The sequence below is a fragment of the Rhinoderma darwinii genome, unplaced genomic scaffold, assembly GCF_050947455.1.
Source record: "Rhinoderma darwinii isolate aRhiDar2 unplaced genomic scaffold, aRhiDar2.hap1 Scaffold_518, whole genome shotgun sequence".
Classification (NCBI taxonomy): domain Eukaryota; kingdom Metazoa; phylum Chordata; class Amphibia; order Anura; family Rhinodermatidae; genus Rhinoderma; species Rhinoderma darwinii.
Genome location: NW_027464066.1, coordinates 1 through 56496, shown reverse-complemented (window position 1 = coordinate 56496; position 56496 = coordinate 1). Strand labels below are relative to the sequence as shown.

The window sequence follows — 56496 nt, the reverse complement described above, 5'->3', positions numbered from 1 at the left end:
AGCAAGGAGAACAAGTTGTCTGTAAAGTTGGTGGATGCCTATTTTCCATTTTGCAGTCCCTTGTCTCCCTCTTGTGGCCTCCTGGAGGCAACTAGCTGTGCAAAAAAAAGACAGCCTGGGGGCCGGCTGTTGCAGTGTTGCCCTCTCAGGCAACACTGAGTGACTGACTGAGCCGCACCGTCTTATATAAAGTTCAGACGGAACTTTGCACGTGTCATAGTGGAGACCTCAGGAGCCAGAGCCAGCTTTCTGACATCATAATGGGGCCTCAGAGATAAAAGCCTGGGCCCAGGCAGTGTTGGTCAGTGCTGCTCAGCAGGCAGCACTGGACTGGATTAAAGCTGATACAAGGTGTGAAAGGAGAAGGGGTGGCAGTGGGCATGCACTTACTGCTGCTGCTGCTGCTGCTGCTGCCAGTGTTTGCACGGCAGGAGGGCATTTGGGCGTTGCCAGGAAGGCGTTTTTATGTCGATTCCTCCTCTTTCAGCACTGCATTGTGGTGCAAGCAAAAGAAGCAAATCCTGTCTTGCTTCCTCTCCGGCCTTTATTCACCTCCCGCTTAGTAGCTGTGAGTGTGTGTGAGCCTGCAGGGCCCCATGGAATTGCCTAGGAGTAGGCTGAATCGCTGCAAGGGGTGAACAGCAGTATTGGGCAGGCTCGGTCAACGCGCGGCCCGTTCGGGTTATCGCTTCTCGGCCTTTTGGCTAAGACCAAGTGTATTTATACAGGAGGTTTTTAGTCAGAAGGTGCTCAGGTACCCTCTCTCTCGGCCTCGGGGGATCGTCCAGGTTCGCCTGGACTTCACCCCCGTGCTGCTATTTGGGAGAGAGGCTTAGTCCTGAGCAACGAGTTGCGATCCCCCCCCAGCCCTTTGGTGTGTCTCCTTGAACCCAAAGGGCGCAGCGCAAGCTGTGCGGTACCGACCTGGCCACGCAAATGGCAGGCGGACCTGATGCGGTGCCGGTATACGCCCGGTTGCGGAATACTGCAAGATTTATCTTGGCAGAGGGTGGAGGCGGTCCTCGTGGTCTCAAGTTCCTTGTCCACGATATTTTGGAAAAGCGGTTGGCGGTCCACAAGAACGAGATTTTGGCGATCCAGGACTACCCAAGGCGTGGAGTGTACGACGTGACTTTTATGGGAGAAGGAATCCTCCGTGATGCCATGGGAAAAGCTGAGAGGCAACAAGGTGAACTCATGGCCTTGGGAGTCCAGGTAATTGAACACGCTTTTGAAGTAACCAAACTCGTAGTGATTAAAATGTATTCCCCATACGTGAAAGATCAGGAAGTGGCGGCGTTTCTTGCTGCATACTTTAAGAACGTTAAGCTGCTGGGGAGAGTTATGAACGAGTGCGGTGTGTGGACCGTCAAATGGAAATTTATTGTTACGCTAATAAAGGACCCCTCCACCCAAGAAACGAAGCTACCACCTGCTCGTTTTAAACTTGGGAATGTGAATGGCGACCTCTATTTCTCAGGAATGCCAAACTTCTGCAGGGCCTGCGGTACCTATGGACATACCAGTTTTAACTGCGATGTCACCTGCAGGAACTGTGGAAGTAAACAACACACAATGAGAGAATGTACAGAAGAGAAAAAATGCAATTTTTGTCAAAAAACTGGTCATCTTTATTATGCTTGTCCACATAGGTACCGAGGCGAAGAAGATGAGCAACCCGAGGTGCCCCCACGTGCTCCACCAGCAGAGCAGTCCCGTCCTCAAGGAGGAGAACAAGCTGTTGCGGCGAAAGAGCAGAGAGGTACCTGGGCTTCAAGAGTACGGCTAGCCGAAGCCAAAACAGGTGCCTCTCAGCCAGCGACCTCAGGGGATAAAAATGAGCCCAGCGCCAAGGAAAAACGGCAGGCCAAGAGGAAGGCAGAAAAGGAGCAGGCCATCGATGAACCTGTGGCATCCCAGACGGCTGGTTGCTCAGGCGGTGCCGGGCCTGCTCCTAATCCTGGGTCTCTAGAGACCGACTCGGAAGGAGAAGACTGGGTACAGGTGGGTCCCCGTAAAAAGGGGAAGCAAGAACGTGCCAGTAGGAGGGAGACAGGGGAGGAGCAGATGGATACGTCCGTGCGGAAAGATGTGGCTCCTCCTGGGACCCCCTCCTCGCCTGCACTGGTGAGGAGGACGGGCACTGCTCCCTCCGTATTATCGGACACCCCGCCATGCGCACAACCTCCCCCTCTAGACCGGCCTTCACGGGCCCAGGGGGGAGAGGCGGGGCCCTTGGGGGACCCACCAGACATGGACCCAGTCGGTCAACCGAGAGAGACCCAGGTGAGGCTGTGCGAGTCTGGGCTCCCCGTGTACGAGGTGAGTGTTGCTGGCTCAGCTCTCAGCGACAGTAGTTCTTCTCCTGCCTCGTCCCTCTTTTCAGTTGAGTCGGATGAGGGCGGGGCCATGAGTTCAAGTGAGGTTTCGGGTATTGCTGGTGGAGGAGCAATCTGATTTTAAGTACGCCTATTATTTATTATTTTAAAATCAGAATTTTGCTTTAACTCTCCACGATGTCTGAGCTCATGGGAATCTCCCTCAACGTGAGGGGCGCCAAGTCAAAAGTGAGAAGGGTTGCTCTCTTCAATTTTTTATCTTGCCTGGCAGCCTCTGTATTTTTCCTGCAGGAGTGCGGCATTCCCCATACAATGAGATATGAAAATTACAAAAAGGATTGGAAGTATGGTCCATCCGTCTGGTCTGGATCCAACGAGTCCAGATCAGCAGGGGTCGCCATTCTTTTTAAGGGAAACGTTTTAATTGATTTTATTCAAGAAATCTTACCAGGACGTATTTTAATGGTTAAAGCTTTTATTGATGGTGTAAAGTGGCAGTTTTTAAATTTTTACGGATCACCAGAAAAGAACGAAAGAGCGAGGATGCTGGAGATTTTACCGCTTTTTATCAACACATCTGAGCCTTTTATCCTCGCAGGTGATTTTAATTGTATCCTGAGAGGAGAACGCCGGCTTACCAACAGTACGAGTAGGAACTATGACAAGACCTCTGGACTGCTCAAGGATATCGTGACTGATTTTAAATTAAAAGACATATACAAAGAATGTAACAGGAGCAGTCCAGAGGAAGCCGGCGTTACCTGGAGCAACGCCACCTGTAGCTCCAGGATTGATTTTATCTTTTGTTCTGAAAATTTACTGCCTTTTAATTGTGAAGTTTTAACCAATGTGTTTTCAGATCACAGGCTTTTATCTTTTAAAGTAAAGCATGATCTTAATAATATTGTATGTAAAAAGTCCTGGAAGATGAATGTTTCCCTTTTAGACGATCCACAGGTTTTAGCAGATTTTATTGAATTTTACCAAGAAAGCAGGCGGGTAAGAGACACACGTACTCCCATCAGTGCATGGTGGGAGAAAATGAAAAAGAAAATAAAAGATTTTTTTATTAAGAAAAGCGTGGCGAAAGCCAAAGAGAAATACGCTTTTTTTAAAATTCTCAATACCCGTCTGCAGACCCTGTACAAAATGCAAGATCATGACATAGACGTTAAAGATGACATCACCAATTTGAAAAAGGAGATAGCCCAGTGCCTGGAGCAGAAAGGTAAAGAGATTATATTCCGTTCAAAAATACAACATGTGGAGGAGAACGAGACCTGCTCCAGGTACTTTTTTAAGAAAATAAATAACAAAAAGGCAATTATCAAAAATATAGAAGGGGTGTCAGATGTACAGGGTCTTTTAAGTAAAGTTCATGAGTTTTACACTGACCTTTTTAATGTTAAGACTGTGGATCATAATTTTATGCGTGACTCACTGAAGGAGATTACTACTGTTTTAGACCCTGTCTCCCAGAATTTTTTATTACAGGAGCTGACGGAGCAGGAGGTTTTAGAAACTGTTAAGAGTTTTAAAACAGGGAAAGTTCCCGGACCGGACGGTATACCCAGTGAGTTTTATGTAAAATTTTATGACATTTTAAAAGAGGATCTTTTTAACCTTTTTTCTGATGTTTTTAATTCCAAGATGCTGCCTAAGTCCTGGCGGAAGGGTGAGGTCTCCCTGCTGTATAAGACGGGTGACATCGCAGTTTTAAAGAATTGGAGACCAATAACCCTTCTAAATAGCGACTATAAAATTATGGCTAAAATATGTGCAAATAGATTAAAAGCCATAATACCCCACATTATACACTCTGACCAGGTGTGTGGGGTGCCAGGCCGCAGCATCTGGGATAATTTAAACCTAATAAAAGACGTGATTGAGGACACGAGGTCTAGAAAAGTTAAATTAGCCATTTTATCTATAGACTTTGAGAAGGCGTTCGACCGTGTCTCTCATTTTTATCTTTTTAAGGTTTTAGAACGTATGGGTATACCTGAAGGATTTTTATTATCTATTAAAGCCTTTTACAGAGAATGCACCAGCAAAATTTTAGTGAATGGTTTTAAGACACAGGACGTATTTTTAAACTCTGGGGTGAAGCAGGGGTGTCCCTTGTCCCCACTGCTTTTTATATGTGCATTGGAGCCTCTGTTATGCGCAATTCGCCGCGATAAGTGTATCCGTGGAGTCCCCCTGCCCGGGGGAGGCGGCGTAGAGGCCAAAGCAGTGGGGTACATGGATGATGTGGCGGTTTTATGTAGGGACGCCCTGTCGCTTCAGAGAACCCTTAGGCAAATCGAGTTTTATTGCTGTGCTTCCGGTTTTAAAGTAAACTTCAGCAAGAGTCATATTTTAAACATAGGAAGCATGGCTCTTAGAGATATACCGGTTCCTGTGTCTGATAATATTAAAATTTTAGGTGTCTCCTTCAGTGGGTACGACAATGGTTTTATCAGTTGGGACATGGTGGCGCAGAAGGTAAATCAAAAAATATGCATGTGGAACATGAGGAAGCTTACCATGGAGGGAAAAATTTTAATAATTAAAATGATAATTTTACCTTTGCTTTTATACTTAAGCATGGTTTTCCCTCCTCCCACGGTTTTATTAAGAAAAATTACTAAAGCTTGTTTTACCTTCTTTTGGAGTTCCAGAATGGAGAAACTTAAACGTGAGACGGTAATGAAAATCAAACCAAAGGGTGGCAAAGACTTTCCAGATTTTAATAGGTTTCTTTTAATCAAGTACTTTTGTTTCTGTCTTAATTCTCTTTTTAAACAACATCATTGGTCTTATTTTCTACGTTTTAATACTGGGTTTTTTATGCGAAGGATGGGGTGGTTTGAAATTGTTTTAACCTCACCTTATGCTTTTAATCTACCAGCAAATTACGTGATTTTAGAGAAAATAGTGGCCTTGTTTAATTTTAAAGGGAAAAATTTTAATGACATGATAAACAGTAAGAAACTTATAAAAGACATAAGAGGAAATGAAGTCGTCACTAATATTGAAAATTTTAATAATGAACGCTGTGCTTTTATCTTCAAAATGGTTAATGTGTTTTATCTTTTTAATACACAGATGGACCTGGCCTGGAGCTGCGTTCATCAATGTCTTCCATGCCGGGCATTCCAATTCAGGAGAGGATTCGCGAGGTCTGCCATCTGTCCGAGGGAAGGCTGCCAGGCTGAGGAGACCGTGCGTCATATTTTTTGGACTTGCGATTTTACTAAACATATTTGGATAAAGATATTCCCTCTAATGAAGAAGATGGCAGACCTAAAGGACTTGACTTACGAAATGATTTTATATGGACTCTTTGGATGCCCAACCGCGAACCAAAAGACTATTGCATGGAAGACGATGAACTGCGTAAAAGAAGCTCTGTGGAAGGCCAGGAACATCCTGATTTTTAAGCACGATGTTTTATCTGTTGACGATGTTTTAGGTCTTTGTTTTAGCGAGATGTACATTTATTATTTATTAGATAAAAAAAGAAATGCCACCCTTTCAAATAAATGGTTTGTAAAAGAATGGAACTCCAATATATAAGAATTTGCCACCATGTCCCCTTTTTATGTGTTTTTATGTAAATTGATTTTATTACTGTAATTCATTGTAAAAAGCTGTAATTCATTGTAAATATTTTTTGAATTTTAAGTAATAAATCATTGACACCCCCGCGAGGGGGTAGCCAACTTAAAAAAAAAATCTGTTCTTATCAGTTTAATATCTGATACGTCCCCTATCTGGGGACCATATATTAAATGGATTTTTAGAACAGGGAGATGGAAATAGAGCTTGCTCTGTCCACTCCACGCATTGACCTGGTATTGCAGTATTTCCAGGACCGGTGCACCCTTTCCTTATGTGTTTACTAAAATCAGATTCCAAAAGTGCTTTTTGTGTTTGCCATTGTTTTTGTCTTTCGGATGGGATCTTCCCTTTTAATCCCATTATTTCAACACCTGTTGGACAATGCATTTGTACAGTCATGTGTGATAATGAGCTAATTTATTAAATGCAATTAATTAATACATTGCCACCTCTTGTTTTGTGTTGTCTGTGTTTCTGTGTTTCCGGCATTTCACATTGGAACAGCTCATTCACCTTCCTTGTCTTCTCTCCGCCCTCCCTCCTAGGTAGGTTAAAGAGCTGCACCTGAGCCAGCCACTGATTGATGCAGCACCATAGTCAAATAGTGGAGTGGAGTAGGGGAACAGCAAACAGCCATTAAAGCAGCCAGCCCGCCCGCCTGCCCGTCACAATGGACCTACCTGTGTACACTAGATGGATGTGATGGAATGTACTGTGGTCCCTACATTTCAAGAAGAAGTAAGAATTGCAGTTGCAACAAACCCTTGCTTGCCTACAAAGAGAGCAGCAATTTGGATTTGTTACTATGTTACCTGGAAGAATAACAAACTGTGCAAGGATGGAGGTTGTAGGAGCAAGGAGAACAAGTTGTCTGTAAAGTTGGTGGATGCCTATTTTCCATTTTGCAGTCCCTTGTCTCCCTCTTGTGGCCTCCTGGAGGCAACTAGCTGTGCAAAAAAAAGACAGCCTGGGGGCCGGCTGTTGCAGTGTTGCCCTCTCAGGCAACACTGAGTGACTGACTGAGCCGCACCGTCTTATATAAAGTTCAGACGGAACTTTGCACGTGTCATAGTGGAGACCTCAGGAGCCAGAGGCAGCTTTCTGACATCATAATGGGGCCTCAGAGATAAAAGCCTGGGCCCAGGCAGTGTTGGTCAGTGCTGCTCAGCAGGCAGCACTGGACTGGATTAAAGCTGATACAAGGTGTGAAAGGAGAAGGGGTGGCAGTGGGCATGCACTTACTGCTGCTGCTGCTGCTGCTGCTGCTGCCAGTGTTTGCACGGCAGGAGGGCATTTGGGCGTTGCCAGGAAGGCGTTTTTATGTCGATTCCTCCTCTTTCAGCACTGCATTGTGGTGCAAGCAAAAGAAGCAAATCCTGTCTTGCTTCCTCTCCGGCCTTTATTCACCTCCCGCGTAGCTGTGAGTGTGTGTGAGCCTGCAGGGCCCCATGGAATTGCCTAGGAGTAGGCTGAATCGCTGCAAGGGGTGAACAGCAGTATTGGGCAGGCTCGGTCAACGCGCGGCACGTTCGGGTTATCGCTTCTCGGCCTTTTGGCTAAGACCAAGTGTATTTATACAGGAGGTTTTTAGTCAGAAGGTGCTCAGGTACCCTCTCTCTCGGCCTCGGGGGATCGTCCAGGTTCGCCTGGACTTCACCCCCGTGCTGCTATTTGGGAGAGAGGCTTAGTCCTGAGCAACGAGTTGCGATCCCCCCAGCCCCTTGGTCTCTGTACGTCAAGGGGCGCAGCGAAAGCTGCGCGGTTCGACCTGGCCACGCTAATGGCAGGCGAACCCGATGCGGTGCCGGTATACGCCCGGCTGCGAAACTCTGCTAGAGTCATCTTGGCAGAGGGTGGAGGCGGTCCACGAGGTGTCAAGTTCCTCGTATACGAAATCCTCGAGAAGTTGCTGGCGGTCCGCAAGCATGAAATTTTGGCGATCCAGGATTACCCAAGGCGTGGAGTTTTTGACATAACTTTTGTTGGAGAAGGTATCCTCCGTGATGCTATGGACAAAGCTGAGAGGGAAAAAGTTCAACTCACGTCTTTGGGAGTCCAGGTAATAGAGCATGCTTTTGAGGTAACCAAACTCGTGGTGATTAAGATGTATTCCCCATATGTGAAGGACCAGGAAGTGGCAGCATTCTTAGCTGCCTACTTCAAGAACATCAAGCTTATGGGGAGAGTTATGAACGAGTGCGGTGTGTGGACCGTCAAGTGGAAGTACTTAGTGACTTTGATAAAGGACCCCTCCACCCAAAATACGAGACTCCCACCGGCTCGTTTTAAAATTGGAACAGTGAATGGCGACCTCTACTTCTCAGGGATGCCAAACTTCTGCAGGGCCTGCGGTACCTATGGGCATACCAGTTACAACTGCGATGTCACCTGCAGGAACTGCGGAAGCAAAGAGCACACAATTAGAGAATGCACAGGAGAAAAAAAATGTAACTTTTGTCAGAAAACTGGTCATCTGTATTTTTCTTGCCCCTATAGGTACCGAGGCGAAGAAGATGAGCAACCCGGAGCGCCCCCACGTGCTCCACCAGCGGACCAAACCCGTCCCCAGGGAGAGGAACAGACCAGCCACACGAAAGAGGAGAGAGGTACCTGGGCTTCAAAGGTGCGAGGGACTGGAGCCAAAACAGGTACCTCGCAGCCAGCAACCTTGGAGGATAAAGGGGAGCCCAGTGCGAAGGAAAAGCGGCAGACTAAGCGGAAGGCGGAAAAGGAGCAGGCCGGAAAAACTGAGGCATCCCAGAAGGCTGGTTGCTCAGGGGGTGCCGGGCCTGCTCCAAGCCCTGGGTCTCTGGCATCCTCGTCGGAGGAAGAGGACGAGGTGCCGGTGGGTCCCCGTAAAAAAGGGAGGCAAGCCAGAGTCAGTAGGGGGGAGACAGGGGAGGAGCAGATGGACACAACGGTGAAAAACGATGCGGCTCCTCCTAGAACCCCCTCCTCGCCGCGACTGGTGAGGAGGGCGGGCACTGTTCCCCCCGTGGAAACTGACACCCCACCTTGTGCGCAACCTCCCCCTCCAGAAGGGCCTGCACGGTCCCAGGGGGGAGGTGCGAGCCCCCTAGGGGACCCACCCGACCTAGACGGTCAACCGTTTGAGACCCAGGGGGATCCGAATGAGTTTGGGCTCCCCGTACGCAGAAGTTTGGTTGCTGGCGTTACCCTCAGCGAAGGTAGTTCCTCTCCTTCGTTCTCCCTCCTGACAAATGATTCGGACGGGGGCGGGTATCTGAGCCCAAGTGAGATATTTGGTATTGCTGGTGGAGAAAATGTGTGATTTTAAAATACCGCTACTATTTATTATTTTAAAATCAAATACGCATTCAAAACTCCACAATGTCTGAACTAAAGGGAATATCCCTCAACGTGAGGGGCGCCAAGTCTAAAGTAAGAAGGGTTGCTCTCTTCAATTTTTTATCTTGCCTGGCAGCCTCTGTTTTTTTCCTGCAGGAGTGCGGTATTCCCCATACGATGAAGTACACCAAATATAAAGAAGATTGGAAATATGGTCCATCCGTCTGGTCTGGATCAAACGAGTCCAGATCAGCAGGGGTCGCCATTCTATTTAAGGGAAACGTTTTAATTGATTTTATTCAAGAAATCTTACCAGGACGTATTTTATTGGTTAAGGCTTTTATTGACGGTGTGAAATGGCAGTTTTTAAATTTTTATGGCTCACCTGATAAAAATGAGAGGGCAGAAATGCTAGAAGTTTTACCTCTTTTTATTAACACAACTGAGCCTTTTATCCTCGCAGGTGATTTTAACTGTATCCTGAGAGGGGAACGCCGGCTTACAAGTGCTACAAGCAGAAATTACGATAAGACCTCTGGACTGCTCAAAAATATGGTGAGCGATTTTAATTTAAAAGATGTTTACAAAGAATGTAACAGGAGCAGTCCAGAGGAAGCCGGCGTTACCTGGAGCAACGCCACCTGTAGCTCCAGGATAGATTTTATATTTTGTAATGAGAACTTACTGCCTTTTAAATGTGAAGTTTTAACCAACGTGTTTTCAGATCATAGGCTTTTATCTTTTTATGTGAAGCGTGATCTTAATAATCTTATTTGTAAGAAGTCCTGGAAGATGAATGTTTCCCTTTTAGATGATCCACAGGTTTTAACCGATTTTATTGAATTTTACAAGAAAAGCAGGCGGGTGAGAGATACCAGAGCTCCCATCAGTGCATGGTGGGAGAAGATGAAAAGTAAAATAAAAGATTTTTTTATTAAAAAGAGTGTGGTAAAAGCCAAAATAAAATATGCTGTTTTTAATACACTAAACACCCGTCTGCAGACCCTGTACAAAATGCGAGACAATGAAATAGAAGTGGAAGCCGACATCACCGACCTTAAAAAGGAGATAGCCCAGTGCCTGGAGCAGAAAGGTAAAGAAATAATCTTTCGTTCAAAAATTCAAAACATAGAGGAGAACGAGACCTGCTCCAGGTACTTTTTTAAAAAAATCAACAATAAAAGGGCTGTCATCAAAAATATTGAAGGTGTGTCGGATGTACAGGGTCTTTTAAGTAAAGTTCATGAGTTTTATACTGACCTTTTTAATGTTAAGACTGTGGATCGTGATTTTATGCGTGACTCACTGAAGGAGATTACCACTGTTTTAGACCCTGTCTCCCAGAATTTTTTATTGCAGGACCTGACGGAGCAGGAGATTTTAGAAACAGTTAAAAGTTTTAAAGCAGGTAAAGTTCCTGGTCCGGACGGTATACCCAGTGAGTTTTATGTAAAATTTTATGATCTTTTAAAAGAAGATTTGTTTTTACTATACGCAGAAGTTTTTAAATCCAAGATGCTGCCTAAGTCCTGGCAGAAGGGTGAGGTCTCCCTATTATACAAGACGGGTGACATCGCAGTTTTAAAGAACTGGAGACCAATAACCCTTCTAAACAGCGACTACAAGATCATGGCTAAATTATGTGCGAACCGGATGAAAGCCATAATACCCCACATAATACATTCCAACCAAGTATGTGGGGTGCCAGGCCGCAGCATCTGGGACAATCTTAACCTTATTAAAGATGTGATTGAGGACACGAGGTCTAGGAAGAATAATTTAGCAATTTTATCAATAGACTTTGAAAAAGCTTTTGACCGTGTCTCTCACTTTTATTTGTTTAAGGTTTTAGAGCGTATGGGTATACCTGAAGGATTTTTATTATCCATCAAAGCCTTTTATAAAAATTGTACAAGTAAGATTTTTGTAAATGGTTTTAAGACACAGGACGTATTTTTAAACTCTGGGGTGAAGCAGGGGTGTCCCTTGTCCCCACTGCTTTTTATATGTGCGTTAGAGCCTCTATTATGCGCAATTCGCCGAGACAAGTTGATACGTGGAGTCCCCCTACCAGGGGGAGGCGGCATAGAGGCTAAAGCAGTGGGGTACATGGATGATGTAGCGGTTTTATGCAGGGACACCCGGTCGCTTCAGAGAGCCCTCAAGCAGATAGAGTTTTATTGCTGTGCTTCCAGTTTTAAGATAAACTTTAGCAAGAGTAGTATTTTAAGCATAGGAAGCATGGTTTTTAGTGACATACCAGTTCCTGTGTCGGATAATATTAAAATTTTAGGAGTCTCCTTCAGTGAGTACGACAATGGTTTTATCAGTTGGGACATGGTGGCGCAGAAAGTAAACAAGAAGATATGTATGTGGAATATGAGGAAGCTTACTATGGAGGGAAAAATTTTAATTATTAAAATGGTCATTTTACCCCTGCTTTTATATCTGAGTATGGTTTTCCCTCCTCCCACGGTTTTACTGAGAAAAATAACCAAAGCTTGTTTTACTTTCTTTTGGAGTTCCAGAATGGAGAAATTAAAGAGAGGAATCGTGATGAAGTCCAAACCAAAGGGTGGCAAAGACTTTCCAGATTTTAATAGGTTTCTTTTACTAAAATTTTTTAGCTTCTGTTTTAATTCCCTTTTTAAAGAGCACTATTGGTCGTTTTATTTACGTTATAATACAGGGTTTTTTATGCGAAGGTGTGGGTGGTTCCAGATTATTTTAACCTCACCTTATGCTTTTAATTTACCCCCACAATACGTAATTTTAGAAAAAATAGTTGCTTTATTTAAATTAAAAGGGAAGAGTATTAATGATCTTAAAAATAGCAAGAAGCTTTTAATCGACCTAAAAAGAGAGGATGCGGTCAGCAGAATAGACAATTTTAACGAAAAACGCAGTGGTTTTATCTGGAAAATGTCTAACATATTTTATCTCTTTAACACACAGAAGGACCTGGCCTGGAGCTGCATTCATCAATGTCTTCCATGCCGGGCATTCCAATACAGAAGAAGATTCGCGAGGTCTGCCGTCTGCCCGAGGGAAGGCTGCCAGGCTGAGGAGACAGTGCGTCATTTACTTTGGACATGTTACTTTGCACAACATTTTTGGAAAAAGATATTCCCTCTTATGGAAAAGATGGCAGACCTGAAGGACTTATGTTACGATGATATTTTATATGGACAATTTGGATGCCCGACCGCGAATCAGAAGACAATAGCATGGAAGACGATGAATTGCGCTAAAGAAGCTCTTTGGAAGGCCAGGAACATCCTTCTTTTTAAACACGACGTTTTAACAACGGATGATGTTTTAGGTCTTTGTTTTAGTGAGATGTATTTATATTATTTAATTGACAGGAAAGCAAATGCCACCCTTCTAAATAAATGGTTTGTGACTGACTGGAACTCCAATAAATAAAGATTTGCCACCATGTCCCCCTATAAATAATAATGTAATTTGATTTTACTATTGTAACAATGTGAAAATGTTTGACGTAATTGTAATGTTATTTATTGTAAAATTGAATTTTTTATTAATAAATCATTGACACCCCCGCGAGGGGGTAGCCAACTGAAAAAAAAATCTGTTCTTATCAGTTTAATATCTGATACGTCCCCTATCTGGGGACCATATATTAAATGGATTTTTAGAACAGGGAGATGGAAATAGAGCTTGCTCTGTCCACTCCACTCATTGACCTGGTATTGCAGTATTTCCAGGACCGGTGCACCCTTTCCTTATGTGTTTACTAAAATCAGATTCCAAAAGTGCTTTTTGTGTTTGCCATTGTTTTTGTCTTTCGGATGGGATCTCCCCTTTTAATCCCATTATTTCAACACCTGTTGGACAATGCATTTGTACAGTCATGTGTGATAATGAGCTAATTTATTAAATGCAATTAATTAATACATTGCCACCTCTTGTTTTGTGTCGTCTGTGTTTCTGTGTTTCCGGCATTTCACATTGGAACAGCTCATTCACCTTCCTTGTCTTCTCTCCGCCCTCCCTCCTAGGTAGGTTAAAGAGCTGCACTTGAGCCAGCCACTGATTGATGCAGCACCATAGTCAAATAGTGGAGTGGAGTAGGGGAACAGCAAACAGCCATTAAAGCAGCCAGCCCGCCTGCCCGCCCGCCCGCCCGTCACAATGGACCTACCTGTGTACACTAGATGGATGTGATGGAATGTACTGTGGTCCCTACATTTCAAGAAGAAGTAAGAATTGCAGTTGCAACAAACCCTTGCTTGCCTACAAAGAGAGCAGCAATTTGGATTTGTTACTATGTTACCTGGAAGAATAACAAACTGTGCAAGGATGGAGGTTGTAGGAGCAAGGAGAACAAGTTGTCTGTAAAGTTGGTGGATGCCTATTTTCCATTTTGCAGTCCCTTGTCTCCCTCTTGTGGCCTCCTGGAGGCAACTAGCTGTGCAAAAAAAAGACAGCCTGGGGGCCGGCTGTTGCAGTGTTGCCCTCTCAGGCAACACTGAGTGACTGACTGAGCCGCACCGTCTTATATAAAGTTCAGACGGAACTTTGCACGTGTCATAGTGGAGACCTCAGGAGCCAGAGCCAGCTTTCTGACATCATAATGGGGCCTCAGAGATAAAAGCCTGGGCCCAGGCAGTGTTGGTCAGTGCTGCTCAGCAGGCAGCACTGGACTGGATTAAAGCTGATACAAGGTGTGAAAGGAGAATGGGTGGCAGTGGGCATGCACTTACTGCTGCTGCTGCTGCTGCTGCCAGTGTTTGCACGACAGGAGGGCATTTGGGCGTTGCCAGGAAGGCGTTTTTATGTCGATTCCTCCTCTTTCAGCACTGCATTGTGGTGCAAGCAAAAGAAGCAAAACGCGCGGCACGTTCGGGTTATCGCTTCTCGGCCTTTTGGCTAAGATCAAGTGTAGTATCTGTTCTTATCAGTTTAATATCTGATACGTCCCCTATCTGGGGACCATATATTAAATGGATTTTTAGAACAGGGAGATGGAAATAGAGCTTGCTCTGTCCACTCCACGCATTGACCTGGTATTGCAGTATTTCCAGGACAGGTGCACCCTTTCCTTATGTGTTTACTAAAATCAGATTCCAAAAGTGCTGTAACGGCAGGGGGTAGGGAGACGGACAAGTGAGCCCTAATCTACCCGCCACTCTGTCCCTGCCTACTTGCAACGACCCGCCCTAGGCGACGGGGTACAACTGGGCGGCGGTCCCTGCGCTCAGTAAGTGCACGACAAACACGGCAAACATACAAGGAACACGAGCAAGGAAAAGGGGCCGTTGCCCACGGCAACACCGTGAGCAACCAGAGTGGTGAACGAGCCGAGTCAAGCCAGGAGTGTGCGAGGTACAAAACGAAAAGCAGAAGAGTAGTCGGTAAGCCAGGGTCGGTATGGAGCAGGATCAAAAATAGCAGGAGCTGTAGCTGGGCCAGGAACCACAAGGAAGGAAACAAAAGCAATAACAAGCACCGAGGGACAGGAAGTGCAGGCTTAAATAGACCGAGGGCGGGAGCTAGCTGAGTCTGGCCAGGTTACGATAGGCTCTCCCACTCCTAAGCCTGCCAGCCTGAATGGTGGAAGCAGGAGTCAGTCTCAGGGATGTATTCTCAGGTGCTGACTGATTAGTTCTGGGAGTTAACCCCGCAGTGCCTGGCAGATCCTTTACAGTACCCCCCCTTTTATGAGGGGCCACCGGACCCTTTCTAAGTGGACCTGGCTTACTGGGGAAACGCAGGTGGAACCTCCTGACCAATACCCCAGCGTGAACATCCCGGGCGGGTACCCAAGTCCTCTCCTCGGGCCCGTATCCTCTCCAATGGACCAGGTACTGGAGGGAGCCTTGGACCATCTTGCTGTCCACAATCCTGGCCACCTCGAATTCCACCCCCTCCGGGGTGAGGATGGGAACAGGAGGTCTCCTCGAGGGAGCCAAGGACGGGGAGCAGCGTTTGAGGAGGGAGGCATGAAACACGTCGTGTATCCGAAAAGACGGGGGTAACTCCAGCCGGAAGGAGACAGGATTGAGGACCTCAATGACCTTATACGGCCCAATAAACCGGGGAGCAAACTTCTTGGACGGAACCTTGAGACGCAAGTTCCTAGACGACAACCACACCAGATCCCCGACCATAAACAGGGGGTTAGCAGAACGTTTTTTATCAGCCTGAGTTTTTTGTACGCTCTGGGACACCTCTAGGTTTTTCTGAACCTGGGCCCAGACTGTGCACAGTTCCCGATGAACGACCTCTACCTCAGGATTGTTGGAACTACCAGGTGAAACGGAGGAGAACCGTGGATTAAACCCAAAATTACAAAAAAAAGGAGAGACCCCAGACGAGTTACTGACCCGGTTATTAAGGGAAAATTCGGCGAGGGGAATGAAAGAGACCCAATCAAATTGACAGTCAGAGACAAAACACCTTAAGTATTGTTCTAGAGACTGATTAGTCCTCTCCGTTTGGCCATTGGTTTCAGGATGGAAGGCAGAGGAGAAGGACAGATCAATCCCCAACTTCATACAGAAGGCTCTCCAAAACAATGAAACAAATTGTACCCCTCTGTCCGAAACAATATTGACAGGGACCCCATGGAGACGCAGGATGTGTTTGACAAACAAGGTAGCCAACGTTTTGGCGTTGGGTAGTTTCTTGAGGGGCACAAAGTGGCACATCTTACTGAAGCGGTCCACCACCACCCACACCACCGACTTGCCTTGGGATGGAGGCAAATCGGTGATAAAATCCATGGAGATGTGTGTCCAAGGTCTCTGGGGAATGGGCAGCGAACGCAGTAAGCCCGCTGGTCGGGACCTGGGAGTCTTGGACCTAGCACAAACCTCACAAGCGGCGACGTAGGCCTTAACGTCTTTAGGCAACCCAGGCCACCAATAATTTCTGGTAATGAGGTGTTTGGTACCCAGGATGCCTGGATGGCCAGATAGTGCGGAGTCATGATTTTCCCTAAGTACCCTTAGCCGGAATTGCAGGGGAACAAACAGCTTGTTCTCAGGAAGGTTCCTGGGAGCTGCACCTTGATCAGCAGCAATTTCAGAGACTAAATCAGAATCGATCGAGGAAATGATTATACCTGGAGGCAAAATACAAGCAGGATCTTCCTCCGAAGGAGGGCTGGCCATGAAGCTACGCGACAGTGCATCAGCCTTAATATTTTTAGACCCAGCCCTATAGGTAACCAAAAAATTGAATCTGGTAAAAAATAACGCCCATCGAGCTTGTCTCGGGTTTAGCCTCCGGGCAGATTCTAGGAACACCAGATTCTTGTGGTCGGTAAGGACCGTTACCTGGTGCCTAGCCCCCTCCAGGAAGTGGCGCCACTCTTCAAATGCCCATTTAATGGCTAAGAGTTCGCGGTTGCCAATATCATAGTTACTTTCAGTTGGCGAAAACTTCCTGGAGAAGTAGGCACAGGGGCGGAGATGGGTGAGGGACCTGGTACCCTGGGACAAGACAGCCCCCACTCCCACCTCAGATGCGTCAACTTCCACGATAAATGGCTCCATTTGGTTGGGCTGAACCAGCACCGGGGCCGAGACAAAGCACTTCTTAAGGACCTCAAAAGCCTGGACAGCCTCAGGAGGCCAGTGGAGGAGATCAGCACCTTTGCGAGTGAGGTCCGTAAGGGGCATAGCGATGACCGAGAAGTTAGCAATAAATCTCCTGTAATAATTAGCAAACCCCAAAAAACACTGTAACGCCTTCAGGGAGGCAGGTTGGACCCATTCCGCCACAGCCTGAACCTTGGCGGGGTCCATGCGGAATTCATGAGGAGTGAGGATTTGACCCAAAAATGGAATCTCCTGTACCCCAAACACACATTTTTCGGTTTTGGCAAACAGTTTATTTTCCCGAAGGACCTGGAGCACCTTCCTGACATGCTCCACGTGGGAGGACCAGTCCTTGGAAAACACCAGTATGTCATCAAGGTACACTACCAGAAAAATCCCCAGGTAATTTCTCAAAATCTCATTTATGAAATTCTGGAAGACCGCAGGGGCATTACACAACCCAAAGGGCATGACAAGGTATTCGAAATGGCCTTCGGGCGTGTTAAACGCAGTCTTCCACTCATCCCCCTCTTTGATGCGAATAAGGTTATACGCCCCCCGTAGATCCAATTTAGAAAACCATTGGGCCCCCTGAACCTGATTAAAGAGATCAGGAATCAAAGGAAGGGGATACTGGTTCCTTACCGTGACCTTATTCAGGCTACGGTAGTCAATGCATGGCCTAAGACCACCATCCTTCTTCCCCACGAAGAAGAAGCCAGCACCTACCGGAGAAGAAGAGGGACGAATGTAACCCTTGGCCAGGGATTCCTGGATATACACTCTCATAGCTTCACGTTCGGGACAAGAAAGATTAAATATCCTACCCTTAGGAAGCTTAGCTCCTGGTACCAATTCGATAGCGCAATCGTATTCTCTATGAGGAGGTAACACTTCGGAGGCCTCCCTAGAGAAAACATCAGCGAAGTCCTGAACAAACTCGGGTAGTGTATTCGCCTCCTTAGGGGGAGAAATAGAATTAACAGAAAAACATGACGTACAACATTCATTACCCCATTTGGTTAGCTCCCCAGTATTCCAGTCAAACGTAGGATTATGCAACTGCAACCAGGGAAGACCTAGCACCAAATCGTACGATAATCCCTGCATCAACAGTACAGAGCATTGCTCCAAATGCATGGAGCCAACAAGGAGTTCAAAAACAGGGGTATGCTGTGTAAAATAACCATTAGCAAGAGGAGTGGCGTCGATACCCACTACCGGGACAGGTTTAGGCAAATCAATAAGAGGCATAGCAAGGGACATAGCAAATTCTACAGACATGATATTAGTAGAGGACCCTGAATCCACGAAAGCACTGCCGGTAGCAGACCTACCACCAAAAGAGACCTGAAAGGGAAGCAAGATCTTAGTACGTTTCATATTTATGGGAAATACCTGTGCGCCCAAGTGACCTCCCCGATGATCACTTAGACGCGGAAGTTCTCTGGCTGCAACCTTACGCTTAGGACAGTTGTTCACTTGATGCTTGTCGTCCCCACAGTAGAAGCAGAGACCATTCTTCCTGCGGAATTCTCTACGTTGTTGGGGGGACACGGAGGCCCCGAGTTGCATAGGTATCTCTGAATCTTTCGGGGAGGAACGAAGCAACGGAGCTTCGGGAGGCATCATGGGGGAGTCGGAGGAGAAAACACATAAACGTTCACGTTGTCGTTCCCTGAGACGTCGGTCAAGTCGTATCGCTAAAGCCATAACCTGGTCTAGGGAGTCAGAAGAGGGATAGCTAACTAGCAGGTCTTTCAGGGCATTCGACAGACCCAACCTAAACTGGCACCTTAAGGCAGGGTCATTCCACCGAGAAGCTACGCACCACTTCCGAAAGTCAGAGCAATACTCCTCAACAGGTCTCTTACCCTGACTTAAGGTCACCAGCTGACTCTCGGCAAAGGCAGTCCTGTCAGTCTCGTCATAAATAAGTCCGAGAGCAGAAAAGAAACAATCAACGGAGGAAAGTTCAGGGGCGTCAGGAGCCAAGGAGAAGGCCCACTCTTGGGGCCCTTCCTGGAGCCGGGACATAATTATACCCACCCGCTGGCTCTCAGAACCTGAGGAATGAGGCTTTAAACGAAAGTAAAGCCTACAACTCTCCCGAAAGGAGAGAAAAGTCCTCCGGTCCCCTGAGAACCGGTCGGGCAACTTGAGGTGGGGTTCAAGAGGTGCGGTGCGGGGAACTACCAGGGTAGCATCAGGCTGGTTGACCCTCTGAGCCAGGGCCTGGACCTGTAGGGAGAGACCCTGCATTTGCTGAGCCAGGGTCTCACGGGGATCCATAGTGGTGTCAGGGACCAGGGGTAGACTAGGTATGGGCTTGTTATTATGTAACGGCAGGGGGTAGGGAGACGGACAAGTGAGCCCTAATCTACCCGCCACTCTGTCCCTGCCTACTTGCAACGACCCGCCCTAGGCGACGGGGTACAACTGGGCGGCGGTCCCTGCGCTCTGTAAGTGCACGACAAACACGGCAAACATACAAGGAACACGAGCAAGGAAAAGGGGCCGTTGCCCACGGCAACACCGTGAGCAACCAGAGTGGTGAACGAGCCGAGTCAAGCCAGAAGTGTGCGAGGTACAAAACGAAAAGCAGAAGAGTAGTCGGTAAGCCAGGGTCGGTATGGAGCAGGATCAAAAATAGCAGGAGCTGTAGCTGGGCCAGGAACCACAAGGAAGGAAACAAAAGCAATAACAAGCACCGAGGGACAGGAAGTGCAGGCTTAAATAGACCGAGGGCGGGAGCTAGCTGAGTCTGGCCAGGTTACGATAGGCTCTCCCACTCCTAAGCCTGCCAGCCTCAATGGTGGAAGCAGGAGTCAGTCTCAGGGATGTATTCTCAGGTGCTGACTGATTAGTTCTGGGAGTTAACCCCGCAGTGCCTGGCAGATCCTTTACAAGTGCTTTTTGTGTTTGCCATTGTTTTTGTCTTTCGGATGGGATCTCCCCTTTTAATCCCATTATTTCAACACCTGTTGGACAATGCATTTGTACAGTCATGTGTGATAATGAGCTAATTTATTAAATGCAATTAATTAATACATTGCCACCTCTTGTTTTGTGTCGTCTGTGTTTCTGTGTTTCCGGCATTTCACATTGGAACAGCTCATTCACCTTCCTTGTCTTCTCTCCGCCCTCCCTCCTAGGTAGGTTAAAGAGCTGCACCTGAGCCAGCCACTGATTGATGCAGCACCATAGTCAAATAGTGGAGTGGAGTAGGGGAACAGCAAACAGCCATTAAAGCAGCCAGCCCGCCCGCCCGTCACAATGGACCTACCTGTGTACACTAGATGGATGTGATGGAATGTACTGTGGTCCCTACATTTCAAGAAGAAGTAAGAATTGCAGTTGCAACAAACCCTTGCTTGCCTACAAAGAGAGCAGCAATTTGGATTTGTTACTATGTTACCTGGAAGAATAACAAACTGTGCAAGGATGGAGGTTGTAGGAGCAAGGAGAACAAGTTGTCTGTAAAGTTGGTGGATGCCTATTTTCCATTTTGCAGTCCCTTGTCTCCCTCTTGTGGCCTCCTGGAGGCAACTAGCTGTGCAAAAAAAAGACAGCCTGGGGGCCGGCTGTTGCAGTGTTGCCCTCTCAGGCAACACTGAGTGACTGACTGAGCCGCACCGTCTTATATAAAGTTCAGACGGAACTTTGCACGTGTCATAGTGGAGACCTCAGGAGCCAGAGCCAGCTTTCTGACATCATAATGGGGCCTCAGAGATAAAAGCCTGGGCCCAGGCAGTGTTGGTCAGTGCTGCTCAGCAGGCAGCACTGGACTGGATTAAAGCTGATACAGGTGTGAAAGGAGAAGGGGTGGCAGTGGGCATGCACTTACTGCTGCTGCTGCTGCCAGTGTTTGCACGGCAGGAGGGCATTTGGGCGTTGCCAGGAAGGCGTTTTTATGTCGATTCCTCCTCTTTCAGCACTGCATTGTGGTGCAAGCAAAAGAAGCAAAACGCGCGGCACGTTCGGGTTATCGCTTCTCGGCCTTTTGGCTAAGATCAAGTGTAGTATCTGTTCTTATCAGTTTAATATCTGATACGTCCCCTATCTGGGGACCATATATTAAATGGATTTTTAGAACAGGGAGATGGAAATAGAGCTTGCTCTGTCCACTCCACGCATTGACCTGGTATTGCAGTATTTCCAGGACCGGTGCACCCTTTCCTTATGTGTTTACTAAAATCAGATTCCAAAAGTGCTTTTTGTGTTTGCCATTGTTTTTGTCTTTCGGATGGGATCTCCCCTTTTAATCCCATTATTTCAACACCTGTTGGACAATGCATTTGTACAGTCATGTGTGATAATGAGCTAATTTATTAAATGCAATTAATTAATACATTGCCACCTCTAGTTTTGTGTCGTCTGTGTTTCTGTGTTTCCGGCATTTCACATTGGAACAGCTCATTCACCTTCCTTGTCTTCTCTCCGCCCTCCCTCCTAGGTAGGTTAAAGAGCTGCACCTGAGCCAGCCACTGATTGATGCAGCACCATAGTCAAATAGTGGAGTGGAGTAGGGGAACAGCAAACAGCCATTAAAGCAGCCAGCCCGCCCGCCCGCCCGCCCGTCACAATGGACCTACCTGTGTACACTAGATGGATGTGATGGAATGTACTGTGGTCCCTACATTTCAAGAAGAAGTAAGAATTGCAGTTGCAACAAACCCTTGCTTGCCTACAAAGAGAGCAGCAATTTGGATTTGTTACTATGTTACCTGGAAGAATAACAAACTGTGCAAGGATGGAGGTTGTAGGAGCAAGGAGAACAAGTTGTCTGTAAAGTTGGTGGATGCCTATTTTCCATTTTGCAGTCCCTTGTCTCCCTCTTGTGGCCTCCTGGAGGCAACTAGCTGTGCAAAAAAAAGACAGCCTGGGGGCCGGCTGTTGCAGTGTTGCCCTCTCAGGCAACACTGAGTGACTGACTGAGCCGCACCGTCTTATATAAAGTTCAGACGGAACTTTGCACGTGTCATAGTGGAGACCTCAGGAGCCAGAGCCAGCTTTCTGACATCATAATGGGGCCTCAGAGATAAAAGCCTGGGCCCAGGCAGTGTTGGTCAGTGCTGCTCAGCAGGCAGCACTGGACTGGATTAAAGCTGATACAAGGTGTGAAAGGAGAAGGGGTGGCAGTGGGCATGCACTTACTGCTGCTGCTGCTGCTGCTGCCAGTGTTTGCACGGCAGGAGGGCATTTGGGCGTTGCCAGGAAGGCGTTTTTATGTCGATTCCTCCTCTTTCAGCACTGCATTGTGGTGCAAGCAAAAGAAGCAAAACGCGCGGCACGTTCGGGTTATCGCTTCTCGGCCTTTTGGCTAAGATCAAGTGTAGTATCTGTTCTTATCAGTTTAATATCTGATACGTCCCCTATCTGGGGACCATATATTAAATGGATTTTTAGAACAGGGAGATGGAAATAGAGCTTGCTCTGTCCACTCCACGCATTGACCTGGTATTGCAGTATTTCCAGGACCGGTGCACCCTTTCCTTATGTGTTTACTAAAATCAGATTCCAAAAGTGCTTTTTGTGTTTGCCATTGTTTTTGTCTTTCGGATGGGATCTCCCCTTTTAATCCCATTATTTCAACACCTGTTGGACAATGCATTTGTACAGTCATGTGTGATAATGAGCTAATTTATTAAATGCAATTAATTAATACATTGCCACCTCTTGTTTTGTGTCGTCTGTGTTTCTGTGTTTCCGGCATTTCACATTGGAACAGCTCATTCACCTTCCTTGTCTTCTCTCCGCCCTCCCTCCTAGGTAGGTTAAAGAGCTGCACCTGAGCCAGCCACTGATTGATGCAGCACCATAGTCAAATAGTGGAGTGGAGTAGGGGAACAGCAAACAGCCATTAAAGCAGCCAGCCCGCCCGCCCGCCCGCCCGCCCGTCACAATGGACCTACCTGTGTACACTAGATGGATGTGATGGAATGTACTGTGGTCCCTACATTTCAAGAAGAAGTAAGAATTGCAGTTGCAACAAACCCTTGCTTGCCTACAAAGAGAGCAGCAATTTGGATTTGTTACTATGTTACCTGGAAGAATAACAAACTGTGCAAGGATGGAGGTTGTAGGAGCAAGGAGAACAAGTTGTCTGTAAAGTTGGTGGATGCCTATTTTCCATTTTGCAGTCCCTTGTCTCCCTCTTGTGGCCTCCTGGAGGCAACTAGCTGTGCAAAAAAAAGACAGCCTGGGGGCCGGCTGTTGCAGTGTTGCCCTCTCAGGCAACACTGAGTGACTGACTGAGCCGCACCGTCTTATATAAAGTTCAGACGGAACTTTGCACGTGTCATAGTGGAGACCTCAGGAGCCAGAGCCAGCTTTCTGACATCATAATGGGGCCTCAGAGATAAAAGCCTGGGCCCAGGCAGTGTTGGTCAGTGCTGCTCAGCAGGCAGCACTGGACTGGATTAAAGCTGATACAAGGTGTGAAAGGAGAAGGGGTGGCAGTGGGCATGCACTTACTGCTGCTGCTGCTGCTGCTGCCAGTGTTTGCACGGCAGGAGGGCATTTGGGCGTTGCCAGGAAGGCGTTTTTATGTCGATTCCTCCTCTTTCAGCACTGCATTGTGGTGCAAGCAAAAGAAGCAAAACGCGTGGCACGTTCGGGTTATCGCTTCTCGGCCTTTTGGCTAAGATCAAGTGTAGTATCTGTTCTTATCAGTTTAATATCTGATACGTCCCCTATCTGGGGACCATATATTAAATGGATTTTTAGAACAGGGAGATGGAAATAGAGCTTGCTCTGTCCACTCCACGCATTGACCTGGTATTGCAGTATTTCCAGGACTGGTGCACCCTTTCCTTATGTGTTTACTAAAATCAGATTCCAAAAGTGCTTTTTGTGTTTGCCATTGTTTTTGTCTTTCGGATGGGATCTCCCCTTTTAATCCCATTATTTCAACACCTGTTGGACAATGCATTTGTACAGTCATGTGTGATAATGAGCTAATTTATTAAATGCAATTAATTAATACATTGCCACCTCTTGTTTTGTGTCGTCTGTGTTTCTGTGTTTCCGGCATTTCACATTGGAACAGCTCATTCACCTTCCTTGTCTTCTCTCCGCCCTCCCTCCTAGGTAGGTTAAAGAGCTGCACCTGAGCCAGCCACTGATTGATGCAGCACCATAGTCAAATAGTGGAGTGGAGTAGGGGAACAGCAAACAGCCATTAAAGCAGCCAGCCCGCCCGCCCGCCCGCCCGCCCGTCACAATGGACCTACCTGTGTACACTAGATGGATGTGATGGAATGTACTGTGGTCCCTACATTTCAAGAAGAAGTAAGAATTGCAGTTGCAACAAACCCTTGCTTGCCTACAAAGAGAGCAGCAATTTGGATTTGTTACTATGTTACCTGGAAGAATAACAAACTGTGCAAGGATGGAGGTTGTAGGAGCAAGGAGAACAAGTTGTCTGTAAAGTTGGTGGATGCCTATTTTCCATTTTGCAGTCCCTTGTCTCCCTCTTGTGGCCTCCTGGAGGCAACTAGCTGTGCAAAAAAAAGACAGCCTGGGGGCCGGCTGTTGCAGTGTTGCCCTCTCAGGCAACACTGAGTGACTGACTGAGCCGCACCGTCTTATATAAAGTTCAGACGGAACTTTGCACATGTCATAGTGGAGACCTCAGGAGCCAGAGCCAGCTTTCTGACATCATAATGGGGCCTCAGAGATAAAAGCCTGGGCCCAGGCAGTGTTGGTCAGTGCTGCTCAGCAGGCAGCACTGGACTGGATTAAAGCTGATACAAGGTGTGAAAGGAGAAGGGGTGGCAGTGGGCATGCACTTACTGCTGCTGCTGCTGCTGCTGCTGCCAGTGTTTGCACGGCAGGAGGGCATTTGGGCGTTGCCAGGAAGGCGTTTTTATGTCGATTCCTCCTCTTTCAGCACTGCATTGTGGTGCAAGCAAAAGAAGCAAAACGCGCGGCACGTTCGGGTTATCGCTTCTCGGCCTTTTGGCTAAGATCAAGTGTAGTATCTGTTCTTATCAGTTTAATATCTGATACGTCCCCTATCTGGGGACCATATATTAAATGGATTTTTAGAACAGGGAGATGGAAATAGAGCTTGCTCTGTCCACTCCACGCATTGACCTGGTATTGCAGTATTTCCAGGACCGGTGCACCCTTTCCTTATGTGTTTACTAAAATCAGATTCCAAAAGTGCTTTTTGTGTTTGCCATTGTTTTTGTCTTTCGGATGGGATCTCCCCTTTTAATCCCATTATTTCAACACCTGTTGGACAATGCATTTGTACAGTCATGTGTGATAATGAGCTAATTTATTAAATGCAATTAATTAATACATTGCCACCTCTTGTTTTGTGTCGTCTGTGTTTCTGTGTTTCCGGCATTTCACATTGGAACAGCTTATTCACCTTCCTTGTCTTCTCTCCGCCCTCCCTTCTAGGTAGGTTAAAGAGCTGCACCTGAGCCAGCCACTGATTGATGCAGCACCATAGTCAAATAGTGGAGTGGAGTGGGGGAACAGCAAACAGCCATTAAAGCAGCCAGCCCGCCCGCCCGCCCGCCCGTCACAATGGACCTACCTGTGTACACTAGATGGATGTGATGGAATGTACTGTGGTCCCTACATTTCAAGAAGTAAGAATTGCAGTTGCAACAAACCCTTGCTTGCCTACAAAGAGAGCAGCAATTTGGATTTGTTACTATGTTACCTGGAAGAATAACAAACTGTGCAAGGATGGAGGTTGTAGGAGCAAGGAGAACAAGTTGTCTGTAAAGTTGGTGGATGCCTATTTTCCATTTTGCAGTCCCTTGTCTCCCTCTTGTGGCCTCCTGGAGGCAACTAGCTGTGCAAAAAAAAGACAGCCTGGGGGCCGGCTGTTGCAGTGTTGCCCTCTCAGGCAACACTGAGTGACTGACTGAGCCGCACCGTCTTATATAAAGTTCAGACGGAACTTTGCACGTGTCATAGTGGAGACCTCAGGAGCCAGAGCCAGCTTTCTGACATCATAATGGGGCCTCAGAGATAAAAGCCTGGGCCCAGGCAGTGTTGGTCAGTGCTGCTCAGCAGGCAGCACTGGACTGGATTAAAGCTGATACAAGGTGTGAAAGGAGAAGGGGTGGCAGTGGGCATGCACTTACTGCTGCTGCTGCTGCTGCTGCCAGTGTTTGCACGGCAGGAGGGCATTTGGGCGTTGCCAGGAAGGTGTTTTTATGTCGATTCCTCCTCTTTCAGCACTGCATTATGGTGCAAGCAAAAGAAGCAAAACGCGCGGCACGTTCGGGTTATCGCTTCTCGGCCTTTTGGCTAAGATCAAGTGTAGTATCTGTTCTTATCAGTTTAATATCTGATACGTCCCCTATCTGGGGACCATATATTAAATGGATTTTTAGAACAGGGAGATGGAAATAGAGCTTGCTCTGTCCACTCCACGCATTGACCTGGTATTGCAGTATTTCCAGGACCGGTGCACCCTTTCCTTATGTGTTTACTAAAATCAGATTCCAAAAGTGCTTTTTGTGTTTGCCATTGTTTTTGTCTTTCAGATGGGATCTCCCCTTTTAATCCCATTATTTCAACACCTGTTGGACAATGCATTTGTACAGTCATGTGTCATAATGAGCTAATTTATTAAATGCAATTAATTAATACATTGCCACCTCTTGTTTTGTGTCGTCTGTGTTTCTGTGTTTCCGGCATTTCACATTGGAACAGCTCATTCACCTTCCTTGTCTTCTCTCCGCCCTCCCTCCTAGGTAGGTTAAAGAGCTGCACCTGAGCCAGCCACTGATTGATGCAGCACCATAGTCAAATAGTGGAGTGGAGTAGGGGAACAGCAAACAGCCATTAAAGCAGCCAGCCAGCCCGCCCGCCCGCCCGCCCGCCCGTCACAATGGACCTACCTGTGTACACTAGATGGATGTGATGGAATGTACTGTGGTCCCTACATTTCAAGAAGAAGTAAGAATTGCAGTTGCAACAAACCCTTGCTTGCCTACAAAGAGAGCAGCAATTTGGATTTGTTACTATGTTACCTGGAAGAATAACAAACTGTGCAAGGATGGAGGTTGTAGGAGCAAGGAGAACAAGTTGTCTGTAAAGTTGGTGGATGCCTATTTTCCATTTTGCAGTCCCTTGTCTCCCTCTTGTGGCCTCCTGGAGGCAACTAGCTGAGCAAAAAAAAGACAGCCTGGGGGCCGGCTGTTGCAGTGTTGCCCTCTCAGGCAACACTGAGTGACTGACTGAGCCGCACCGTCTTATATAAAGTTCAGACGGAACTTTGCACGTGTCATAGTGGAGACCTCAGGAGCCAGAGCCAGCTTTCTGACATCATAATGGGGCCTCAGAGATAAAAGCCTGGGCCCAGGCAGTGTTGGTCAGTGCTGCTCAGCAGGCAGCACTGGACTGGATTAAAGCTGATACAAGGTGTGAAAGGAGAAGGGGTGGCAGTGGGCATGCACTTACTGCTGCTGCTGCTGCTGCTGCTGCTGCCAGTGTTTGCACGGCAGGAGGGCATTTGGGCGTTGCCAGGAAGGCGTTTTTATGTCGATTCCTCCTCTTTCAGCACTGCATTGTGGTGCAAGCAAAAGAAGCAAAACGCGCGGCACGTTCGGGTTATCGCTTCTCGGCCTTTTGGCTAAGATCAAGTGTAGTATCTGTTCTTATCAGTTTAATATCTGATACGTCCCCTATCTGGGGACCATATATTAAATGGATTTTTAGAACAGGGAGATGGAAATAGAGCTTGCTCTGTCCACTCCACGCATTGACCTGGTATTGCAGTATTTCCAGGACCGGTGCACCCTTTCCTTATGTGTTTACTAAAATCAGATTCCAAAAGTGCTTTTTGTGTTTGCCATTGTTTTTGTCTTTCGGATGGGATCTCCCCTTTTAATCCCATTATTTCAACACCTGTTGGACAATGCATTTGTACAGTCATGTGTGATAATGAGCTAATTTATTAAATGCAATTAATTAATACATTGCCACCTCTTGTTTTGTGTCGTCTGTGTTTCTGTGTTTCCGGCATTTCACATTGGAACAGCTCATTCACCTTCCTTGTCTTCTCTCCGCCCTCCCTCCTAGGTAGGTTAAAGAGCTGCACCTGAGCCAGCCACTGATTGATGCAGCACCATAGTCAAATAGTGGAGTGGAGTAGGGGAACAGCAAACAGCCATTAAAGCAGCCAGCCCGCCCACCCGCCCGCCCGTCACAATGGACCTACCTGTGTACACTAGATGGATGTGATGGAATGTACTGTGGTCCTTACATTTCAAGAAGTAAGAATTGCAGTTGCAACAAACCCTTGCTTGCCTACAAAGAGAGCAGCAATTTGGATTTGTTACTATGTTACCTGGAAGAATAACAAACTGTGCAAGGATGGAGGTTGTAGGAGCAAGGAGAACAAGTTGTCTGTAAAGTTGGTGGATGCCTATTTTCCATTTTGCAGTCCCTTGTCTCCCTCTTGTGGCCTCCTGGAGGCAACTAGCTGTGCAAAAAAAAGACAGCCTGGGGGCCGGCTGTTGCAGTGTTGCCCTCTCAGGCAACACTGAGTGACTGACTGAGCCGCACCGTCTTATATAAAGTTCAGACGGAACTTTGCACGTGTCATAGTGGAGACCTCAGGAGCCAGAGCCAGCTTTCTGACATCATAATGGGGCCTCAGAGATAAAAGCCTTGGCCCAGGCAGTGTTGGTCAGTGCTGCTCAGCAGGCAGCACTGGACTGGATTAAAGCTGATACAAGGTGTGAAAGGAGAAGGGGTGGCAGTGGGCATGCACTTACTGCTGCTGCTGCTGCTGCCAGTGTTTGCACGGCAGGAGGGCATTTGGGCGTTGCCAGGAAGGCGTTTTTATGTCGATTCCTCCTCTTTCAGCACTGCATTGTGGTGCAAGCAAAAGAAGCAAATCCTGTCTTGCTTCCTCTCCGGCCTTTATTCACCTCCCGCTTAGTAGCTGTGAGTGTGTGTGAGCCTGCAGGGCCCCATGGAATTGCCTAGGAGTAGGCTGAATCGCTGCAAGGGGTGAACAGCAGTATTGGGCAGGCTCGGTCAACGCGCGGCCCGTTCGGGTTATCGCTTCTCGGCCTTTTGGCTAAGATCAAGTGTAGTATCTGTTCTTATCAGTTTAATATCTGATACGTCCCCTATCTGGGGACCATATATTAAATGGATTTTTAGAACAGGGAGATGGAAATAGAGCTTGCTCTGTCCACTCCACGCATTGACCTGGTATTGCAGTATTTCCAGGACCGGTGCACCCTTTCCTTATGTGTTTACTAAAATCAGATTCCAAAAGTGCTTTTTGTGTTTGCCATTGTTTTTGTCTTTCGGATGGGATCTCCCCTTTTAATCCCATTATTTCAACACCTGTTGGACAATGCATTTGTACAATCATGTGTGATAATGAGCTAATTTATTAAATGCAATTAATTAATACATTGCCACCTCTTGTTTTGTGTCGTCTGTGTTTCTGTGTTTCCGGCATTTCACATTGGAACAGCTCATTCACCTTCCTTGTCTTCTCTCCGCCCTCCCTCCTAGGTAGGTTAAAGAGCTGCACCTGAGCCAGCCACTGATTGATGCAGCACCATAGTCAAATAGTGGAGTGGAGTAGGGGAACAGCAAACAGCCATTAAAGCAGCCAGCCCGCCCGCCCGCCCGCCCGTCACAATGGACCTACCTGTGTACACTAGATGGATGTGATGGAATGTACTGTGGTCCCTACATTTCAAGAAGAAGTAATAATTGCAGTTGCAACAAACCCTTGCTTGCCTACAAAGAGAGCAGCAATTTGGATTTGTTACTATGTTACCTGGAAGAATAACAAACTGTGCAAGGATGGAGGTTGTAGGAGCAAGGAGAACAAGTTGTCTGTAAAGTTGGTGGATGCCTATTTTCCATTTTGCAGTCCCTTGTCTCCCTCTTGTGGCCTCCTGGAGGCAACTAGCTGTGCAAAAAAAAGACAGCCTGGGGGCCGGCTGTTGCAGTGTTGCCCTCTCAGGCAACACTGAGTGACTGACTGAGCCGCACCGTCTTATATAAAGTTCAGACGGAACTTTGCACGTGTCATAGTGGAGACCTCAGGAGCCAGAGCCAGCTTTCTGACATCATAATGGGGCCTCAGAGATAAAAGCCTGGGCCCAGGCAGTGTTGGTCAGTGCTGCTCAGCAGGCAGCACTGGACTGGATTAAAGCTGATACAAGGTGTGAAAGGAGAAGGGGTGGCAGTGGGCATGCACTTACTGCTGCTGCTGCTGCTGCTGCTGCTGCTGCTGCCAGTGTTTGCAAGGCAGGAGGGCATTTGGGCGTTGCCAGGAAGGCGTTTTTATGTCGATTCCTCCTCTTTCAGCACTGCATTGTGGTGCAAGCAAAAGAAGCAAAACGCGCGGCACGTTCGGGTTATCGCTTCTCGGCCTTTTGGCTAAGATCAAGTGTAGTATCTGTTCTTATCAGTTTAATATCTGATACGTCCCCTATCTGGGGACCATATATTAAATGGATTTTTAGAACAGGGAGATGGAAATAGAGCTTGCTCTGTCCACTCCACGCATTGACCTGGTATTGCAGTATTTCCAGGACCGGTGCACCCTTTCCTTATGTGTTTACTAAAATCAGATTCCAAAAGTGCTTTTTGTGTTTGCCATTGTTTTTGTCTTTCGGATGGGATCTCCCCTTTTAATCCCATTATTTCAACACCTGTTGGACAATGCATTTGTACAGTCATGTGTGATAATGAGCTAATTTATTAAATGCAATTAATTAATACATTGCCACCTCTTGTTTTGTGTCGTCTGTGTTTCTGTGTTTCCGGCATTTCACATTGGAACAGCTCATTCACCTTCCTTGTCTTCTCTCCGCCCTCCCTCCTAGGTAGGTTAAAGAGCTGCACCTGAGCCAGCCACTGATTGATGCAGCACCATAGTCAAATAGTGGAGTGGAGTAGGGGAACAGTAAACAGCCATTAAAGCAGCCAGCCCGCCCACCCGCCCGCCCGTCACAATGGACCTACCTGTGTACACTAGATGGATGTGATGGAATGTACTGTGGTCCCTACATTTCAAGAAGTAAGAATTGCAGTTGCAACAAACACTTGCTTGCCTACAAAGAGAGCAGCAATTTGGATTTGTTACTATGTTACCTGGAAGAATAACAAACTGTGCAAGGATGGAGGTTGTAGGAGCAAGGAGAACAAGTTGTCTGTAAAGTTGGTGGATGCCTATTTTCCATTTTGCAATCCCTTGTCTCCCTCTTGTGGCCTCCTGGAGGCAACTAGCTGTGCAAAAAAAAGACAGCCTGGGGGCCGGCTGTTGCAGTGTTGCCCTCTCAGGCAACACTGAGTGACTGACTGAGCCGCACCGTCTTATATAAAGTTCAGACGGAACTTTGCACGTGTCATAGTGGAGACCTCAGGAGCCAGAGCCAGCTTTCTGACATCATAATGGGGCCTCAGAGATAAAAGCCTGGGCCCAGGCAGTGTTGGTCAGTGCTGCTCAGCAGGCAGCACTGGACTGGATTAAAGCTGATACAAGGTGTGAAAGGAGAAGGGGTGGCAGTGGGCATGCACTTACTGCTGCTGCTGCTGCTGCCAGTGTTTGCACGGTAGGAGGGCATTTGGGCGTTGCCAGGAAGGCGTTTTTATGTCGATTCCTCCTCTTTCAGCACTGCATTGTGGTGCAAGCAAAAGAAGCAAAACGCGCGGCACGTTCGGGTTATCGCTTCTCGGCCTTTTGGCTAAGATCAAGTGTAGTATCTGTTCTTATCAGTTTAATATCTGATACGTCCCCTATCTGGGGACCATATATTAAATGGATTTTTAGAACAGGGAGATGGAAATAGAGCTTGCTCTGTCCACTCCACGCATTGACCTGGTATTGCAGTATTTCCAGGACCGGTGCACCCTTTCCTTATGTGTTTACTAAAATCAGATTCCAAAAGTGCTTTTTGTGTTTGCCATTGTTTTTGTCTTTCGGATGGGATCTCCCCTTTTAATCCCATTATTTCAACACCTGTTGGACAATGCATTTGTACAGTCATGTGTGATAATGAGCTAATTTATTAAATGCAATTAATTAATACATTGCCACCTCTTGTTTTGTGTCGTCTGTGTTTCTGTGTTTCCGGCATTTCACATTGGAACAGCTCATTCACCTTCCTTGTCTTCTCTCCGCCCTCCCTCCTAGGTAGGTTAAAGAGCTGCACCTGAGCCAGCCAATGATTGATGCAGCACCATAGTCAAATAGTGGAGTGGAGTAGGGGAACAGCAAACAGCCATTAAAGCAGCCAGCCAGCCCGCCCGCCCGCCCGCCCGCCCGTCACAATGGACCTACCTGTGTACACTAGATGGATGTGATGGAATGTACTGTGGTCCCTACATTTCAAGAAGAAGTAAGAATTGCAGTTGCAACAAACCCTTGCTTGCCTACAAAGAGAGCAGCAATTTGGATTTGTTACTATGTTACCTGGAAGAATAACAAACTGTGCAAGGATGGAGGTTGTAGGAGCAAGGAGAACAAGTTGTCTGTAAAGTTGGTGGATGCCTATTTTCCATTTTGCAGTCCCTTGTCTCCCTCTTGTGGCCTCCTGGAGGCAACTAGCTGTGCAAAAAAAAGACAGCCTGGGGGCCGGCTGTTGCAGTGTTGCCCTCTCAGGCAACACTGAGTGACTGACTGAGCCGCACCGTCTTATATAAAGTTCAGACGGAACTTTGCACGTGTCATAGTGGAGACCTCAGGAGCCAGAGCCAGCTTTCTGACATCATAATGGGGCCTCAGAGATAAAAGCCTGGGCCCAGGCAGTGTTGGTCAGTGCTGCTCAGCAGGCAGCACTGGACTGGATTAAAGCTGATACAAGGTGTGAAAGGAGAAGAGGTGGCAGTGGGCATGCACTTACTGCTGCTGCTGCTGCTGCTGCTGCCAGTGTTTGCACGGCAGGAGGGCATTTGGGCGTTGCCAGGAAGGCGTTTTTATGTCGATTCCTCCTCTTTCAGCACTGCATTGTGGTGCAAGCAAAAGAAGCAAAACGCGCGGCACGTTCGGGTTATCGCTTCTCGGCCTTTTGGCTAAGATCAAGTGTAGTATCTGTTCTTATCAGTTTAATATCTGATACGTCCCCTATCTGGGGACCATATATTAAATGGATTTTTAGAACAGGGAGATGGAAATAGAGCTTGCTCTGTCCACTCCACGCATTGACCTGGTATTGCAGTATTTCCAGGACCGGTGCACCCTTTCCTTATGTGTTTACTAAAATCAGATTCCAAAAGTGCTTTTTGTGTTTGCCATTGTTTTTGTCTTTCGGATGGGATCTCCCCTTTTAATCCCATTATTTCAACACCTGTTGGACAATGCATTTGTACAGTCATGTGTGATAATGAGCTAATTTATTAAATGCAATTAATTAATACATTGCCACCTCTTGTTTTGTGTCGTCTGTGTTTCTGTGTTTCCGGCATTTCACATTGGAACAGCTCATTCACCTTCCTTGTCTTCTCTCCGCCCTCCCTCCTAGGTAGGTTAAAGAGCTGCACCTGAGCCAGCCACTGATTGATGCAGCACCATAGTCAAATAGTGGAGTGGAGTAGGGGAACAGCAAACAGCCATTAAAGCAGCCAGCCCGCCCGCCCGCCCGTCACAATGGACCTACCTGTGTACACTAGATGGATGTGGATGGAATGTACTGTGGTCCCTACATTTCAAGAAGAAGTAAGAATTGCAGTTGCAACAAACCCTTGCTTGCCTACAAAGAGAGCAGCAATTTGGATTTGTTACTATGTTACCTGGAAGAATAACAAACTGTGCAAGGATGGAGGTTGTAGGAGCAAGGAGAACAAGTTGTCTGTAAAGTTGGTGGATGCCTATTTTCCATTTTGCAGTTCCTTGTCTCCCTCTTGTGGCCTCCTGGAGGCAACTAGCTGTGCAAAAAAAAGACAGCCTGGGGGCCGGCTGTTGCAGTGTTGCCCTCTCAGGCAACACTGAGTGACTGACTGAGCCGCACCGTCTTATATAAAGTTCAGACGGAACTTTGCACGTGTCATAGTGGAGACCTCAGGAGCCAGAGCCAGCTTTCTGACATCATAATGGGGCCTCAGAGATAAAAGCCTGGGCCCAGGCAGTGTTGGTCAGTGCTGCTCAGCAGGCAGCACTGGACTGGATTAAAGCTGATACAAGGTGTGAAAGGAGAAGGGGTGGCAGTGGGCATGCACTTACTGCTGCTGCTGCCAGTGTTTGCACGGCAGGAGGGCATTTGGGCGTTGCCAGGAAGGCGTTTTTATGTCGATTCCTCCTCTTTCAGCACTGCATTGTGGTGCAAGCAAAAGAAGCAAAACGCGCGGCACGTTCGGGTTATCGCTTCTCGGCCTTTTGGCTAAGATCAAGTGTAGTATCTGTTCTTATCAGTTTAATATCTGATACGTCCCCTATCTGGGGACCATATATTAAATGGATTTTTAGAACAGGGAGATGGAAATAGAGCTTGCTCTGTCCACTCCACGCATTGACCTGGTATTGCAGTATTTCCAGGACCGGTGCACCCTTTCCTTATGTGTTTACTAAAATCAGATTCCAAAAGTGCTTTTTGTGTTTGCCATTGTTTTTGTCTTTCGGATGGGATCTCCCCTTTTAATCCCATTATTTCAACACCTGTTGGACAATGCATTTGTACAGTCATGTGTGATAATGAGCTAATTTATTAAATGCAATTAATTAATACATTGCCACCTCTTGTTTTGTGTCGTCTGTGTTTCTGTGTTTCCGGCATTTCACATTGGAACAGCTCATTCACCTTCCTTGTCTTCTCTCCGCCCTCCCTCCTAGGTAGGTTAAAGAGCTGCACCTGAGCCAGCCACTGATTGATGCAGCACCATAGTCAAATAGTGGAGTGGAGTAGGGGAACAGCAAACAGCCATTAAAGCAGCCAGCCCGCCCGCCCGCCCGTCACAATGGACCTACCTGTGTACACTAGATGGATGTGATGGAATGTACTGTGGTCCCTACATTTCAAGAAGAAGTAAGAATTGCAGTTGCAACAAACCCTTGCTTGCCTACAAAGAGAGCAGCAATTTGGATTTGTTACTATGTTACCTGGAAGAATAACAAACTGTGCAAGGATGGAGGTTGTAGGAGCAAGGAGAACAAGTTGTCTGTAAAGTTGGTGGATGCCTATTTTCCATTTTGCAGTTCCTTGTCTCCCTCTTGTGGCCTCCTGGAGGCAACTAGCTGTGCAAAAAAAAGACAGCCTGGGGGCCGGCTGTTGCAGTGTTGCCCTCTCAGGCAACACTGAGTGACTGACTGAGCCGTACCGTCTTATATAAAGTTCAGACGGAACTTTGCACGTGTCATAGTGGAGACCTCAGGAGCCAGAGCCAGCTTTCTGACATCATAATGGGGCCTCAGAGATAAAAGCCTGGGCCCAGGCAGTGTTGGTCAGTGCTGCTCAGCAGGCAGCACTGGACTGGATTAAAGCTGATACAAGGTGTGAAAGGAGAAGGGGTGGCAGTGGGCATGCACTTACTGCTGCTGCTGCTGCTGCTGCTGCTGCTGCCAGTGTTTGCACGGCAGGAGGGCATTTGGGCGTTGCCAGGAAGGCGTTTTTATGTCGATTCCTCCTCTTTCAGCACTGCATTGTGGTGCAAGCAAAAGAAGCAAAACGCGCGGCACGTTCGGGTTATCGCTTCTCGGCCTTTTGGCTAAGATCAAGTGTAGTATCTGTTCTTATCAGTTTAATATCTGATACGTCCCCTATCTGGGGACTATATATTAAATGGATTTTTAGAACAGGGAGACGGAAATAGAGCTTGCTCTGTCCACTCCACGCATTGACCTGGTATTGCAGTATTTCCAGGACCGGTGCACCCTTTCCTTATGTGTTTACTAAAATCAGATTCCAAAAGTGCTTTTTGTGTTTGCCATTGTTTTTGTCTTTCGGATGGGATCTCCCCTTTTAATCCCATTATTTCAACACCTGTTGGACAATGCATTTGTACAGTCATGTGTGATAATGAGCTAATTTATTAAATGCAATTAATTAATACATTGCCACCTCTTGTTTTGTGTCGTCTGTGTTTCTGTGTTTCCGGCATTTCACATTGGAACAGCTCATTCACCTTCCTTGTCTTCTCTCCGCCCTCCCTCCTAGGTAGGTTAAAGAGCTGCACCTGAGCCAGCCACTGATTGATGCAGCACCATAGTCAAATAGTGGAGTGGAGTAGGGGAACAGCAAACAGCCATTAAAGCAGCCAGCCAGCCCGCCCTCCCGTCACAATGGACCTACCTGTGTACACTCGATGGATGTGATGGAATGTACTGTGGTCCCTACATTTCAAGAAGAAGTAAGAATTGCAGTTGCAACAAACCCTTGCTTGCCTACAAAGAGAGCAGCAATTTGGATTTGTTACTATGTTACCTGGAAGAATAACAAACTGTGCAAGGATGGAGGTTGTAGGAGCAAGGAGAACAAGTTGTCTGTAAAGTTGGTGGATGCCTATTTTCCATTTTGAGGTCCCTTGTCTCCCTCTTGTGGCCTCCTGGAGGCAACTAGCTGTGCAAAAAAAAGACAGCCTGGGGGCCGGCTGTTGCAGTGTTGCCCTCTCAGGCAACACTGAGTGACTGACTGAGCCGCACCGTCTTATATAAAGTTCAGACGGAACTTTGCACGTGTCATAGTGGAGACCTCAGGAGCCAGAGCCAGCTTTCTGACATCATAATGGGGCCTCAGAGATAAAAGCCTGGGCCCAGGCAGTGTTGGTCAGTGCTGCTCAGCAGGCAGCACTGGACTGGATTAAAGCTGATACAAGGTGTGAAAGGAGAAGGGGTGGCAGTGGGCATGCACTTACTGCTGCTGCTGCTGCTGCTGCTGCTGCTGCTGCTGCCAGTGTTTGCACGGCAGGAGGGCATTTGGGCGTTGCCAGGAAGGCGTTTTTATGTCGATTCCTCCTCTTTCAGCACTGCATTGTGGTGCAAGCAAAAGAAGCAAAACGCGCGGCACGTTCGGGTTATCGCTTCTCGGCCTTTTGGCTAAGATCAAGTGTAGTATCTGTTCTTATCAGTTTAATATCTGGGGACCATATATTAAATGGATTTTTAGAACAGGGAGATGGAAATAGAGCTTGCTCTGTCCACTCCACGCATTGACCTGGTATTGCAGTATTTCCAGGACCGGTGCACCCTTTCCTTATGTGTTTACTAAAATCAGATTCCAAAAGTGCTTTTTGTGTTTGCCATTGTTTTTGTCTTTCGGATGGGATCTCCCCTTTTAATCCCATTATTTCAACACCTGTTGGACAATGCATTTGTACAGTCATGTGTGATAATGAGCTAATTTATTAAATGCAATTAATTAAGACATTGCCACCTCTTGTTTTGTGTCGTCTGTGTTTCTGTGTTTCCGGCATTTCACATTGGAACAGCTCATTCACCTTCCTTGTCTTCTCTCCGCCCTCCCTCCTAGGTAGGTTAAAGAGCTGCACCTGAGCCAGCCACTGATTGATGCAGCACCATAGTCAAATAGTGGAGTGGAGTAGGGGAACAGCAAACAGCCATTAAAGCAGCCAGCCCGCCCGCCCGCCCGCCCGTCACAATGGACCTACCTGTGTACACTAGATGGATGTGATGGAATGTACTGTGGTCCCTACATTTCAAGAAGAAGTAAGAATTGCAGTTGCAACAAACCCTTGCTTGCCTACAAAGAGAGCAGCAATTTGGATTTGTTACTATGTTACCTGGAAGAATAACAAACTGTGCAAGGATGGAGGTTGTAGGAGCAAGGAGAACAAGTTGTCTGTAAAGTTGGTGGATGCCTATTTTCCATTTTGCAGTCCCTTGTCTCCCTCTTGTGGCCTCCTGGAGGCAACTAGCTGTGCAAAAAAAAGACAGCCTGGGGGCCGGCTGTTGCAGTGTTGCCCTCTCAGGCAACACTGAGTGACTGACTGAGCCGCACCGTCTTATATAAAGTTCAGACGGAACTTTGCACGTGTCATAGTGGAGACCTCAGGAGCCAGAGCCAGCTTTCTGACATCATAATGGGGCCTCAGAGATAAAAGCCTGGGCCCAGGCAGTGTTGGTCAGTGCTGCTCAGCAGGCAGCACTGGACTGGATTAAAGCTGATACAAGGTGTGAAAGGAGAAGGGGTGGCAGTGGGCATGCACTTACTGCTGCTGCTGCCAGTGTGTGCACGGCAGGAGGGCATTTGGGCGTTGCCAGGAAGGCGTTTTTATGTCGATTCCTCCTCTTTCAGCACTGCATTGTGGTGCAAGCAAAAGAAGCAAAACGCGCGGCACGTTCGGGTTATCGCTTCTCGGCCTTTTGGCTAAGATCAAGTGTAGTATCTGTTCTTATCAGTTTAATATCTGATACGTCCCCTATCTGGGGACCATATATTAAATGGATTTTTAGAACAGGGAGATGGAAATAGAGCTTGCTCTGTCCACTCCACGCATTGACCTGGTATTGCAGTATTTCCAGGACCGGTGCACCCTTTCCTTATGTGTTTACTAAAATCAGATTCCAAAAGTGCTTTTTGTGTTTGCCATTGTTTTTGTCTTTCGGATGGGATCTCCCCTTTTAATCCCATTATTTCAACACCTGTTGGACAATGCATTTGTACAGTCATGTGTGATAATGAGCTAATTTATTAAATGCAATTAATTAATACATTGCCACCTCTTGTTTTGTGTCGTCTGTGTTTCTGTGTTTCCGGCATTTCACATTGGAACAGCTCATTCACCTTCCTTGTCTTCTCTCCGCCCCTCCCTCTTAGGTAGGTTAAAGAGCTGCACCTGAGCCAGCCACTGATTGATGCAGCACCATAGTCAAATAGTGGAGTGGAGTAGGGGAACAGCAAACAGCCATTAAAGCAGCCAGCCCGCCCGCCCGTCACAATGGACCTACCTGTGTACACTAGATGGATGTGATGGAATGTACTGTGGTCCCTACATTTCAAGAAGAAGTAAGAATTGCAGTTGCAACAAACCCTTGCTTGCCTACAAAGAGAGCAGCAATTTGGATTTGTTACTATGTTACCTGGAAGAATAACAAACTGTGCAAGGATGGAGGTTGTAGGAGCAAGGAGAACAAGTTGTCTGTAAAGTTGGTGGATGCCTATTTTCCATTTTGCAGTCCCTTGTCTCCCTCTTGTGGCCTCCTGGAGGCAACTAGCTGTGCAAAAAAAAGACAGCCTGGGGGCCGGCTGTTGCAGTGTTGCCCTCTCAGGCAACACTGAGTGACTGACTGAGCCGCACCGTCTTATATAAAGTTCAGACGGAACTTTGCACGTGTCATAGTGGAGACCTCAGGAGCCAGAGCCAGCTTTCTGACATCATAATGGGGCCTCAGAGATAAAAGCCTGGGCCCAGGCAGTGTTGGTCAGTGCTGCTCAGCAGGCAGCACTGGACTGGATTAAAGCTGATACAAGGTGTGAAAGGAGAAGGGGTGGCAGTGGGCATGCACTTACTGCTGCTGCTGCTGCTGCTGCCAGTGTTTGCACGGCAGGAGGGCATTTGGGCGTTGCCAGGAAGTCGTTTTTATGTCGATTCCTCCTCTTTCAGCACTGCATTGTGGTGCAAGCAAAAGAAGCAAAACGCGCGGCACGTTCGGGTTATCGCTTCTCGGCCTTTTGGCTAAGATCAAGTGTAGTATCTGTTCTTATCAGTTTAATATCTGATACGTCCCCTATCTGGGGACCATATATTAAATGGATTTTTAGAACAGGGAGATGGAAATAGAGCTTGCTCTGTCCACTCCACGCATTGACCTGGTATTGCAGTATTTCCAGGACCGGTGCACCCTTTCCTTATGTGTTTACTAAAATCAGATTCCAAAAGTGCTTTTTGTGTTTGCCATTGTTTTTGTCTTTCGGATGGGATCTCCCCTTTTAATCCCATTATTTCAACACCTGTTGGACAATGCATTTGTACAGTCATGTGTCATAATGAGCTAATTTATTAAATGCAATTAATTAATACATTGCCACCTCTTGTTTTGTGTCGTCTGTGTTTCTGTGTTTCCGGCATTTCACATTGGAACAGCTCATTCACCTTCCTTGTCTTCTCTCCGCCCTCCCTCCTAGGTAGGTTAAAGAGCTGCACCTGAGCCAGCCACTGATTGATGCAGCACCATAGTCAAATAGTGGAGTGGAGTAGGGGAACAGCAAACAGCCATTAAAGCAGCCAGCCAGCCCGCCCGCCCGCCCGCCCGCCCGTCACAATGGACCTACCTGTGTACACTAGATGGATGTGATGGAATGTACTGTGGTCCCTACATTTCAAGAAGAAGTAAGAATTGCAGTTGCAACAAACCCTTGCTTGCCTACAAAGAGAGCAGCAATTTGGATTTGTTACTATGTTACCTGGAAGAATAACAAACTGTGCAAGGATGGAGGTTGTAGGAGCAAGGAGAACAAGTTGTCTGTAAAGTTGGTGGATGCCTATTTTCCATTTTGCAGTCCCTTGTCTCCCTCTTGTGGCCTCCTGGAGGCAACTAGCTGAGCAAAAAAAAGACAGCCTGGGGGCCGGCTGTTGCAGTGTTGCCCTCTCAGGCAACACTGAGTGACTGACTGAGCCGCACCGTCTTATATAAAGTTCAGACGGAACTTTGCACGTGTCATAGTGGAGACCTCAGGAGCCAGAGCCAGCTTTCTGACATCATAATGGGGCCTCAGAGATAAAAGCCTGGGCCCAGGCAGTGTTGGTCAGTGCTGCTCAGCAGGCAGCACTGGACTGGATTAAAGCTGATACAAGGTGTGAAAGGAGAAGGGGTGGCAGTGGGCATGCACTTACTGCTGCTGCTGCTGCTGCTGCTGCCAGTGTTTGCACGGCAGGAGGGCATTTGGGCGTTGCCAGGAAGGCGTTTTTATGTCGATTCCTCCTCTTTCAGCACTGCATTGTGGTGCAAGCAAAAGAAGCAAAACGCGCGGCACGTTCGGGTTATCGCTTCTCGGCCTTTTGGCTAAGATCAAGTGTAGTATCTGTTCTTATCAGTTTAATATCTGATACGTCCCCTATCTGGGGACCATATATTAAATGGATTTTTAGAACAGGGAGATGGAAATAGAGCTTGCTCTGTCCACTCCACGCATTGACCTGGTATTGCAGTATTTCCAGGACCGGTGCACCCTTTCCTTATGTGTTTACTAAAATCAGATTCCAAAAGTGCTTTTTGTGTTTGCCATTGTTTTTGTCTTTCGGATGGGATCTCCCCTTTTAATCCCATTATTTCAACACCTGTTGGACAATGCATTTGTACAGTCATGTGTGATAATGAGCTAATTTATTAAATGCAATTAATTAATACATTGCCACCTCTTGTTTTGTGTCGTCTGTGTTTCTGTGTTTCCGGCATTTCACATTGGAACAGCTCATTCACCTTCCTTGTCTTCTCTCCGCCCTCCCTCCTAGGTAGGTTAAAGAGCTGCACCTGAGCCAGCCACTGATTGATGCAGCACCATAGTCAAATAGTGGAGTGGAGTAGGGGAACAGCAAACAGCCATTAAAGCAGCCAGCCCGCCCACCCGCCCGCCCGTCACAATGGACCTACCTGTGTACACTAGATGGATGTGATGGAATGTACTGTGGTCCCTACATTTCAAGAAGTAAGAATTGCAGTTGCAACAAACCCTTGCTTGCCTACAAAGAGAGCAGCAATTTGGATTTGTTACTATGTTACCTGGAAGAATAACAAACTGTGCAAGGATGGAGGTTGTAGGAGCAAGGAGAACAAGTTGTCTGTAAAGTTGGTGGATGCCTATTTTCCATTTTGCAGTCCCTTGTCTCCCTCTTGTGGCCTCCTGGAGGCAACTAGCTGTGCAAAAAAAAGACAGCCTGGGGGCCGGCTGTTGCAGTGTTGCCCTCTCAGGCAACACTGAGTGACTGACTGAGCCGCACCGTCTTATATAAAGTTCAGACGGAACTTTGCACGTGTCATAGTGGAGACCTCAGGAGCCAGAGCCAGCTTTCTGACATCATAATGGGGCCTCAGAGATAAAAGCCTTGGCCCAGGCAGTGTTGGTCAGTGCTGCTCAGCAGGCAGCACTGGACTGGATTAAAGCTGATACAAGGTGTGAAAGGAGAAGGGGTGGCAGTGGGCATGCACTTACTGCTGCTGCTGCTGCTGCCAGTGTTTGCACGGCAGGAGGGCATTTGGGCGTTGCCAGGAAGGCGTTTTTATGTCGATTCCTCCTCTTTCAGCACTGCATTGTGGTGCAAGCAAAAGAAGCAAATCCTGTCTTGCTTCCTCTCCGGCCTTTATTCACCTCCCGCTTAGTAGCTGTGAGTGTGTGTGAGCCTGCAGGGCCCCATGGAATTGCCTAGGAGTAGGCTGAATCGCTGCAAGGGGTGAACAGCAGTATTGGGCAGGCTCGGTCAACGCGCGGCCCGTTCGGGTTATCGCTTCTCGGCCTTTTGGCTAAGATCAAGTGTAGTATCTGTTCTTATCAGTTTAATATCTGATACGTCCCCTATCTGGGGACCATATATTAAATGGATTTTTAGAACAGGGAGATGGAAATAGAGCTTGCTCTGTCCACTCCACGCATTGACCTGGTATTGCAGTATTTCCAGGACCGGTGCACCCTTTCCTTATGTGTTTACTAAAATCAGATTCCAAAAGTGCTTTTTGTGTTTGCCATTGTTTTTGTCTTTCGGATGGGATCTCCCCTTTTAATCCCATTATTTCAACACCTGTTGGACAATGCATTTGTACAGTCATGTGTGATAATGAGCTAATTTATTAAATGCAATTAATTAATACATTGCCACCTCTTGTTTTGTGTCGTCTGTGTTTCTGTGTTTCCGGCATTTCACATTGGAACAGCTCATTCACCTTCCTTGTCTTCTCTCCGCCCTCCCTCCTAGGTAGGTTAAAGAGCTGCACCTGAGCCAGCCACTGATTGATGCAGCACCATAGTCAAATAGTGGAGTGGAGTAGGGGAACAGCAAACAGCCATTAAAGCAGCCAGCCCGCCCGCCCGCCCGCCCGTCACAATGGACCTACCTGTGTACACTAGATGGATGTGATGGAATGTACTGTGGTCCCTACATTTCAAGAAGAAGTAATAATTGCAGTTGCAACAAACCCTTGCTTGCCTACAAAGAGAGCAGCAATTTGGATTTGTTACTATGTTACCTGGAAGAATAACAAACTGTGCAAGGATGGAGGTTGTAGGAGCAAGGAGAACAAGTTGTCTGTAAAGTTGGTGGATGCCTATTTTCCATTTTGCAATCCCTTGTCTCCCTCTTGTGGCCTCCTGGAGGCAACTAGCTGTGCAAAAAAAAGACAGCCTGGGGGCCGGCTGTTGCAGTGTTGCCCTCTCAGGCAACACTGAGTGACTGACTGAGCCGCACCGTCTTATATAAAGTTCAGACGGAACTTTGCACGTGTCATAGTGGAGACCTCAGGAGCCAGAGCCAGCTTTCTGACATCATAATGGGGCCTCAGAGATAAAAGCCTGGGCCCAGGCAGTGTTGGTCAGTGCTGCTCAGCAGGCAGCACTGGACTGGATTAAAGCTGATACAAGGTGTGAAAGGAGAAGGGGTGGCAGTGGGCATGCACTTACTGCTGCTGCTGCTGCTGCCAGTGTTTGCACGGCAGGAGGGCATTTGGGCGTTGCCAGGAAGGCGTTTTTATGTCGATTCCTCCTCTTTCAGCACTGCATTGTGGTGCAAGCAAAAGAAGCAAAACGCGCGGCACGTTCGGGTTATCGCTTCTCGGCCTTTTGGCTAAGATCAAGTGTAGTATCTGTTCTTATCAGTTTAATATCTGATACGTCCCCTATCTGGGGACCATATATTAAATAGATTTTTAGAACAGGGAGATGGAAATAGAGCTTGCTCTGTCCACTCCACGCATTGACCTGGTATTGCAGTATTTCCAGGACCGGTGCACCCTTTCCTTATGTGTTTACTAAAATCAGATTCCAAAAGTGCTTTTTGTGTTTGCCATTGTTTTTGTCTTTCGGATGGGATCTCCCCTTTTAATCCCATTATTTCAACACCTGTTGGACAATGCATTTGTACAGTCATGTGTGATAATGAGCTAATTTATTAAATGCAATTAATTAATACATTGCCACCTCTTGTTTTGTGTCGTCTGTGTTTCTGTGTTTCCGGCATTTCACATTGGAACAGCTCATTCACCTTCCTTGTCTTCTCTCCGCCCTCCCTCCTAGGTAGGTTAAAGAGCTGCACCTGAGCCAGCCACTGATTGATGCAGCACCATAGTCAAATAGTGGAGTGGAGTAGGGGAACAGCAAACAGCCATTAAAGCAGCCAGCCCGCCCGCCCGCCCGTCACAATGGACCTACCTGTGTACACTAGATGGATGTGATGGAATGTACTGTGGTCCCTACATTTCAAGAAGAAGTAAGAATTGCAGTTGCAACAAACCCTTGCTTGCCTACAAAGAGAGCAGCAATTTGGATTTGTTACTATGTTACCTGGAAGAATAACAAACTGTGCAAGGATGGAGGTTGTAGGAGCAAGGAGAACAAGTTGTCTGTAAAGTTGGTGGATGCCTATTTTCCATTTTGCAGTCCCTTGTCTCCCTCTTGTGGCCTCCTGGAGGCAACTAGCTGTGCAAAAAAAAGACAGCCTGGGGGCCGGCTGTTGCAGTGTTGCCCTCTCAGGCAACACTGAGTGACTGACTGAGCCGCACCGTCTTATATAAAGTTCAGACGGAACTTTGCACGTGTCATAGTGGAGACCTCAGGAGCCAGAGCCAGCTTTCTGACATCATAATGGGGCCTCAGAGATAAAAGCCTGGGCCCAGGCAGTGTTGGTCAGTGCTGCTCAGAAGGCAGCACTGGACTGGATTAAAGCTGATACAAGGTGTGAAAGGAGAAGGGGTGGCAGTGGGCATGCACTTACTGCTGCTGCTGCTGCTGCTGCCAGTGTTTGCAAGGCAGGAGGGCATTTGGGCGTTGCCAGGAAGGCGTTTTTATGTCGATTCCTCCTCTTTCAGCACTGCATTGTGGTGCAAGCAAAAGAAGCAAATCCTGTCTTGCTTCCTCTCCGGCCTTTATTCACCTCCCGCTTAGTAGCTGTGAGTGTGTGTGAGCCTGCAGGGCCCCATGGAATTGCCTAGGAGTAGGCTGAATCGCTGCAAGGGGTGAACAGTAGTATTGGGCAGGCTCGGTCAACGCGCGGCCCGTTCGGGTTATCGCTTCTCGGCCTTTTGGCTAAGATCAAGTGTAGTACTTTAGGGTATTGCCTTGTTTCTTGGTCAGGAGGTGCCCTGGTACCCTTTTCCTTGGCCTGGGGGGATCGTTTCTCTTAGGAGAGACTTCACCCCTCTGCTGCTATTGGGGAGGAGGATTAGTCCAGGGCAACGGGGAGCGATCACCTGCCTGGTACTCCGGTACTGAAGGTATTTCTTTGGAGATTGCTGGAATTCTTTTGGAGCAGGATGGAGGAAATTCCCGAACATATGCGAACCAGGAATGCGGTCCGGTTTTTCGTGGAGGAATCTGAGAGGCAAAGGAAGGATTTGGAGTACATCACGAAGGTCCTTTTGTTGGATTTCTTTCAGCTGGAGAGATCGTGCATTTTGGCGGTGATGGACTATCCGAGGAGAGGGTGCTTTGACGTTACCTTCGCTACAGAAGAAATTTATTCAGATTTTTTGGAACGCTTGAAGGAAGGTAAAAGGGACCCAAGACTTGTGGGTGTGAAGGTAACACCACATTTTGTGCCAAACAAGAAGTTGGTGGTCGTAAAGATGTTTTCGCCTTACGTGGAGGAAGAGGACATTAAGTCATTTCTCACTAAGTTTTGTGAGGAGGTGGTGGGAAAGGGGAAAGTGTTTAACCCCTTTGGATTTTGGACTGGGAAATGGAAATTTCTTTGTAAATTTGTGAGAATTGGTGAATCTAGAAACCTATTGTTTCCTCCAGCGCGGTTTAAGATTGGAAGTGCATGTGGAAATTTATTTTTTTTGGGAATGGATATGTTTTGTTTGAATTGTAAAGATTATGGTCATGAGAGAGAAACGTGTGAGAAAGTAATGTGTACAAAATGTCTGCAAGAGGGGCATAAGTATAATGAATGTCAGAAAGGGAAAGTATGTAATATGTGTGGAGAGGAGGGGCACATATTCAAATCATGCCCAAAGAAAAGCAAACGTGAGGTACAAGAGGAAAATAAGAAGATAGTCAAAAGAAAGGAAGCGGAAGTTAGTTTGGAAGAAGGAAAGCTTCAGAAATTGGAAGGAAGTGGGCAAAGTGATGAGAAAAAAAGGAAAAAAGCAGAGAGAAAGAAAAAAAGTGTCATTTCAGAAGAGGAAAGAGCAGAAAGAGACAGGTTACTGGAAGAAGTAGAGCAGTTACGTAGTAAAATTAATTTTGAAAAAATGCGGAGAAGGGTGCGGCTCTGTGTAAGAGAAAATTTACCAGGGTTTCTTGAACGGTATGGTGTGCCAACGTGGTTAGCGTGCATTGTAAACTGTGAATGGGATGGTAATGATTTGCAGGAACATTTAGTGGATATGTTAGGAACTATTGCTGTTAAAAAAGGAATGTTTTTTTGATTTCTTAAAAGGAAAAAAGGAAAGAGGAAAACAAAAGTTAATTATACGTTTTCAGTTTTCATTGTGATGATCTAAGTCTTTTTTATTTTGAATTTTATGATTTTTAAGACGTGATCTGAATGAAAAAAAAAAAAAAAAAAAAAAAAAAAAAAAAAAAAAAATCTGTTCTTATCAGTTTAATATCTGATACGTCCCCTATCTGGGGACCATATATTAAATGGATTTTTAGAACAGGGAGATGGAAATAGAGCTTGCTCTGTCCACTCCACGCATTGACCTGGTATTGCAGTATTTCCAGGACCGGTGCACCCTTTCCTTATGTGTTTACTAAAATCAGATTCCAAAAGTGCTTTTTGTGTTTGCCATTGTTTTTGTCTTTCGGATGGGATCTTCCCTTTTAATCCCATTATTTCAACACCTGTTGGACAATGCATTTGTACAGTCATGTGTGATAATGAGCTAATTTATTAAATGCAATTAATTAATACATTGCCACCTCTTGTTTTGTGTTGTCTGTGTTTCTGTGTTTCCGGCATTTCACATTGGAACAGCTCATTCACCTTCCTTGTCTTCTCTCCGCCCTCCCTCCTAGGTAGGTTAAAGAGCTGCACCTGAGCCAGCCACTGATTGATGCAGCACCATAGTCAAATAGTGGAGTGGAGTAGGGGAACAGCAAACAGCCATTAAAGCAGCCAGCCCGCCCGCCCGCCCGTCACAATGGACCTACCTGTGTACACTAGATGGATGTGATGGAATGTACTGTGGTCCCTACATTTCAAGAAGAAGTAAGAATTGCAGTTGCAACAAACCCTTGCTTGCCTACAAAGAGAGCAGCAATTTGGATTTGTTACTATGTTACCTGGAAGAATAACAAACTGTGCAAGGATGGAGGTTGTAGGAGCAAGGAGAACAAGTTGTCTGTAAAGTTGGTGGATGCCTATTTTCCATTTTGCAGTCCCTTGTCTCCCTCTTGTGGCCTCCTGGAGGCAACTAGCTGTGCAAAAAAAAGACAGCCTGGGGGCCGGCTGTTGCAGTGTTGCCCTCTCAGGCAACACTGAGTGACTGACTGAGCCGCACCGTCTTATATAAAGTTCAGACGGAACTTTGCACGTGTCATAGTGGAGACCTCAGGAGCCAGAGCCAGCTTTCTGACATCATAATGGGGCCTCAGAGATAAAAGCCTGGGCCCAGGCAGTGTTGGTCAGTGCTGCTCAGCAGGCAGCACTGGACTGGATTAAAGCTGATACAAGGTGTGAAAGGAGAAGGGGTGGCAGTGGGCATGCACTTACTGCTGCTGCTGCTGCTGCTGCTGCTGCTGCTGCTGCTGCTGCCAGTGTTTGCACGGCAGGAGGGCATTTGGGCGTTGCCAGGAAGGCGTTTTTATGTCGATTCCTCCTCTTTCAGCACTGCATTGTGGTGCAAGCAAAAGAAGCAAATCCTGTCTTGCTTCCTCTCCGGCCTTTATTCACCTCCCGCTTAGTAGCTGTGAGTGTGTGTGAGCCTGCAGGGCCCCATGGAATTGCCTAGGAGTAGGCTGAATCGCTGCAAGGGGTGAACAGCAGTATTGGGCAGGCTCGATCAACGCGCGGCCCGTTCGGGTTATCGCTTCTCGGCCTTTTGGCTAAGATCAAGTGTAGTATCTGTTCTTATCAGTTTAATATCTGATACGTCCCCTATCTGGGGACCATATATTAAATGGATTTTTAGAACAGGGAGATGGAAATAGAGCTTGCTCTGTCCACTCCACGCATTGACCTGGTATTGCAGTATTTCCAGGACCGGTGCACCCTTTCCTTATGTGTTTACTAAAATCAGATTCCAAAAGTGCTTTTTGTGTTTGCCATTGTTTTTGTCTTTCGGATGGGATCTCCCCTTTTAATCCCATTATTTCAACACCTGTTGGACAATGCATTTGTACAGTCATGTGTGATAATGAGCTAATTTATTAAATGCAATTAATTAATACATTGCCACCTCTTGTTTTGTGTCGTCTGTGTTTCTGTGTTTCCGGCATTTCACATTGGAACAGCTCATTCACCTTCCTTGTCTTCTCTCCGCCCTCCCTCCTAGGTAGGTTAAAGAGCTGCACCTGAGCCAGCCACTGATTGATGCAGCACCATAGTCAAATAGTGGAGTGGAGTAGGGGAACAGCAAACAGCCATTAAAGCAGCCAGCCCGCCCGCCCGCCCGTCACAATGGACCTACCTGTGTACACTAGATGGATGTGATGGAATGTACTGTGGTCCCTACATTTCAAGAAGAAGTAAGAATTGCAGTTGCAACAAACCCTTGCTTGCCTACAAAGAGAGCAGCAATTTGGATTTGTTACTATGTTACCTGGAAGAATTACAAACTGTGCAAGGATGGAGGTTGTAGGAGCAAGGAGAACAAGTTGTCTGTAAAGTTGGTGGATGCCTATTTTCCATTTTGCAGTCCCTTGTCTCCCTCTTGTGGCCTCCTGGAGGCAACTAGCTGTGCAAAAAAAAGACAGCCTGGGGACCGGCTGTTGCAGTGTTGCCCTCTCAGGCAACACTGAGTGACTGACTGAGCCGCACCGTCTTATATAAAGTTCAGACGGAACTTTGCACGTGTCATAGTGGAGACCTCAGGAGCCAGAGCCAGCTTTCTGACATCATAATGGGGCCTCAGAGATAAAAGCCTGGGCCCAGGCAGTGTTGGTCAGTGCTGCTCAGCAGGCAGCACTGGACTTGACCTGCCTAGGTAGAGTCGTGTGTTAACCTTAAACCATACTATCCCCCACCCCCATTTAGTAACGACACATGACACCGAGGTTGGATGTGAAATGGCCACAGCAGCCGTTTATTAATTTCACAGTTTTATAAAAACAATTTAAATCCGAAACATTCGGATAACTAGTTAGGAATCCACCGGAGAATTCCTCCTAATAATTCACATGACCCAACATGGGTCAGAATCATAAATAACCATTAAACGTTAACATTAACCCGAGCAGAGGAAGTCCTTGAAGCCCCTTCAGATGTTCCTTTCAAGAACACACCGAATTAGCCATCTGCAAACCACTAATTACCTCCAGCCGTAAACCAGCTCGGAAGCACCGTTCACCTCTGCAGATGGCTCCACCCACTAGAAGTCCACTTCAAGGGGATAACACCCGTTGAAGCCCTCAAGTGATATACCGCCCACTAGAAGTCCACTTCAAAGGGATAACACCCGATGAAGCCTTCAAGTGACATACCTTCTACCAGAAGACCACTTCAAAGGGATAACACCCGATGAAGTCTTCAACCATGTACCTTTTTTGGGGGACGCATACCCCCGATGCGACCCCCCCACCATTTTGTACTGACTGGCCTCAAGGACTCCCCCCGCCAGCTGCCATGACAACAGAACCTACTCCGGAAAAAAGAAAAACATGTTAAATAAACACACAAAATAAAACACAACGCTCATATACGGACGTACAGAAGACCTAAGGAGTAACAAAACAAGGGTGGGAGGGTGGGAGCTTTGCTTCTTGTGTACTACTCCTCCCGCTGCTTCCGGCTCAATGCCGAGAAACAGCGGGAAGCGCAGTAACGGCCCCCCCGTCCCCCCTAGCTCCTCCCCGTCCCTCCTTCAGCTTCTTCACCTTTCCCTCACCTCTTAACATTAACCCTTTCCCTACCAGGACGGTCATGTCGGCTTCCCTCAAGCCTGCAGCTGCGTCCAGCCTCTTCTTGACCTGCCTAGGTAGAGTCGTGTGTTAACCTTAAACCATACTATCCCCCACCCCCATTTAGTAACGACACATGACACCGAGGTTGGATGTGAAATGGCCACAGCAGCCGTTTATTAATTTCACAGTTTTATAAAAACAATTTAAATCCGAAACATTCGGATAACTAGTTAGGAATCCACCGGAGAATTCCTCCTAATAATTCACATGACCCAACATGGGTCAGAATCATAAATAACCATTAAACGTTAACATTAACCCGAGCAGAGGAAGTCCTTGAAGCCCCTTCAGATGTTCCTTTCAAGAACACACCGAATTAGCCATCTGCAAACCACTAATTACCTCCAGCCGTAAACCAGCTCGGAAGCACCGTTCACCTCTGCAGATGGCTCCACCCACTAGAAGTCCACTTCAAGGGGATAACACCCGTTGAAGCCCTCAAGTGATATACCGCCCACTAGAAGTCCACTTCAAAGGGATAACACCCGATGAAGCCTTCAAGTGACATACCTTCTACCAGAAGACCACTTCAAAGGGATAACACCCGATGAAGTCTTCAACCATGTACCTTTTTTGGGGGACGCATACCCCCGATGCGACCCCCCCACCATTTTGTACTGACTGGCCTCAAGGACTCCCCCCGCCACCGCGAAACAGGCCTTGACCACCTTAAGCCTGTGAGTTCCTCCACACCACCACCGCCCTTTCTATGCCTTCTGCTATAGCCAAGCTCCAAATATCAATGCCAACCTCGGTCAGATGAACCCCGTCACTCCTCCAGAAATTCCCCAATCCTGACTCCAAATCCCTATGCCTCACGCAAATGCCCCCGTTCTTTGCCACAAAACGGGACACCGCCCGGTTAACTTTTATCCGAGCCTTATTGACTCTCTCCACCGATCTAGCTAACCGCCAATGCTTCCTTGGGACTATGTCCGACCACACTACCACCAACTTGGGATAAGATACCCACAAACACAACAAATCATGTTTGATATCCCGCACCAACTCACGAAAAGGGCGGACTCCTAAGTCATTCCCACCCACGTGCAACACTAAAACCTCCGGAACCCTATCAAGCCGCACATATGTCTGGAATTCCGCCAACACCCTGTTCCACGACATACCTCTAAACCCCAGCCAATGCACAACCGCATCCTGTCGCGGAATGCGCAACTGGCGACCATCCGGGCGGACGTCCGCCCTCAAAGCCCCCCAGTGCACGTACGAATGACCCATCAACCACACCAGACAAGGAGGCGAATCTGAAACGGAAAACACAGTTAGGCACCACCATATACATTTGCAAGCATAAACAACAAAATTACAACATATGGGGGCGGACATAGGACTTAAACCTTTTAGACTCCCAACGACCAATACGCCTCACCCCCTCATCATCCAACCCCCAGCGCCCTGCTTCCGTTGCTGCGCCAATCCGGAAGGAATGAGATGAATATGAGCCTGCCGCAACCCCAACCGCCGTCAAACATTTTTTAAAAACAGCTCCAAACTGAAACCTGGACAAGAACGACCCGTCCACATGACATAACAAAGGCAAATCTGGAGACCCCCTGTTTTTTGTAAAACCACGCATGCACTCTACTGGGCACATGACCGACCCCGGGAGAGCGAACAAAACTATCAGTTTTCCCTTCCCTAATTGGTCAGTTTTTGATCTACGCAACCATACCTCCAACCGATCTGCAAAAAGGCTCACCTCCCCAGATCTCAGCCCCCCTGCCTGTTTAGTACTTGGCGACACCAACTCACCTATTCTAAATGCTCCGAAGAACGCCAACGAGAAAGCCAACCGAAACAAATCCATTTCATCTGAAGAACGACATACCGATGCCAATGAACCACCCAACAAGCCCAGCAAAGCAAACGACACCGGCCTTCTACTATCCGCCTCCACCCTACCTCTGCGCAACCCCTTCAAAGCCTGCGATACCAGAAATTCCTTCGATACATCCCGCAAGCCCCGCAACTTAAGCCCAAACGCCACCGCGGATATAAACCGGTTCACCTTCGCTACTGAAAACCCCGCCTCCCAGGCATCCCCTAACCAATACAAAAGTGCCACCAACCTGTCTCTATCCGTATTGACATCACCCAACTCTCTTACCCACTCCTCCCACTGCCTCCAACAAGCAGCATAAGCCCTCCACGTCGTGCCCGCCAAAGACCTTTGTAACAGCTGCTCTACGGGACCGATACCAGATCCCATAGATGATCCGGACACGCCAAACCAATACGTTCCGCTCCCGGAGCCAATTGCCGAAACCGGTCCCACTGCGAGCGAGAAAGAGCATCAGCAACACAATTCCGTACACCCGGGACATGCACCGCCACCACCCACGCGTTCAGCGACAAACACACCAACACTAAATGTCGCAACAATTGAACTACCGGAGGAGAGGACGCCGTGATGTTATTAATGGCAAGCACCACACCCATGTTGTCGCAGTAAAAACGGACCTTCTTATCCCTGAGCCTGTCCCCCCAAATGGTAGCCGCCACCACGATGGGAAACAGCTCGAGCAGGGCCAGATTCCGCGTCAATCCACTGGACACCCAGCTAGCCGGCCATTGACCTGCGCACCACGGACCTCCCCCGTAAGCTCCAAAGCCACCCGCCCCAGCCGCATCCGTGAAAATATTCAGATCACTCGTATCCTGCGCTGGGGCCATCCATAGCGAGCGACCATTGTACTGGCCCAAGAAGTCATCCCAAACCTGAAGATCAGCTCGGTGCTCCTCCTTGAGCCTCACAAAATGATGCGGCGCCCGCACTCCCGCCGTTGCCGCCGCCAACCTTCTACCAAACACCCTCCCCATCGGCATAATCCGGCAGGCGAAATTCAACTTCCCCAGCAGCGACTGAAGCTCCCTCAACGACATTTTCTTCCTTCTACAAGCCCGTCGCACCTCCAGCCTCAAAGCACCCAGCTTATCCGCCGGGAGCCGACACTCCATTGCCACCGAGTCAATTTCGATTCCCAAGAAACAAATCGTCGCTACCGGGCCCTCCGTTTTTTCCGGCGCCAAAGGGATCCCAAAATCCCTCGCCACCTTCTGCAGGGCATGAAGCAAGTTACCGCAAACCGGCGAACCCCCCGGGCCAACGCACAAAAAATCATCTAAGTAATGGATCAACGAATCGACCCCGGATACTCCCCTCGTTACCCACTCCACGAAGCTACTAAACGCCTCGAAGTATGCACAAGAAAGAGAACACCCCATCGGAAGGCACCGATCCACGTAAAAGGCCCCATTCCAAAAACAGCCCAACAGCCGTTGGCTTTCTGGATGCACCGGCAACAACCTGAACGCCGCCTCGATGTCGGTTTTTGCTAGCAGCGCCCCCGGACCCGCAGCCCGCACTAACCCCACCGCCTTATCGAATGAGGTATAAACTACGGAACACAACTCGTGATCAATCCCGTCGTTTACCGACGAACCTTTGGGATACGATAAATGTTGAATCAAACGAAACTTTCCGGGCTCGCGTTTAGGGACAATACCCAAAGGGGACACAACTAAATCTTTCACCGGCGACTCCACAAATGGCCCCGACATGCGCCCCAACGAAACTTCTTTTAACAACTTTTCCGACACGACTTCCGCATGCACGTAAGCCGATTTTAAATTTCTCCGCGTAACCGGAACCTCATAAGGAGGCGGAGGAATAACAAAACCAACACTAAACCCTTCATAAAGCAACTTAGCCGCCGCCCTATCCGGATACTCATTTAGATAAGGGGCCATCCTTTCCACCCTCACCGGCGACACCCCCTTGACCAGCCCCGTGCTGGTTCCCGGACCTCTTTTTACGCAGACATTTTGCCGCCCCGTGTGATGCACCATTACACTCGGAGCACACGTGCTTGAACTTGCACGTGGCCCCGAACTTACACTGGCCTTCATTGAATTGCCAGCAAAACCCCGCCTTTCCCCCGCCGCTTGGTCCACTCTGACTAGTCTGGCCTCCCTGGCCACCGCTCCCGGGAAAGGGCTGCCTAACCGGAACCGTAACCCGTAACCAGAGAGCAATATCCTTCTGGTCCCACCGAATCGCCGGCCGAACCGCCTTCCGCTGACGGAATTGCTCATCATATCGCAGCCACGCCTGACCCCCATACGCCCTATGAGCCTCCCCAATAGCATCAAAATAACAAAATAACGCCGAACAATTTTCCGGCGCCTTTTCCCCTATCACACTAGCCAATATGGCGAACGCCTGCGACCAATTAACGAACGTCTGCGGGATAAGCCTATACCGCCGCCGTTCCTCCTCGTCCTTTTTACTCTCATCCCGCTTGCCCTTATCCAAATTGAATTTAGCCAGCGGCAAGAGAGAAAAAATTTCAACATATTCATCTTTCCAGATCCGATCACGCACCTCCTGCTTTAAATGCGCCCCCAACGGACCCTCAAAACAAACATACACCTCCCCCCGAGCACGATCGTCCATGCGCACTCGATCGCCGTCCTTCTGTGCCTCAGTCTGCACCGACACCGCGACCGCCTCTCTAACCGCCACCACAGGACGCGCCTGCAACGATCCCACTTCCCTGGAGCCTTCCCAAACTACCGCAGGGGACACTTCCGTTACTACCGGCGCCGCGGCCCTATCCAGGCGCCCCACCAGCTCCCGTAAGCAACCCACTAAATCTGCCAAACCCGCTCCGTCGCGTCCGCCCACGCCACTACCGGCCCCCGATGCTATGCTAGCAGCCCCCCCGCCGACACCCGACATAAAAATCGCTGGATAAGACAATAAAGGAGTTATACACTCACCGGGCTGCACAGGCGCTGTGTTCCCGTCAGCCGGACCATCCTGACCTCGACGATAGACGTCCAGTTCACCTTCCTCCAGTTCTTCTCTCGCCGACGACTGTCCCTCCCAACGACCTCTTCGGAAAGGGGATGAGGACGCGCTGACCGATGGGCCGGCAACCTGCCGCCCGACCGCCGGGACCCAGACTTCCGACCGGACCTGTTGCCTCGACGTCGCTGCAGATCTAGTCGTCCGTCTAGACGATCCTGACGAAGCCTGCCCCCTGGCCGGAACATCACCATGCGGGGCGGCCGTACCTTGCTCTTGACATCTTCCATCTGATGGGGGAGGGGTGACAGGGAGCCCGGCCTGCGACTCCCTGCTTACCGCCGGACCCCGTCGCGGCCTGGGATTCCTGCCAGGACGCAGGGCCTGGGAAGGGGCGGTCCTCCCAGCTGCCTGGCCTGCAGCGTCCGGGATCGGGCTCCCTCTGCGACGCCGTGTCCGCGGGACTACCTCCGGACTCAGGCGCTCTGGAGGTCGGGACCGCCGAGAGGGACGGGTCGACACAGCCTGCATCGCCGTCACCCCTGCTACCGCTCTCTGCCTGCCCAGCGCAGGAGCGGTTGTTGCCGACTCCCCCCCCGCCGCCATAGCCATGCTCGTAGGGGGGCCGGGGGAGGGGAGCCTGTCCCTTACAACAGACCCCGAACGCCGTGCCCGACGTGGCGAAACGGCGTCCGGGATCCGCGTTAATGCAGCCACGGTCTCCTCCAGCCATCCGGGACCGTGGTGCACAGCAGCGGCACGCAGCCGCTCTAAAATCAGGGCCTCTGCCATACTAAAAAGCCGGGCAACGGGGAGCTTTGCTTCTTGTGTACTACTCCTCCCGCTGCTTCCGGCTCAATGCCGAGAAACAGCGGGAAGCGCAGTAACGGCCCCCCCGTCCCCCCTAGCTCCTCCCCGTCCCTCCTTCAGCTTCTTCACCTTTCCCTCACCTCTTAACATTAACCCTTTCCCTACCAGGACGGTCATGTCGGCTTCCCTCAAGCCTGCAGCTGCGTCCAGCCTCTTCTGGATTAAAGCTGATACAAGGTGTGAAAGGAGAAGGGGTGGCAGTGGGCATGCACTTACTGCTGCTGCTGCTGCTGCTGCTGCTGCCAGTGTTTGCACGGCAGGAGGGCATTTGGGCGTTGCCAGGAAGGCGTTTTTATGTCGATTCCTCCTCTTTCAGCACTGCATTGTGGTGCAAGCAAAAGAAGCAAATCCTGTCTTGCTTCCTCTCCGGCCTTTATTCACCTCCCGCTTAGTAGCTGTGAGTGTGTGTGAGCCTGCAGGGCCCCATGGAATTGCCTAGGAGTAGGCTGAATCGCTGCAAGGGGTGAACAGCAGTATTTTTGCAGGCTCGGTCAACGCGCGGCCCGTTCGGGTTATCGCTTCTCGGCCTTTTGGCTAAGATCAAGTGTAGTATCTGTTCTTATCAGTTTAATATCTGATACGTCCCCTATCTGGGGACCATATATTAAATGGATTTTTAGAACAGGGAGATGGAAATAGAGCTTGCTCTGTCCACTCCACGCATTGACCTGGTATTGCAGTATTTCCAGGACCGGTGCACCCTTTCCTTATGTGTTTACTAAAATCAGATTCCAAAAGTGCTTTTTGTGTTTGCCATTGTTTTTGTCTTTCGGATGGGATCTCCCCTTTTAATCCCA

General features: G+C 48.0%; 21 non-coding genes and 4 pseudogenes across 21 annotated transcripts; all 25 read left to right on the top strand.

The window, feature by feature from the left end:
• The first annotated feature begins 5990 nt into the window (after positions 1-5990).
• Positions 5991-6212, top strand: LOC142721790 (U2 spliceosomal RNA; annotated as a pseudogene).
• Positions 6213-12800: 6588 nt separating this feature from the next.
• Positions 12801-12998, top strand: LOC142721802 (U2 spliceosomal RNA). The gene has a single exon (XR_012874194.1). It is a non-coding gene; the product is annotated as a U2 spliceosomal RNA (small nuclear RNA).
• A 1129-nt stretch (positions 12999-14127) lies between these two features.
• Positions 14128-14318, top strand: LOC142721777 (U2 spliceosomal RNA). Its single transcript, XR_012874180.1, has one exon. It is a non-coding gene; the product is annotated as a U2 spliceosomal RNA (small nuclear RNA).
• A 6491-nt stretch (positions 14319-20809) lies between these two features.
• Positions 20810-21000, top strand: LOC142721726 (U2 spliceosomal RNA). Its single transcript, XR_012874135.1, has one exon. It is a non-coding gene; the product is annotated as a U2 spliceosomal RNA (small nuclear RNA).
• A 1125-nt stretch (positions 21001-22125) lies between these two features.
• On the top strand, positions 22126-22316 carry LOC142721725 (U2 spliceosomal RNA). Its single transcript, XR_012874133.1, has one exon. It is a non-coding gene; the product is annotated as a U2 spliceosomal RNA (small nuclear RNA).
• A 1129-nt stretch (positions 22317-23445) lies between these two features.
• Positions 23446-23636, top strand: LOC142721772 (U2 spliceosomal RNA). The gene has a single exon (XR_012874176.1). It is a non-coding gene; the product is annotated as a U2 spliceosomal RNA (small nuclear RNA).
• A 1132-nt stretch (positions 23637-24768) lies between these two features.
• LOC142721724 (U2 spliceosomal RNA) lies at positions 24769-24959 on the top strand. The gene has a single exon (XR_012874132.1). It is a non-coding gene; the product is annotated as a U2 spliceosomal RNA (small nuclear RNA).
• A 1122-nt stretch (positions 24960-26081) lies between these two features.
• LOC142721723 (U2 spliceosomal RNA) lies at positions 26082-26272 on the top strand. Its single transcript, XR_012874131.1, has one exon. It is a non-coding gene; the product is annotated as a U2 spliceosomal RNA (small nuclear RNA).
• A 1139-nt stretch (positions 26273-27411) lies between these two features.
• Positions 27412-27602, top strand: LOC142721722 (U2 spliceosomal RNA). The gene has a single exon (XR_012874130.1). It is a non-coding gene; the product is annotated as a U2 spliceosomal RNA (small nuclear RNA).
• A 1264-nt stretch (positions 27603-28866) lies between these two features.
• LOC142721721 (U2 spliceosomal RNA) lies at positions 28867-29057 on the top strand. The gene has a single exon (XR_012874129.1). It is a non-coding gene; the product is annotated as a U2 spliceosomal RNA (small nuclear RNA).
• A 1137-nt stretch (positions 29058-30194) lies between these two features.
• On the top strand, positions 30195-30385 carry LOC142721719 (U2 spliceosomal RNA). The gene has a single exon (XR_012874128.1). It is a non-coding gene; the product is annotated as a U2 spliceosomal RNA (small nuclear RNA).
• A 1119-nt stretch (positions 30386-31504) lies between these two features.
• LOC142721717 (U2 spliceosomal RNA) lies at positions 31505-31695 on the top strand. Its single transcript, XR_012874127.1, has one exon. It is a non-coding gene; the product is annotated as a U2 spliceosomal RNA (small nuclear RNA).
• A 1136-nt stretch (positions 31696-32831) lies between these two features.
• Positions 32832-33022, top strand: LOC142721716 (U2 spliceosomal RNA). The gene has a single exon (XR_012874126.1). It is a non-coding gene; the product is annotated as a U2 spliceosomal RNA (small nuclear RNA).
• Positions 33023-34135: 1113 nt separating this feature from the next.
• LOC142721715 (U2 spliceosomal RNA) lies at positions 34136-34326 on the top strand. Its single transcript, XR_012874125.1, has one exon. It is a non-coding gene; the product is annotated as a U2 spliceosomal RNA (small nuclear RNA).
• A 1130-nt stretch (positions 34327-35456) lies between these two features.
• On the top strand, positions 35457-35647 carry LOC142721766 (U2 spliceosomal RNA). The gene has a single exon (XR_012874170.1). It is a non-coding gene; the product is annotated as a U2 spliceosomal RNA (small nuclear RNA).
• A 1136-nt stretch (positions 35648-36783) lies between these two features.
• Positions 36784-36958, top strand: LOC142721784 (U2 spliceosomal RNA; annotated as a pseudogene).
• Positions 36959-38074: 1116 nt separating this feature from the next.
• On the top strand, positions 38075-38265 carry LOC142721714 (U2 spliceosomal RNA). The gene has a single exon (XR_012874123.1). It is a non-coding gene; the product is annotated as a U2 spliceosomal RNA (small nuclear RNA).
• Positions 38266-39383: 1118 nt separating this feature from the next.
• LOC142721713 (U2 spliceosomal RNA) lies at positions 39384-39574 on the top strand. Its single transcript, XR_012874122.1, has one exon. It is a non-coding gene; the product is annotated as a U2 spliceosomal RNA (small nuclear RNA).
• A 1136-nt stretch (positions 39575-40710) lies between these two features.
• On the top strand, positions 40711-40901 carry LOC142721712 (U2 spliceosomal RNA). Its single transcript, XR_012874121.1, has one exon. It is a non-coding gene; the product is annotated as a U2 spliceosomal RNA (small nuclear RNA).
• Positions 40902-42165: 1264 nt separating this feature from the next.
• On the top strand, positions 42166-42356 carry LOC142721711 (U2 spliceosomal RNA). Its single transcript, XR_012874120.1, has one exon. It is a non-coding gene; the product is annotated as a U2 spliceosomal RNA (small nuclear RNA).
• A 1122-nt stretch (positions 42357-43478) lies between these two features.
• On the top strand, positions 43479-43669 carry LOC142721707 (U2 spliceosomal RNA). Its single transcript, XR_012874117.1, has one exon. It is a non-coding gene; the product is annotated as a U2 spliceosomal RNA (small nuclear RNA).
• Positions 43670-44935: 1266 nt separating this feature from the next.
• LOC142721804 (U2 spliceosomal RNA) lies at positions 44936-45046 on the top strand (annotated as a pseudogene).
• Positions 45047-46397: 1351 nt separating this feature from the next.
• LOC142721801 (U2 spliceosomal RNA) lies at positions 46398-46615 on the top strand (annotated as a pseudogene).
• A 1287-nt stretch (positions 46616-47902) lies between these two features.
• On the top strand, positions 47903-48093 carry LOC142721710 (U2 spliceosomal RNA). The gene has a single exon (XR_012874119.1). It is a non-coding gene; the product is annotated as a U2 spliceosomal RNA (small nuclear RNA).
• Positions 48094-56213: 8120 nt separating this feature from the next.
• Positions 56214-56404, top strand: LOC142721708 (U2 spliceosomal RNA). The gene has a single exon (XR_012874118.1). It is a non-coding gene; the product is annotated as a U2 spliceosomal RNA (small nuclear RNA).
• The last annotated feature ends 92 nt before the right edge of the window (positions 56405-56496 follow it).